At 39.8% G+C, this 61,132-nt stretch overlaps 2 protein-coding genes and 2 long non-coding RNA genes across 6 annotated transcripts; 1 reads left to right on the plus strand and 3 right to left on the minus strand.

Moving 5' to 3' along the window:
* Positions 1-29,584: 29,584 nt before the first annotated feature.
* LOC106961019 (uncharacterized) lies at positions 29,585-37,214 on the plus strand. Of its 2 annotated transcripts, none has more exons than XR_001427697.1 (7): positions 29,585-29,976; positions 30,552-30,697; positions 30,828-30,949; positions 32,415-32,552; positions 32,802-32,932; positions 33,280-33,345; positions 36,599-37,214. It is a non-coding gene; the product is annotated as an uncharacterized LOC106961019 (long non-coding RNA). The 2 variants fall into 2 exon arrangements; XR_001427698.1 differs by lacking the exon at positions 29,585-29,976 and adding an exon at positions 30,005-30,091.
* On the minus strand, positions 30,861-38,463 carry LOC106961020 (uncharacterized). Its single transcript, XR_001427699.1, has 4 exons — positions 38,314-38,463; positions 33,232-33,330; positions 32,392-32,488; positions 30,861-30,944 (listed from the first exon to the last, which is right to left on the minus strand). It is a non-coding gene; the product is annotated as an uncharacterized LOC106961020 (long non-coding RNA).
* Positions 38,464-40,196: 1,733 nt separating this feature from the next.
* Positions 40,197-53,784, minus strand: trpc4apa (transient receptor potential cation channel, subfamily C, member 4 associated protein a). Its single transcript, XM_015054498.1, has 18 exons — positions 53,622-53,784; positions 49,953-50,081; positions 49,716-49,832; positions 49,552-49,609; positions 49,401-49,456; positions 49,136-49,264; positions 47,832-48,033; positions 47,557-47,742; positions 46,955-47,097; positions 46,747-46,878; positions 46,582-46,640; positions 46,308-46,493; positions 46,133-46,223; positions 45,874-46,014; positions 44,781-44,892; positions 44,536-44,648; positions 44,225-44,431; positions 40,197-41,381 (listed from the first exon to the last, which is right to left on the minus strand). Exons 1-18 carry the CDS (start codon positions 53,745-53,747, stop codon positions 41,244-41,246), a joined length of 2,325 nt encoding a protein of 774 aa, XP_014909984.1. The 5' UTR covers positions 53,748-53,784; the 3' UTR covers positions 40,197-41,243.
* A 1,789-nt stretch (positions 53,785-55,573) lies between these two features.
* Positions 55,574-60,710, minus strand: LOC106961030 (src-like-adapter 2). 2 transcript variants are annotated; one of them, XM_015054503.1, is made up of 8 exons: positions 60,174-60,710; positions 59,616-59,691; positions 59,412-59,511; positions 59,247-59,333; positions 58,811-58,914; positions 57,178-57,330; positions 56,970-57,090; positions 55,574-56,146 (listed from the first exon to the last, which is right to left on the minus strand). In XM_015054503.1, the coding sequence occupies exons 2-8, from the start codon at positions 59,686-59,688 to the stop codon at positions 56,023-56,025; spliced, it is 762 nt and encodes a 253-aa protein (XP_014909989.1). In that variant the 5' UTR covers positions 59,689-59,691; positions 60,174-60,710; the 3' UTR covers positions 55,574-56,022. The 2 variants fall into 2 exon arrangements, with proteins under 2 accessions (XP_014909989.1, XP_014909988.1); XM_015054502.1 differs by having other exon boundaries at positions 59,616-59,695; positions 60,174-60,708.
* Between the last annotated feature and the right edge of the window lie 422 nt (positions 60,711-61,132).

Genomic DNA, 61,132 nt, shown 5'->3' on the forward strand with positions numbered 1-61,132 from the left:
ACCAAATATGAAAAGCTGATTTCTTGGGTAACTAAGGCAACCAGGTGGAGTAAGTAGTCGGCTGCTCGACAGACTTGCTGATGGTAGCTTGCCAGCTGTGGCATTACGCTGCTTTACTTTATGCACTGTGACTTTTTCTGTTTTTTTGGGACTAAAAATATCTCCAAATCATCTAAATTTTTTAGTCTTAGAAGCAAAGGAAAAGTGTAATAAATGTTTTTTTTTCACCCAGCACTCTGGCGATTTCTTTGGGATCTGATAAAAGGATTTTAAACTGCAGAACATTTTAATAGTTTCTAATCTGCAACCGTTCAGACTTCAAAAATCTGTGCATAAACACAAAGCTGGCCCAGCGTGATTGTTTGGGTTTATCTCTGCCGTTTACCCAAGATGCTTTTGGGGGAACAACGAATAAAGGCTCAGCTGTTGCTCAGGGTTATGTTGGTGATGTAAGTTGTGATGTCCTGGGGTGAGGGTGTCAGCTCTGTTCGCAAAAAGAAACTTTCTCTTGAGTTCACTCAGCAGCTTTCATGTTGACTGGCTTCCAGCTGAAATGATCACGTCACTTTTTTTGTTTTGTGTGCTAAAGTCAATGGTGATATGTTTCAATTTCCTCCACCTTTCTGATGCATTCAGCGTTCAATAAAAGTTCACCAAGTTCACTAATTTCGGAGCTAACACAGCAAACACGGGATACTGCAAAGAGTTGTGCCCTTTCCGAGTTCCTTCACAGAACTGAAAACACAACACGCTCCCCTTTTCTTTTTTTCTTTTTTTTTGTCTCCTGGGGAGAGCGCAGGGTCTGGATGTGAAATCTGAGAGCGTTTTCCTGCTGTGTGCTTTACAGTGCCAGAGCACTCACTGTAATTTACCAAAAGTGGCTGCTATTTATGCCATAAAGCATGTGTTTAACATTCCTGAACCCCACTGTGTTTGTGTATTCCTCGCTCGCTCGCTTGCTCTCCCACTCACTCCCTGGTTGTCTCTGTGGCTGTATTTCTATTTGTGTGTGTGTGTTTTAAGTGGAAATGGTCCCTACAGAGCAGCAGCCTTTTCCCTCTTCACAGGAGGATCATCTCTTCTTCGCCTCTCCCCCCAACCCCCCGCCCCTCCTGTGAGACAGAGGCCCGACAGGAAGTGGGAGTTTACACTGGCCTACTTTAACCCCCACAAATAAACTGCATCTCTGGGTTGGAAGAGCTGCAGAGATCAAGCGCTCGTTCTGTTGCTGCACTTTGCCACGACCAGCTCCGTGTTCCTCCCATGTCTTGATTCATCCCACCCTCCATCCGAGGCTTTCAAGGGTGGAGCCGGGTGGCCGGGAACTAAAGAGTGGCCTTCGGGGCAGCGGCGGCAACAGCAGCAGCAGTCAGGGCTCATGATCTGTGAGACAGGAAGGAGCTGTCAGCATCTCGTAAACAGCAGTCATCTGCTCTCATGATACTTGAGGCCTGGTGAGAGCACTTCCAGGGAAGGGCCTTCGCCTCGGCTGCGGGCTGACTGCGGCGAAAAGTATGAAGGGTAGCGCCGATGCTGCATATGACCGTCATCTGAGGGTCGGTGTTCATTTAGCAAAAATTTCACAGTTTCCCGCTGGTAAGCTGATCATCTCCGGGGGAGGGACTGGCCTACTCACAGCGTGTCACTGTAATAACCGTTGGAACGTTTGAGCATTTTGGATTTGCGACAGTGAAGCGAGACAAATGTTTCTTTTTCTTTTTTGTTTGTTTTTTTTTTTACTAATGCAAATCTGAAAAGTTTGAAGAACCACGCTGTTCGCTGTAGTTTCAAATGTGAGTCTACCAACTAAGTCATTCATTAATTTTCCTTTATTTAACCAGGTTCAAACTGGCCTTACAATGCAATCCCACTCAATTCTCATTTCCCTTCACAGCTCAGTCTGGGCTTTCTCCCATTGACTGTGATTTCTCTGGTAGTATTTTTACCGGGCCAATCAGAAAACAGAAGGATAAGTTGTGAACGACAGCGTTCATTTTCTGCACCGCTTTAGAATTGCTGCTGCCTGTAGTTTTAGCTGTGGCTCCGGAAGAACTGAACAACGCTGTTCAGTCCATGTTGCCCACTCTTCTAACACCTTGTTCAGACCAGTACTTCTCTCTTAGCAGAGGAGCATGGTTGTTTCCATCACAGGCAATTTCCGGTAAGCTTCATAGCATCAAACATTCGTCACGGGCAAACGTTAGCAATTGGGTAAATTGTAAAACAGAGTCTGCGGCTTCTGCTAGCAGAACCGAATGCTTGTTTCGCTTCTTCTGTCCAAATACATTTAACTAGCAAAGGGAAAATGTTGGAGTGAAAAGTTTCATAGATCAGAATCATCAAACTAATGTATCTCCGTACACTTAGAGGAGGTCAATCAGCTTTTGTACAAGATACAACTCGCAATGACGCGTCTACAGCCTCTTACAAACCTCAAAACAATGTTGTTGTTTTTTCTTTTCTTTTTTGCAAAATAGTTCAAGCTTAGTTAGCTTGGATGCCTTTGCATCTGACTAAGAAAACATCTGACTAATCCCTGTTTGCAAATGCAAACAAGCCTTCTCACAAGCTCTCATTTAGATTTAGATCTGGACTTTGGGCTATTTTAGAACATGGATATCCTTCCAACGTAGCAATGGAAGCAGGAGTTTATATTCTGTGGAAGGCAAACCTCTGCTGCAATCTCAAGTCTTTTGCGACCTCCAATAGGATTTCTTGGAGGATTGCTCTGTTACCAGCTTCCCAAAATGAAAAAAATTACATCCCCACAGCCACCACCATGCTTCTTTATTGGCATTATGCATTCAAGGTGATGGTTGGTTTCCTCCAGACATGTACAAAAAGCTTTAGCCTTGATCTCATCCGTAGGATCTTTGTCTTCATGTTTGCTGTGTTCCATTCGGAGCTTGGAGCAAATTGCAAACAGGGCTTCTTGCACTCATCTAGCCATTAGAAAGAACAACTGACATGTGATATTTGCCATGTATTTGCGGGTTTGCAGTTGTACCATTTTCAGAAGATGACTTGTACAAATGTCTGGCCTTACCACTTCTTCACAGGCTGTTTGTTCTCTAATGGTCTCTACAACCTTTTGAGGCCTTATACAGAACAGATGGATTTATACCAAGATGACATTACACACATATGGGTTCTCTTTACTAATTACTAAGTCCCACCAGACCTGTTTAGTCCACTTTAATCACTCTAATTCGTTTGCCTTGAAAGTATAGTTAGTTTGGGGAGGTGTGAATGCGTAATCAAACTCTGATGCGGACTGAAAAAAGGCAGACAGTCTCGGTTCGGTTGAAGTGAACTCTGGTGTGGTTCAGAAGCATATGTGAACACCAAGCGGACCGGAGGTCGTTCAAAAACCAGGAAGAGGACCATAGCGCAGGGCATTATGGGTAAACAAAAGAATGAGTCTAGCAACGCTAACAGGTGAAATGACTCCGGGTCTTTTCACAAAGACAAAAGAGAATCCTACCACAGCTAAAATCTGACACTACTCCATTTTTATATACATTTTGCAAAGAAAGAAGCTATGTTCATTGTCTTCTTCATTGTTTTTTTTTTTCTTATGTCCTCCAATGGTTCTTGGAGTAGCACCACCACAGGGGAAGGAGGGAACATGTTTTTCAAAAGGAACAAACGTTGCAACTTTGGTCCCCAATCGAACCGCGTCTACTGGACGATCAGGTGTGAAAACCGATAGTGACTCCTGACGGCTTTTCAGGAACACTTTACGACATTCTTATTTTTTTTTTTAATTGTTGCGAACCGCTTATTATAACACACAGTAACGCACAGTTAGGCCCTATTTTGTGTTACGTAAAATCCCAGTGAAGTGTTGACGTTTCTGAAATGACCACATATGGGACAGTTCAAGGGGAACGAATGCTTCTGCGAGGCATTGTAAAATTTGACCTGAGCAATGTTAATCTGTGTCAGCTGTCTGAGGGATTGGAAACAAAGTCATCTTTGCAGTTTACTCTTTGGAATAGACTTGCTCTTCACTTTTAACGGATACTCTCCCCAGAACGCCCCTCGCCTCACATCGTCCAACATCCACCACCTTCCTCCAGTCACTTTTCCCTACATGTGACTGGGGTTTATTTCATCGAGTGTCGCCGTCTCGTTCTCGAACTTCAGAATGCAGAGCTAATTCCTGTCTCCGCTGAGCTGAGACAGCCATCGCATCTGGTAAACAAGACCAACAGCGGTAACACCGCAAGTATGCTTAATGATGGATTCGATCAGGCTGTGTGGAGTTGCCCCTCGGCCAGATTGGAGAAGAAGTGGTTGGGTGGGTTGGGGGAGGAGGGGGTGGTGAAGGAGCATATTAAAAAGTAATGAATCACACACTCAGTCACAGGGTCGCCGGCTATGAATGTGCTCTCTGTTGGTTTTCCTGGAGCCTGGAGTTTACTAACTGATGACGCAGGCTGGACTTGATCAGAGACATGTGTTGCTCTGGACTCCATGCCAGTGAGAAGAGGAAAAGAGGGGGGAGACGCGGGAGAGAGGAGGAGGAGGACCACGGGTGATGCCTGAGCGTCCTCAGGGGCATTCGATCACCCAGAGGTTGATGGGATTGGAGAGGAGATGAGAAGAGGACAATAAAGCTGACTTATGCTCTGGGAAAGGAAACAAGAGACTCTGAAAGATCCTGATGTTGCTTCTTCTTCTTTTTATTTTTATTTTTTTGCACTTTCAGAGGCTTGTGTGGCATCTTAGCAAGAAGTTTTTGATTAAAGCTGCTGCAGTATGTAACTTCTATAAAAATATATGTTTTTACATATTTGTTAAAACTATCACTACGTCGTAACAGCATGGTAAAGACAGAAGATCTGTGAAAAGATCTATTTCATCCACTTCCTCCCAGAGCTGCTATCACTATGAAGCAAAAAAAAACAGTCAGAACCAGGAGCAGACTCTTAGTGCTATCAATCAACCTCGTGTACTCGCTGCTAAATCTGCTAATGGGGAAGAAACAACTTACCATTACATGAAAGCTGTTTATCCGTCATCATCAACGGCTATGCTAGCTAGCCTTAGCATTCACGGCAGGCTCTGCTGACTGGAAGAGGTTATATCGTAGTAGATTTCAGTGGATTTAAGTGTGGACTTTAACTAGGCAGTTCTACCCTAACCTCCACAGCCAACTCAAGTGTTTTTCAGTTTCTGGCAGGTTTTCCACCATTCATATGCTTGTATTTAGTATTTTTCCACCAACACTGATTCTCTTTCCCTGCTTGAAAGAAAAGCCTCCCCACAGCATGATACTGCCACCACTATATTTCACTACAGTGATGATATATGCAGTTTGTATGTGTAACAGAGTATTATTATTATTATTATTATTATTTATTTATTTTATTAGCCTAAAGGTTACTCTACCAGCCTTTATGGTGGAGTAAAAATGTTCACCATATTTTTCAAGTTTTTTTAACCATTTCCTTTTGGTTATAAATTACATTGAGTTTTGTGTAGGTTTGTCACATAACATCACAATAAAATACATTGGAGTTTGCAGTCGTAACGTATGAAAATGTGGGAAAAGTTTATGATCAGTGGAATTTGTTCTGCGCTCCCCCTCCCCTCATCCTGGTTCAAACATTCAGTCATAAAGTTGATGTTTTTACAATGTATTTCAAATTCGTGGAGAAGTCACGGTGTTTTTGCATCGTATCCATTATATTTGCATATAATTGATTTGGAATGAACCAGTTGTGGCTAAAAACAGCTGAACTGACCTGTTTTCTGTTTGTTTAAGCTTCTTAAATGATTGGTGTCGCACTCGAGAGGGTTACATTTGGTTTTCTATCTAAATAAAACATGACGATCCTGATGATCTGAGGCACATCAGGATCACCTTCAGAGAGGTAAGAGCTTATTTCATGTGACTAAACTCTGTGTGGCCTTCTACAGTTACAGTTTTCCAATTAAAATAAGCTGCTTCACCAAGAAAACACAAACTCATCAGAAAACTCAAACACTACTGACGAAAGTTTTTAAAAAGAAATCATTGATGTTACAGTTAATAATAGTTGCTAAAACCTTAGAGCAAGCTTTATTTTTTCTGAAATTGATATGAAAAAATAAAGAATATGTCAAATTAATTCCTTGAATCCATAAACGTCCATGTATTTTCATAGGATATGCGATAGCCCTCGGTCTAGCTGAATACAAATTGTTTGGAGCTGCAAATGTTACATGATATTTAGAGAAATGACTGCTAAAGAAAACGTGTTTTCATGTTGTTTTTAGACAGACTGATCGGGGAGGAAGTTGTGGAGAAGTTTTAAGCAGGTTTGTGTTATGAAAAGCTTTAAAGTGGCGGTATTATGTATTTTCCAGACATAGTGCCTTTTATAGCACAATCAAGTATCTATGTTTACTTCGGTTGTTATAAAAATGCTATATATCAAATAAGTCTTAAAAGAAATGTGTAATTTCTTTAAAAACTCTTGCTCTTTCTGAAGCTCCGTCATCATCACAACATGGCTCCTCTATTAACCCTTTAACAACGTTTTTGCCAGCGTTTCACTGAGAAGTAGATCCTGTAACGAACTGAGCAGTTCTACCAGGTGTTTGCTAATTGCTGCTGGCTAGTCTGAAGGAGCAGACGGGGGACGGCTGCTCTGTGAGGCAGAGTCTTGGAAACTGCAGCTTTCAAAGGCGGAGCTAGCTCCACCCAGGTGGTTCACACAGCTGAACGGTTACCATGGTAATTAAAGGATTTCTCAAACATGCATGAAAGAATCAAGGCAACAATCCAGGGAATAACTTTATAACATGGTGTAGAGGCCAAACAAGTCAATTTTACATAACTCTGCCACTTTACCTGAGAATGGAAAAAGTTTGGTTCAACGTCAAGATAACTTGCAAGTTTACCTTAACTGAGAGCGTTTATCAGAAAAGCAGCCAAGAGGCACACGGTAACTCTGGAGGAGCTGCAGAGATCCGTAGCTCAGATAGCAATCAACACAAACCTGGCCTGTATAGAACTGTGAAAAGAAGAAACACATTGTTCAGAGAAGTTCTGGTTTTCCATAAGCAATACAGCAGGTCTGTGGAGGAAGGTGATCTGTTCAGATGAGAACAAAGTTGAAGTTTTTCTGACCTTAATGCAAAATGCTGTGAGGGGCAGAAAGCTAACACTAGACGCCACCCCTACTGTGCCTCACGCTGTGAGGATAAATCTCTTTGAAAGGAATATGAAAACTGACTGGATTTGATGGGAAGGTGACTGAAGACAAAAACAGGGCAATCCAAGAGGAAAGAGGAAGTTCTTGGCGGCAGCAAAATACTTGAGACTGCAGCAGAGGTTCACCTTCCAACAGGACAAGAAAGTCAGCCTGTCAGAGTTACAGTGAAATGGTTGGTAGCAAAGAGCATACATGCATTAGAATGGTCCAGCCAAAGTTAAGACCTTTCCAACTGAGTAGAAACTGCATATTTTAGATACCAAGTAAATACAGGATTGGTATCACCAATACCAATAGCGATAACAATACTTTTTCAGTTTGACATATCATCAAAGTTCTGACCTTTACTTGTTTTTGAGCTATTACTTTGAGTTATTTTTGTTCAAACTTACAACAAAACTACTACAAAGTTTATAGAAAATACATAAAAACCAATCATATGACCATCAGTAACATAAAAAAATCTGAAAGGTGCAAAAAAAAAACATAGTTTGAGACCAAATAAAAAAAATGTTTTGAGACAGAGTTGAGAAACTATATAACAAAAGTAAAATGAAATATCAAGAGGGAATATGAAACTAAAGCACAGATCTTACAGCTCTGATATTTATCCGATACTGATACCAATTTGGTACCTATATTTTGGATCGATCCGCCCAAGTCTACAACTGAGCATCCACTGAAAGAGCTGCGACTCGTTCACAGGTACAATCTGACTGAATTGTGACATATTTTCCAAAGAAGAATAAGAAAACTTCTCCTCAAGTCTTGGAGCTGTAATTGTAGCAATTTTGCAGAAAGGTAAAGCCAAACTCTCCATGTTTTCATAAAAAATGTTTTTCCATTTATCCGTTTCCATCTACTATGGTCATTCAGTCACTCACATGTTTGTGTTGATCTGTCAAACGAAATTCTAATATAAATCACGGATGTTTGTTGTTGTCATGTGACAAAAGGTGAAACGGGTCAAGGGGTGTGAATACTTTTGTAAGGCAAAGCAAACCCAACTTTGTCAGTGTTTTATTTACATTCTACTACTAAAAGAGACTGATGTGTCTCTGATCTATGATTACTCGGTGTAAAGTAGATGAATGTGTTATTCTCAGCTGGTTTCACCATTTCTATAGACATAAAACTCAGCATGATTTCTACAAAATCAAAACATCAATGTTTTAACATAATGTTTTAACATTTATAAGATGTGATAATCACTATTTCACCAACCTGCTGCTGTCAGATGCCCTTTGACGACTTCTTTTTTTTTTTTTTTTTGCCAAACTCTCCCCTCAATCCCTCATTTCTTAATGAATGGCTCATTTTAATCTCACTCATTTAAGTTGACCAATCAGAGCAGACTGACCATTTTAGAAGGAGGGTCTTCAGAAAACTCTCAGAATTTTAACAAAAGTCAAATACGTAGTGTTGAAATAATACCTAAAACGAATCTCTTATTTTATTTCTAAAACCGTCTTAATCTGCACTTGTCGATCGTCTCGAATGAAAAGCCTACAAACAAGTAAAACAGGTGCCTTCTTCTTGGACCTGCACCTGCTAGGGGAGTAGATTTCACCTGCTTGATACACCTGAGCATTCTTTCCCAGGCAAGGTGCAAAGCTGTCGTTGAACTGTTGCCTCAGGTCTTCCAAGCAGCATTATGAAAGAGGTTTGATAGATTTCTTCATGTCCTAACATGTTGCGGTGTAACCGTATGTAAACAATGTAAGCCACCATGCTGGGAAAAAGACGCACCCCCCCGCCGCCCGTGGTTCTGACTCGCTGAGCACTTTGGAAGCCCTGTGTGAAAAAGTAGCGCTGCACTTGTTTGGACAAGCCAGACGAAGCAGCAGCTGACAGCGCTGCACGTCAGCATGTCATTGACAGGAAAGGGTATTGGGAATTCAGTCATGAGATTGCAGTTTCCCATGAACAACCCGACAGGTTCACACCAGGATGAGATTGGAGCAGGAACAGGTGTTTGGTGTGAAGCTAGATGCTGAGGACGGACGAACAGACGTCCTCTCCCCCCCACATTTGGTCCGACGGATATCAAAGAAAGTTCAAATTTGAGGCGGTGCCTCCGAGGAAGCAGATGTGTGGCATCGAAAGCGCTTCTCGACAGATTCAACACCAGCAATTAGCTAAAAAACAACTCTGCCGCCATGCAGACGGACAAATGCACATTTTGCACACGCCCTTTAAAATGCCGGCTTTCTAAGATGGAATATAATGAGACCAGAACAAATCATTTCAAACTATTTCCCATGTATTATGTGAGATTTATTTCATTGGAAAAAAAATAATAAAAAATCAGTTTGGAAGAAAAAGATGAAGAAAAAGGTGCAATGACCTGGTCGAGTAAACGTGCCTACAATATATCACATTAATTTCTTTCACGGACACAACTTAATTTCATCATCAAGTTTTCTGAGTCAGTTAGCTTAGCTACATAGTCTACCTGGGAAGAGTTTTCTAATTCCAATGGCTTGAGCGGACATTTTTATATCCTCTTGCAGGTTTTCTGCCACATTTAGTTCTGAACTCAGCTAGATGACTAAAATGTAGATTTTTCTCTGGTGAAGTCATTCTTGTGTGGATTTGGATGGATACTAGAATGGTAAAAACCAGCTCCTTGTTCTATGCTTTGCTCCATACCGATTATCCGGACCATCGGCTTTTGATTAGCGATTGCTTCCTGGCAGTTCTGTTGAGGTTTTAAATTTTACCCAATCACTAACGTTTGCCCATGACGTATGTACTGCGTCAGTTTGATGCTATGAAACTTACCGTAAATGGCCTGTGATGTAAACAACTATCCTCCACTACGAAGAGAGAAGTGCCAATGACAACGTTAATGTTAATGTAATTAAATATTTGGAAGCATGACCAACACGGACCAAACAGCTTCGTTCACTTCCTCCGCTGCCGTTGCTAGAACTTCAGGCAGACTACAAATCTAAATCAGCAAAGAAAATCAATCTCCTTCAGTTTGATTGGCCTAGTAGAAATTGTATCAGAGAAATCCAGGTCAGTGGGAGAAATCCTAGACTGATAACTAAAGGGAAATGAAATGAAATGAAATGAAATGAAATTTTATTCGAACATGATACAAATACAAATATAAAGGGAGATGAGAATCAAGTGGAATTTGCAATCTCTGAAAGGTTTTCAATCAAACCTGATAGATTTTTGGGAAGATTAGTAACTTCCTTCACAAGTGGGGGGAAAAAATCTGTTCTACATAAGGAAAAGTAATCTCTAATCAAGATACCTCAAACTCCATGTTTCACTTTGAATTTGGCTCTTGTGGTCTTGTTAGTGCAAAGTTTCAACTTCATCAGTCAAAAACAACAAAAAAAACGACCTGTTTATCATAAACTGGGATGTTCTCTTGAAGCTTATTATGGCGACATCACAAAACCCTGACATCTTAGCAGGACTGTGTGCACTTTTTGGAGAAGCCATGTTTATTGTGGGAGGCCTGAGAAGCAGCTGTTTGTGATGGAAAACACCCATCCCTCCCACCGACACCCCGCAGACGCATCTCGTCATCGTGACACACGAAGAGCTCCTGATCCCCAAAGGCCTGGAGCCTGCGGAGTCGTGGCAGAGCCACCCAGCCTTTTAAACCAGTTGATTCTGCAAAGTTGGCTCCCAAACAATAGACGCACACAGGCCAAGCAAGCAGAGCACGCACACAGTCCAGTAACGTGTGCACGCACAGACACACATGCAGCCCGACGCAGTCCTGCACATGTTGAAGCCATTATCCTGATGCTTGTTAAGTCATTACTCTGTAGCTTGTTATTTTCTCAAGCTAGAGAAAGCAATCTATCCACAGAGGAGCGCTGAGAGATTTGCCACCCGGCTGAGTCCTGGGATATGGGAAGTTACCCTGAAATTTGAAGAATGTGGTGAGGACTGAAACCCAAGGAATACAAAAAAAAAAAGAGCTCATCTTCGAGAGGCTTTGTGACTTCTTTCCCCAGAATCTCCGGCTCTTAGCTGCAGCCGAGGCCTTGCGGAGACATCCGCGGGGAGGGAGTAATGCAGACTTTACTGATGACGGCGCAGAAAAGCTGCCGTCCACCAATAGGATGAGGAGGAACTGACATAGTCTTAGGGCTTTGACATATTCACGGTGGATCTCAGACATCTGGTTTCCATTTCCCTCCTTTCCCAACACAGCGAACGAGGGCAGCGGGGCTTTTTCACTGAGATCGTCTCTTCGACTTCCTGTGCAATCTGTTTAGCATAAATGTGCGCGCCACGAGGTGGGATGGAAACGATGCTGAGTTATTAAAGAGAGCTGCACTGCGAGGGTTTATTTTTAGCTCCCCGCCCCCAAGTGCTTACGCCACCCTCGGGGTTTATTAGCAGGAACACCCCATGAGCAGACATTTTCACAGCATCCTCACCAGAAAGAAAGAAAAAAAAAAAAGAAACCTGCCAGCCTGCATGCTCTCACCACACCGCTAATGAGTGACACATGGCCCTGAGCTCCACTGCTCACACTTCCAGATCAAAGCCCTGGAAGAGAGGTTCTAAACCAGGGCCCCCATGTGCCACATCCACCTCCTCTTTAACACCAATGTGATGTGTCTGGGTGCCGCCAAATGGAGACGCACCTGTCCTTGTTGCATTTAACACGAGCAGCAGCGTGACTGCTGTTTAGTCACAGGGCTGAGGTCACTGGATGTAGATCCTAGCTGGATAAACACTATAAAAAGAAACATTTTGTAGGGTGTTACATGTTAGCAGAGATGGGTTGAGGAGCAAAATAATTGTAAAGTAAGAGCAGCACTACTTTGACATATTTTTACTCACGTAAAAGTAAAAAGTAGCCGTCCTATGATGGGGTGTTAGGGGTAATGTAGACAGAAAAAAAAGAGTAAATTTCTGCCATTTAAATCAGAAAATTTTAGATTAATCCAAGAAATTTTCAGTTTCAGAAGTTGAACATTTTTGATATTTGTCAAAAATGTAAAGGTAAAAAAAAAAGTCAAGGTTTTTGACTCAAAGTTTTTTATAGAGAATTTCTGAGATTGATCTCAGAATTTCTGATTTTTTTTCTTGCAAATTTTTGACTTCTGAAGCGTAGAAATTTTCCAGTTTTTTCTAGAAAATGTTTTGGCAGAAAACAAATTCTTTTTTTTCTATTTGCAATGGCCGTTGCAAAAAAAAATTATTCAAGTAAGAGCAAAAAGGTATTTGGTAAAAAGTCTACTCAAGTACTGAGTAACTGAAAAAAACATATTTAAAAATTACATCAGACAGACCAAAATGTATGTGGAAATTTTGATATTTATCAAGTCAAAATGAAAATAATTCATATAAATAACATAATTACAAAGTTACTCACCAAAATGTTTGGTAGACAACTGAAATATTTTACTCAAGTAAAAGTATTGTTACTTCATTATAAAATTACTCAAGCAAAGGTAAAAAGTAAAACATAGTAAAAATACTCCTAAAAGTAATTTTTTTCCAAAAAGTTACTAAAGGTTACTTACATCTGGTAAGTAACATTTATCAAATGTAACTTAGCTAATTTGATCTAATTAGCTAAAATTAGCATTTTAGCTCATTTCAATTTAATCATGTTAGTTTGTAAATGTTCAATAATGTTTTGCATCACGTACATAAAACATTTTGCTCAAAACTGAACGTAGTATGTTTAGCAGTGTATTAGTGACACGCTTAGCAATAAATATATCAATTTGGTTTGATTTATTGACCTTAAGAGGACCTAAACAGAAACTAAATGTTCTATTAGTGTGTCTTGTCAAAAGATGAGGTCAAACAACAGAATATGATACTTTCACCTTTTTTCCCCTTTTTTGACAGAAACACATGGAAAGCATATTTAAAACGCTAAACCATAATTTCTCATTTTCCTGCCTCTTCAAATTCACAACCCTGGCGGATTTAGGTGTCAAGCAATTTCAACAACACGTTTCTTCCGACTGGAAGTTATAGTTTCAGCGCGACCCGGTCTCGACCTGAAGCTGATATGTATCAGATGTATCAGAGAATATGAGGTAGGAGGTAAACATCAGGGTGATGACAAGGAGGCACCTAAAGCTTATTACCACAGATAAATCATCAGTGGAAACAGGCAGAAAGCTGGCCAAGCAGTAAAAGAAAAGCTTTCACAGCTTTAATGTCAGTTTTCATTTCCTGCTAAATACAAACGTCTTGGATGAACGTAAATCATTTTAAATCTAAATATGCCAGAAGCATGAATGATTCTGGGCTTAACTGTTCAAATAATTATGAACGCCTCATTATTAAATCTGAGCTATAGGTCATTCTGTGTGGAGTTAGTCGACTCTCTTTGTGTCTGCGTGGAGTTTCTCCAGGTACTTCAGTTTCTTCCTGTGGCACACAAACCTTCATTTTGGAGGTTATTGAATATTACTCATTAAAATTATGACAACGCTATCCTTCTTTGGTAAAAAGAGTCCCACCAAACATTTCATCAGAATGTAATTGTTTATTCAAGTTGGATTATGAAGTGATTCACCAACTCAGTAAAACTGAGTAGTTTTGATTGCGAAAATGTCTGTGCTGGAAGAAGATCTTTAGTTTGGATGCAGCGTTAGCTGGCTTAGCTACCGTACTAATGCTAAAGTTTAACTTGCTAGCATTTTAATGCAGTTAGTCGTTGGCAACAAGCAGCTCTGGGGACACGTTTACATGCCACCATGTCGAAATGGATAGAAAGTGTTTCACTGTTGCAGTAATCTGTAAGCCCTAATCCCAGAACCACTTTTAAAACATGGAGGGGAAACCAGATGACTTCATTATTTAAACAGTGGAAGTATTTATTACTTATAATTCAAGTGTGGCTCAGCAGCTGAGATGGAGAGGATCCTGTGATTCATCTGCAGTTGTTTGGCTGTGATAACTGCAGTTGTGAAACCGAGTACGTACTAATCATTTTCAAGTTATTTGCAAGCTTCAAGTCCATTTAGATTTTAGATTTACACACTCTAAAAGCTGCTGGGTGAAAAACAACCTAATTTGGGTTCGTTTGTGAACTCATTTCTGTGTCATTTATGGACTGAGCCAGGCCTGGGTTAGGCTATGGGTTATGAGCCAGCATGTTATTATATGAGGTTTTAAACTGCAAAAATATGTTAAGGTGGCAAATGTCAAATATCAAGGAGTGGATTGAAAAGAATAAATCATATCTAAACAATATTCAAGTACGATAAATCATTTTTGAATATGGATCACAAAGCAATGCTGAGTATATACCACTAGATAACATATTGCCTGCTGTCTATAATATTATGACCAATTCTTTGTGAACACTGAACACAGCTTTGTCTAGCTTGTGCCAACCACTTAGAAGCTAAAAGGCTAATGTCAGCTTCAGAGAACAAACTGTCTTTCTAGGATCCACTGACATTAACATAACCATAAAACAACATTTTACTGTGTTGTCATTTCCTGTTTTATCCTGTGGAAGAGGTTAAGTGATGTCAGACTCAGAATACTTAAAAATGGCCGCCTGTAAAGACGCGAGGCTCCTTCTCGTGTTTTCTACAACCCATTACTGACCCAGCCACTGTTCAAATCCAACATTTATATTAAAAAGCAACGCATAGCAGCTGTGTGTATAAAATTATTCTTAAGAAATTGCGTACATATATTTTGTTATGCTGATGTTTATGGACTGTTTGGGCTGATTGACGAGTTATAAAATAGATCAATTTTGACTGTGTCTAAAGTTCAAGTCAGTATAAATTACTGGTTAGAACTAAATTAATTTGAATCAAAAAGTTTCTTACAAGTACATTTTATTCAAACTTTCCGAAAATAACTAAACTAATTTTAGTTAAAATGTACGTACTTTGTAAAAATTGGTCCACCCAAACAAAATGTTTGTAGATTCTCACGCTAATGTTATCAGTTAAATTCTAACAGGTTTTTCATTGGTGTAATAGGAAGTAAAAGGAAATAATTCAGATCTGCAGATTAAGAGACCAACATACTTCTCTAGATTAAACAAAAAGGAAAGACTGGCCGGTGGATGATGCATGGATTAAAACAGGATATTAGAGATTAATTGCAAAACTCTTCGACACCGCTGAACTTACACCCCTCAAATCCTGGCTGCTTTTCGTAAACTCAGCCACTCAACTTTACTCGGGCCGTAATGTTGTCCGAGCACTTTCTATACAGCTGAAGGGCGTCAAGAGCCGAGTGGGTAGGCGAGGAAGGGAGGAGAGGAGGGGGGAGCTAACCAGAGCAAAGGCAGGAAATCCCAATGCAGCATGAACTATTTTCCTCCATAGTTCCACCAGAACAGCTCTTTGCACCAGCCCCCACGCCCACCTCTATCAGGCCCCCATTTCTGACAACGATCCACTGCTGCTCTATGAGGCGACCGCAACGCCACCACCAGAACCAGCACCGCTTTGGCAAAAAACAATCCAAACCTCTGTCATGCACACATCTGTAAGTTCACTAGCAGGGCCATTACTCAGCAGTACCGGGGGTGGAAAAAAACGAGGATCAAACGCTTGGGGTTCCCCTCCATCTCAGTCCAAAGTCCCACTGTGGTTAGGCCGTAGACTGAGAGGCACCTTACTTTACACAGAGCCCCTGAATGCCAAAAACACTCAGCAATACACACGAAGGAGCACGATAATGCTGTTAAGAGCGCTTCGAGTGGAAATTAAACACAGCACACAAACGATCTGCGGCACATTCGTCAAACATTCCTCAACAATAACGTTCCATCTCCTCACGGTATCACTTGATCGTCGAGGATGCACATGCTCTTCATGTGACTCCAGTTGAAGAGATAGCCCCCACCGAGGCACATCGCTGCAAAACTCAATTCAGGCTACTGCTCTCGTTTCACATTCCAGATCGTTAGGAAAGGAGTAGTAGGGCAAAAAGGAGAGGAATTTAGATTGGGGGAAACCAAGAAAAGAGCAAATATCAGCATCTGAGTCTGAGCCAGGGGACAATAAGCATCTTAAAACGTGAGGATAACATGAGAGCACAGGGCTGGACTGTGATTGACTTGGATTTATTTTATACACCAGTGTGAGACCCCATGCAAAGACTGAGGCCTCCCCCCCCCCCAAAAAAAAAGAAAGAAAGAAAAACCCACAGCCAAGCTCTTTTTCTCCCTGAGACTAACTCAAGGCTGTAGCGGAGACAAGTGTGAATATGTGGTGGGTGGGAGGAAAGGCACCTTGCAACAGCTGGTCTGAATTATCCGTGGGGTCTGGGGGGAGGAGGGGGAGGTGTGGAGACTCCTGGCGCCAGGATCGGGCCAGCAGGTCAGAAAGGATGACGAGTACCAAAATACAAGCAGGCAGCCATGGACTAGCAAAACGGGGTAGTTCCTGGCTCACAAAGCTTCCAGCTACAGGATGGGCTGTCCATGCAGGGAGGGGGGCGGGGGTACATGTGTGTGAGAGAGGGACGCTCCTACTTCCACTTCCTATGAGATAGCCTCTTCCTGTCATTGAGAAAACACGCAGAAACATCATATTAATAAATGAGAGGTGAAAATGTCCTCCGTTCTGCCAGGAGGACAAGCAAAACGGGCACAGGAAGTTCCAAATCAGAGAAACGGTGCTGTACCTTTGTGAGTTATTAAACGTGTTAGTTTGTTTTCCTGTTTTGAAATACCAGGAGCCAGCTGCCTGCAAGGTGCCGAACAGCTCACTCATAATAAGGTTCCTTTTGTGTTTCCTCTTTGACCCAGCTGACCATATGTTGAACACGTCACGCTTTGAGCGATGGCTCCCCCTGCTGGTAAAGGAGGTAATGTTTTTTAAACTGTATGACTTGGGTACCTTTTCAACAACGTCCCACAACAGTTTTCCGGAGCTTTGGCCCCCAGCTCTCAACAGAACTGGAGGAAAGTGACGACCCATTTGTGTCCAATATTCAATATGTCCATTTGTGAAGTGTACCAGCTCAGTTTGTCTTTAATGGATGTAACTTGATTTTTAAAATCAACAACTTGTGCTGTTTATTAACCATTTCTTGTAATTTTCAGTAAATGATATGTGCCTTTGTAGATGTATGTGTGTCAATTATTTTACTTTACTTTCTACTATCAATCTGCCAGGGGACTACAGACGAAAATAAACTCTTGTAGCTAAATCTGTCATATTTGTATGGTTGTTTTAATGTAGTCAGACTGATTAATATTGATTAATATTGAATTTATTTCATCAGTATGAAATAAATTCAATTCAGTTTAAAATTTTAGTCTTTAAATGTACGAAGCTGGTAGAGAGGTAGACCATAAGACTTATGGCTGTTTTTGCAGCCAAAGGAAGTACTGACTAGTAAAGGTGAATACTAATATATGGCACACTTTCGGCTCTGAAAAACACATTTTCTTCCACTTCACAAATATGGGACATTTCATATAGATCTATCACAGAACATCTCAATAAACTACACTGGCGCCTGAGGTTGTAGAGTGACAAAATGTGGACAAGTTTGTATGGTATGAATATTTTTGCAAAGCACAGTAAAAAGCACAAATCAGTAATCATCCGCATGTAGATTTGTAAGCGTCACCCTTTGTATTTTTAAAAAATCAGCATTCATATTTCTGCCATGACGGCGGAGTGACGACTTGGTGGCAGACCTGTGATTCATGTTTTGTGGCGGTAGAGGGCAGCATTGCTTAGATTAACAGCTTTTACCAAAGGGCCATAACAAGTGTCTCCACTTTTTAAGCCGACATAGTGACCATTAACCTTTCTCTCTGTGGGGGAAACCTACAACTTGAGTTCCTCTCTTCCCTCTGGCGCCGCCAACCAGGAGGCGACAGCAGCCCTCTGTCGGACAACACGGAGCTGAATCCAGAGTGTGTAGGATGGAGACGTACTCGTGGTGCCAGCTGTCCGAGCGCCTGGGCCGCTGCAAGTAGCGCTCCTCCGGATGCCGAGCTGATCCTTCTGTTGCGTCTCCGTGAGGGAAGCAGAGACTCGGGAGTTTTCCCTCGGGGCCGCCTTCACCTGCTGCTGCACCGACTTCTCACCGCTCCCCATGCCGGGGGCCCCGCGTGCCGCAGAAAAACTGCTAAATGTTGGCAGGGTCTCTCGGAGGTCTGCGGGGGGAAACAACTTTGTGCGGGACCGAGAGTGTGGGGCTGAAAATCTAGAGCCGCTCGGCGCTCCGTGGTTCATACTGGCGCCGGAATGTGTGAAGTTAAAACGGAGCTTCTGAAATACGCCGAGGGATACTGGGAACATGAGTGGAGACGGAAAACCCGTCACTTTGGTCAAACTGTTGGGTTTTAGTTTCTAATTTGCAGTTATCAGAATGAATTACTGTAGACATTTATCGTATCGTTCATCATTTATTGCGAAACATTTATTATCACAATGAGAATTTAAATTCAATAAATTTCAATTAATGATGAATAACTAACAGTTGTTTTTTTTCTTCTATTTTCTCCAATATTTGTTCCATGAGAGCATAAATAGATATAAGTAAATTGGAAAATATGATTATTCCAGTCACTTTATGCAATTTAGTGACACAAATCACACTTCTTTAAATGACTGGTGTCCTAAAGAAGATTATTTAGAATGTTTCCCAAAAGTAGCATTTGTGTTTGTGGCACTATAAATCATACACAATCATACAATTACTTAAAAAGAAACAAAATTTTTTTTAATTGTCATTTTTATTATTATCATAATAGCACTGCAAGATATACTTATAAAATTCTAATCCAAGGGAACCAACCCTAGAATGAATTTTATTTTTACAGCAGATATCTTTATAGTATGTAATCAAGAATAATAAAAAAAGATTGGGAAATAATGTACAGTGCTGAAAACAAGTCTAAAATGTCTAAATGTGACTTCTTGGTCACATTTAAACATTTTATTTTAACGGCAACCATAACCCAATAACTGGTAATGCTATCACGTTTTGCTTTGCAAAGTAACTGTCCTGCTCCATAAAACTAAATAACATCCAGTCTGAAGTCAGTCACTGTTTCTTGGTGTGGCGAGTGAAAATCAACTAAACTTTCTAAAAGAAAAAGAAAAAAAAAAAAGAGGTGTGAATCAGGTTTAATTCATGGTTTCCACATTGCTTTTTGTCTTAAGGAATAAAATCACCATTTAAAAATTGTGTGTTGTGATTACACAAATTAAGAGTTGCTATGATGTGCAACTTTGACAACAAGGTATTGTTTTTACACATGATTAGCATCTCCAAAAGTCAAATAAAACCTGAACTATGACCCCAAATCCTAGAGGAGTTGAATTAGAGGCTTTATGGATGCAGAGAGCAAATCAATCATAACGGTAAACGATCATATCAACGACTCCAACCTCTCTGGCTTGCTTTCTAACTATACCGGCAGAGAAAGATTGAAAGAGAAGCGGGAAAAGCAAATGAGGTGGATTAGCAGAGTTTGTCAACAACTGATGGTGTCATCCAGGACTGGAGAATATAATCTCTGCTGCCGCGACATTGAGCTGCTCGCTCGCCGAGGTGGCTCAACAGTCTTCAGTCAGAGGTCGCCACAGATTCAGGAATGGCCACAGCTTTCTGACTTTCACCGGTACAAATCCTCAAGACTTTGCATGATTTATATCAATTATGTGATATTCTGTACTGGTGAGTCACAACAAAAAAATAATCCCATCAAAACTGATTTAACTTTGTGGTTCTAGTTCGACAAAACGTGGGGGTTTTTTCCTTGACATTTTTGCAATTTAAAGGCCAGAATTAAACAAAGTTTTGATTTTATGACATGTACTCCAAATTATTAGAGTAAGACACGGATTATTAGTAATTCTGTTTTGTTTGTGGAAATAACTTTTACTTTACTTGTTTACTTGCAAGGAGCATCATTTATCATTTATGGCAAAACATTTCTTGTCATGATAAAAAGTTCCTTTGATGTCACAATAAATTTTAAATGTTAAATTTTTTTTTTATTAAAGACATACTTTAGTATCCCAGCAGTGTGACCCTCAAAAATATGACTAAATGAATGATCATTGTGCAGTTTAGTGATATAACTCACACTTCTTTAACCAAGTGTCGTCCTGAACAATCTTATCTCAAATAGGAATGTTTTTAAAGACCAGCATCTACGTTTGCGGTGCTATGAATGCTGTGCCATGCAGATACCTAAATAGTTTCATCATCAATTTTATAGTTACCATGACAGTACCACAAAATATCGTGATACAATTCTAAGTCTACACATCACCCAGCCCTGGTAGGTAGGTGTTTTTGTTTGTTTATTTTTTTATTAAATACTCTGATTTAGCTAAATGTATTCATTTTTTTTTTGTTTCTACCGTTTACCAGCGTGATGACCAAATCTGGTCAGGACTTTCTCTTCTCCACACGGACCTGAACGCACCTGGCTCTCCACCTGTTTCAGACGAGGTGACGTGCCGGGTTCCTGCGTGCCGGCGAAGCGATCCGACTGAGCCCACAACGTGAGCATGTGACCCCTTGTTGTCCTGCGAGCAGTTGCCACCGGCGACAGTAGGGCCCGACCTCTGTGGCAGAGGTGCAGTCTATGCACTCAAAACGGGGAAAATACAGCAGAGCAGGGAGGCTGGGTGAACTGCAAGGCCACTGAAATGCTTCTCATTGTGACAGCAACTCGGTTTAAACAGCAATCAATGGCGAAATGCCGAGCGCCGCTGCCTGCGTGGCTGAGCGTCCTTAGCAGGCCCTCAAAAGTTGCTGACAGTAAATTAGGTGAACCTATGACGATCCTGACAGCGAGGAACCTGCGGGTCACCGGCTGAAGGTCTCTCTGAGCAGCTACGACCGATTCCTTTCCAGGTCTCTGTAGAAACCATGACTTTGCTCAAATCAAAATGGAAGAGGTGATTTTAACCGCTTATGTCCTCAGATGAGTTTACGATGAGCTGTCTGACATTTTGGAGAAGAAACAAATAATGTTATCTACCATCAGATTAAGTAACACTTCCTTTTGGGTTAACTAACACATTATTTTGTAAATTTAAGAAAAAGTACTATTAATTTAATTCTGTGGGATTTGATGTAACAAATTAAAGCCATAACTGACATAAAATGGTAAACCTCCAGCTTTGAAGTGTTTTACTGGGATATTATGTGATCAACCAACCAGCACAAAATAACACATGGATATAAAATGGGGGAAAAAATGTTTGACAAAAGCGTGCCATTCACTTTTATTAAACACTAAGAGTGTTTGATGTCTTTTGAACCGCCTTTGATTGCAAGTCTTTGGGAGTGCATGCAGAGCTGGGTTGAAGTAGCTCAAGTAAAAGTAAGAAATATCTATAAAATAAATTATTCAAGAAAAAGTTAAAAGGTATTTGGTGAAAAGGCAACTTAAGTACTGAATAACTGATCAGAAAAATCGGATTGATCATTTAAAAATGGTTGCATGACAAAAAAAAAGAAACAAAGTTATGTGCAAAGCTTGAGATTAATACAAATAAAGACACAATTACAAAATATCAAATAAAGGTAGAAGATATACTTTTTTATTTTGTTTGTACAAAACTTATTAAACTAGTCCAGCATGTGTATGTATGTTAAAACAGGGTAAAGTACATCCACTAACAATAAAATGTTTACTGCAACCTTTTTACGTTTCTCAGCAGAAAGGATCGAACAAGAGATCAACAAAGCTGGTGTTTGAAGAGGTCTCACTTCAACATAAACTTCAGGTCTGTTTCTGCATCTGGTATATTTGTGGTTATAATATTTGTTCTTCATTCAGTGAAGTTACTCACAGTGGGTAGAATATCCAGCACACACACACACACACACACACACACACACACACACACACACACACACACACACACACACACACACACACACACACACAGTCATGTTTTTACATTGACTTCCATTCATTTTCTGCAGCCTAACCCTTACACTAACCCAACCCCACTCTGTAAACAGAAATAGGTCCCCACAAGGATATAAAAACCTAGTTCACACACACAGAGGTGTTTAAATTCAGGTGTTTGTCAGATACACTCTCAGTTTTACTGAGTACTTTCCAGTTGTATTATAACTTATTACTATATATGCATATGTCGTTGCCGTTTTGTTTTTTTCTCTTTCTGCAGGTTTAGAGGCAGACTCGTGTTCTCTCTATACTTCTTTCCTACCTACTTTACTTTTAAACATTTTCGTGGCCATTATACTTGAAATAAATCCAATGCAAATTCTAATAAGTTTTCATGTACAGTTCCTCTGTGTGTGTGTATATATATATATATATATATATATATATATATATGTTTACTTAGTCTGTTGGGCCTCATCTTGACACTCATGCAATAATTCTAAATTCCACACTGCTAAACAGGACAATAAAATAAAAATACTTTAGGTTTGAACTTTGACTGGGACGTTCTAACAGATTCCCGGAGTCCCCCTGCCCCCTAGGATTTCACTGAGTTTAACCCCCTGACACTAACCAGAATCTCTGTCTGTCCTGAAGAGAGGCAACCCCACATCATGATGCTGCCACCAGCATGTTGATGGTGAAGTGCATTTCTAGTTTTGTTGCACTCGCAACGTTTTGCATGTCAGCTAAAACGTCCGACTTTGGTCTCGTCCCGTCTTGTTCATGTAACCTGAACACGGCCGGCTGCAAACTGTAACAAAGTTTTCCTACAATATCTTTCCTTCTCGCTATTTTCCACAAGTATGTAGAGGACAGGACGCACCTCACGAGTCACACAGGCAGAGAGCCTTGTTAACTCTTTACTTCATTTTAATTGGACAGGAGAGCTGCCGCGGCGCAGCTATGCTGGGGTTCTGGAGTGCGTCGGATTGTCTGCGGGCCTCTGTTTGGATAAGGCCGTGTGTCCATTGTCTCCGATGCCCCAGCTGGACCGAGGTATGCCTCCATGCTCCTGAAATAGATGGACAGCTGAGGGCTGCCTTGCATACCGAGGGCAGGGCCGGCCGCACGGGCTGAGCTCCTCTGACCCGCACCGCAACTTAGCACAATGAGGGATGGGGTATTGTCTGGAGCCAGAGCGCAATGTCAGGGGCCCCCCAGGCCCCTAAACCGCTAAAAGACTGATTAACTCTTGCTGCATATTGCTATCGGCTGTGTGTGTGTGTGTGTGTGTGTGTGTGTGTGTGAGACTGATGGAGGTTGGGTGGTGGGGGTGGGGGAGCGAGTAATTGGGGCTTTAGAGTGTGTTTGTGCCACGCGTCTGCCCGTCTCCACGCCGCTGAGCTGGCGGCTAAGACCTGAGCTCACACAGTTGCTGCAAGGTATTGTGGGCAGGCATGAAGCGATTACAGAAATATCCACCGGCGATGAATGCTTTGATCCAAAACGAATCTCTGCTTCACCCCTCTGAGTTTAGGTTACTGCTACAGCAATGAAACGGCGACCTTTGAGGGCCGAAAACAGCCGCTTTAAAGCGGAAAGAGAGCAGGAAACGTGCAAGGGAGCTGAAGGGCCCTGCGAGGTCAAAAACACATTTAACCAGAGAAATAAAGAATATCTTTATTCTTAATAATTATATAATACAATTTGTGTTAATTGTTACATATTAACCCTTTATTTTTAAACCAGTTTCAGCTGAAAATCGGCATCAACTGCAGTTGAATTATTGTTTTTTTACATATTTACTAGATTTAAACGGAATGAAATATTTAAAAAAATATTTATCTTGCAACATTACACTTGAAAGAAAAAACATTATTAGGTAGCAAATTTTAAGGATCCAAATTGTCAACATAAAACTTAATAAACTAAAACTTACAGTAGGTAATGTGTGTATATTTATGTTAGAACAGAGCAACATGTTTCCAGTGAGAACAGCTCTACTGGCTCAGAGGGTGTAAAAATACATTTAGATTAAGATCCTTGTTCTTCAGACAGTGAAGTTACCTCAGAAATTTTACTCAATTAAAAGTAAAAAAAGTGATACAGCAAAACTATTCCTAGTTTGTTTCTTTTAACTACTCTACTAAATGTAATTAGGTACTTCTCATCTCTGGACGGTACAACTTCAGGTTTTAAACTTTGGTTATCTCTTAATAATCAAAACTGGTTGTTATACCGTTTGCATATTTCCCAGTCATAAAAGTGTCACATTTAGCATCTTTCCATCACCTTTTCCTCTGACAAACCCCACCGACGGCATTTTCACCGGCATTTAAAATTCTTCTTTTAGTTTACTCACTATAGGACGTTTAAATAAATCAAACTATTTCAAACATTTTTTTGTTGCTTTACTCTTAAATATTGCTATATTTATAAGTCACCTTGCTGCTAACAGGACTAAGAACTGCTGTTGTAAAAACATTTCTATCTATTTATCTTTTTCACACCATAAACCTCCATGTATTTTTTTGATTTTCAAAATCTTTTACATTTGAAATAAAAATAATAATAACTTTGTATACTTTGATACACAGGTAGACATTAGCTGAGTCAGTGTAACGCCCTGAGTATTTTTATATCAGTATACAGTTATTCATTCCCCCAGCAGCTGTCGGTTGGAAGATGTTTTCCTACATTTGATTTTAAAAGGAAATGACATTTTGGATAATAATAGGACAACATACAACAGGTATCAATAAACAATAATCCATCACAGGCGGTGCAGAAAATCTGAAACCAAGAGCGAACGGCTCCACGGCAACAGTGCTACCGATTTATCTTATCTGATTCAGGTTGGCACTACAAAACGTTATCACTGCCAGTCAGAAGAAAAATATTAGTTAAATGAAAATATCACAATAACAATAATATATTTTGCAACTTATTCTAGTTTTTTTTTTTTTTTTTTAAGAGTAAGAAAATGTTTGAATTTTTACACATTTGGTCCCGATTTTGTTGCTGGTATAAAAATAAAAACCTGGGATAACTAATCCCAGTCCGGCTGCAGTTAATTTCTCCTGCTGGCTCTGGGTGGATGACCTGAAGCGACCGCAGCCGACCGCGCCGGGTCGGGTTTGGTGTCCAGAACGTCACAATGTACATCAGCAAACTGTCGAACTGACCTGAGTGAAGTCATGCCGCTGTCGTCTTCATATTAAATGGAATTGGTGTCAAACATTTGTGCAATATAAATTTTGTTTGTGCTGTTATAATTTCTAAGATTTCAAAAGAAAAAAAAAAGTTTCCAGAGGTCACCAGAGGTCAACCTTCCCTCTCTCCACCACATGTTAGCAAAATCAAACAAAACTGACATTTATATGATTTTATGTTTGCGGTGCCTTGTGCAGTTAACAAAAAATTCTCCACCACAACATTTGTTTATTTTTCTAAATGTGGTGGAATTGGTTGACCTTTGATGACCTCTGGAAACATTTAGGGATATCTTTAAAATGATAGAGGCACAAACAAAACAAAAAACGTAGTTTCTTTTTTTTTTGCTGCACAAACATTTGACAATAACTTGGTTTGATTTGAAGGACTCGGGTGAAAAGCAAGGAAACCTTCACTCAGGTCCCATCAGGTCGCCGGACGCCTGGATGTCCTGGAGCCTTGACTCAGCTCAGCTCTCTTTCTTTGACTTCACTTCCAAATTAAACACACAAACATCGCACGGGTGAATCAGTGTGGGAACAAGCCCGACTGCGCTGAGACCCAAATGGTTTTGAGGAGCAGAGGGAGCGTAAGGAGAGCCGCGGCCTGGAGAGGTCAGCTGTTGCAGGGAGCTGCAGCGAAGCGGTGCAGAGAGATGTGCAGGGGCAACGATGCAAGCCTCGCGTACACTCTTAATTCTGTTTTCGGTGTGTGTGTGTGTGTGCGCGCGCGTGTGCGTGTGTGTGCTTTTACGGGACGGGAGTGTCCGTGTTTGTGGACTTATTTAAAGCCAGCAGCTCTGGGGACTTTGGGAACTCGTCTCCTCCTCGCGTGTTATCAACATGCCATTTTTTTTCCTTCTTCTTCTTCTTCTAACGGCGCACCGAGTGACAGGGTACACAAACCAGCCGCTGCCTCTCTGAAGAGACCCTCGTCCCAGAATAGCTCCCGGCCGGCCCGCTTTATCTCACTGATGCCCAAGAAAAGTTGCAGCCATCACGGCAACACCTCTCCCGCCTGCCACGGCGACAGATAACGGCGTCAACCGGGATCACACGCCCCTCCGCTCCCTCCGCCACGCCACTCAACCAACTGTTCACAACGTTTTTCACAACTTGTCATGCCACAAACACAAGCAATGTTTTTTTTGTTTAATCAGTATGCAATGTACGCAAAGCATAAGAGTGAAAAGGAAGAAAACTGAAACAAAATAAACGAAAATCTAAAAAGTGTGGCGCACATTTGTAACCCTTCTCAGTTAGATGCCTCTAAATAAAATCAAGTAGAAGTCATAAACAGCAACTGTGTGTAAATTACTCTCAGTAGAAATGCAGCTGTTCTATATTTCTGTTTTGTTTTAGTTAACAAACAGCACAATGAAGACAAAGCAGACGAGCTTAGAGGAAATGTAGTGGAGGAGTTTAAAAGGGTTAGCTTATAAAACAACATCCCACGTTTCAAACCAGTCGTCACACCTCCTGACCACTGGAACATTATTAAGAAACATAACCTAATGAGCTTTGGCAACTTTATTAGTTTTTGTTGTTTTCTTAAGCTGCTTCATAAATGCATTGGTTACATAGAGCCTGAGTCATTACAACCCTAACCCTGCATTTGTTCAGAGACAGGATGACAATAAAAGCACTGCGAGTCGTGACTGTGAAATGAAAATTGAGCAGGACCGTTTGATTTTAACAACATGTCTGACTTTAAAATATTTACTTCAAAGCTTAAAAAAGATGAACCAGAACTGAACTGGTTTTTAAATGTTGTGTTTGTTTTTACTCAGAAGTTTTAAATATGTTAAATTTTTCCACTAACCTTTTTTTTCTAGCTCTAGAGTTTTTAAATTTGAACATTCAGTGTTAATGTACTGATGAAATGTTTGTTACCGTGTGGGCGCGCCTTTTGCGGCAGCCATCTTGGGTCCTTGCTAAACAGGAAGCCCACCTCAAACCCGGCTCTTTTACAGGAAGTACGCAGCTAAGAGCCGCAGTTTGATTGGTTTAAAAGTTTAAGTAATTTAAAGAATGAAATGACTTGTAAATTCTAGATCTTCATACATAAAATGTTTGTTTGATATTTTATTATTGACAAATAATTGTTAATTATATAAATATGTGAAGGTAAACTTTGTTTCCTGTTTCCCACTCTGGAAGGCCGAGGTGATTGGCCAGTTTGAATTCAGAAGGCGGGGCTTGACATGTGGACCGCTGGATGGAAGATTGTTGGTCGATCTTTTGGATAATCTGTGGAGGGAGCTAAAAGATCAGGCCTGGGAAACAAATCGGCAAAATACCACGGAAACAGACAAAAGGACAATAAGAAACTACAAGAAGAGGTTCGATGCTATAATGCAAAAAAAAAAATTACATGTGGAAAACTATGCATATCATTCTAAACAATCAAATAATTTTTTTTTAATATAAGGTGAATTAAAAATATTTTTATGTTCTTCTGAGTGATGTGTGTCTCATTTCTAATCAGAAACAAACTTTGAGGTTGAAGGAAAATGAGTTTGACTCTAAATCTGCCAGAGCTTTGAAACGTCTGAGGCTTAACTCTCTGGGTTTTATGTTTCAGAATGACCCAGTGAATATTAAGCAAGACCTCAAAACTGATCCTCTCAGATGCCCTTCATCAAATCTGCTTGAATCCAAACCGCTTCGGGGGGAAAAAAACTCAAAATCTTACAAAGTATTTGTGTTTAGTTTATAGTGAAAATATCTCAGCAGGCTTTAAAAGAGACAAAATTAACTTACAAGTAACTTTTTGTAAGATTTCTTTGCTTTAAGTCAACAATTCATCAATTATTGATGAATTATTGACTTATTTCATCAAGTCAATAATGTCAATAATGACTTAATATCAAGTCAATAAGTCATTTTTCTTATTATAAGAAAAATGACTTATAATAAGTGAAACAATCTGCCAGTGGAACTAGTAATTTTTATCATCGATATTAAGGAATTATGGCCTTAAACCCCACTCCTATATTTTGCTAAAAACTTTCTTGTAAGTTAGTTTTGTCTTATTTCAAGTGTAAGACATTTGCACTAGAAGCAGAATGTGGTTCTATAAAGTGTAACCAAATACTAAGTTTCGCCACACTTTCCATATTTTTTAATTGTAAAGGACAAAATGAGAAAAAGGAAATCATGCACCTTTAATTTGTTACACTTATCAGCTATCCTCTATGTTTGTTGGTCTATCAAAGAACGGCCTAATAAAACATCAAAGCTTATGGTCTTTTGCTAGGTCGTGTGTGTGTGTGTGTGTGTGTGTGTGTGTGTGTGTGTGTGTGTGTGTGTTGTGAAGCTCGTTTGGGACCAATTTACAGAACCAATCAGGAATGCTGGACTCTGGCTTTGTCTATTCTGAGAACCTCTGGTCCTCTTCCCTCCCACTCCCACCCCCCTCCCCCCCTACGCCGCGCTTAAGGTCACAACAAATCACCCAACACACACATTTACGTTAACTATGAACTCAAACGTAACCCTCTACTCTATCGAAGCAAAGTTTCTTCTGATTTATCAATCCAACATGGCTGCCGTCTTTCTTTCTTTGGTTCTGCTGGACCAAAGCAGAACAAACATGCTGTATTATAAGAGGAACAAGGTAATAAATTCCCCTGCGGATGAGTGGAAACTGGGTGTTTTTGTGGTGTTGGTTTCACCTCATAGTGATTCTGGAGCCAGCGCTTCATGCGCCATGTTTTTCTCTCTATTAATAAAAGCCCGTGTATTTATAGTAGCGCGTTTAATGCCACGCAGCTCCTGAAATAATCTCTCCTAAGGTTGCGGCCGCACAATAGCGCACATCCCTGGCAGCCCCTGACATCACCGACCTGCCGCAGCGCGGCTCAGAGGGCAGTGGCTCCTCAGCATCAAAGTCAAAGGAGCCCCGGTGAGCTCATGTTTGAGTTTCAGAGCCAGCCCAGCCCGAACCGACCTCCTCTAAGTCTCCGGCTCTGGACGCAAATCATTGTCTAAAAAAATGAGAATGATGCTCTGTCAGAGTGAAGAAAGAAAAAAGATAAATCCTCCTCTGCTGAGATGCTCCCAGCTTTCCCCCCTCCAACTGCCCCTCCAACACACACACGCGGGCGCACACACACACACGCACACACCCCGACTCCCCCTTTTCAGTGTGTACAGTGCATGAAATATCTGGGATACAAAAATAGCCGGCTTGGGTTTAGCGCTATGACAAAAACGTAGCTTTCCTTTTGTGTCAATTGAGACGAAGGCTCCGCACCAATGGGCTGCGGAGGAGGTGGCATATGCTAATGAGGGACAGATGTCCAATGATCGTGACCTTGAGGGAGCGGGCTATAAAGCGGGACACATCTGAGGGAGGTTTCACTGAGTAGCGGCCTTGCTGAGGTCAGCGCGCTGCGTCTTTGGCGCTGTGTGGACGCTTTGGGCTTTTTTCTTTCTTTTTTTTTTTGCGCGCAGATTGGCCGCACTTATAAGAAACTTCAGCAGAATACGCAGCCGTTTTAGATTTTTCTTTTAATCTTAGTCCATATATTTGCATGTATTTTTATAGCACAGTCTCATTTGGTGATGACAGAGATTAATTCAAAAAACAAACAAACAAACAAAAACGGCCAAGCAAGCAACGCGTTCCAGAAACCCAAGGCCCGAGCGCAAAGATTTGTTTTCCCAACCGAAAGGATTTCCACAAGTCGTCTCCACCTGATCTCTAATGTCGCGCTGTGAGGTGAAGGAGTTTGAGGGGTTGGGTGGGTGTGTGTGTGGGGGGGGGGGAAAGGGGGAGAAGCTGTGCCGCTTTTACGCACGGCTGAAGTGGAGCTGCTGGTGGCGCGCCTCCCACGGTGGGCCCCGTACAGGCAAGGCCTTGTTAGATTTGCACGGCATGTGTGTGGAAAAATGAGAGAGTTTGGGTCTGACATGAGCTTTTAGAGATTTGTGAAATTCGTCAATGTTCAAATGCAAACTTGAAATCTGATAACATGCAAAGAGATTAAAGAGAAGTAGGACAGAATTAGAAATCAAACTTCTGCTTGTTTTAAGGCAAAATACCATAATTGTGTGCATTTATATGATTTAAATATATCCGATTTATTTTTTTACATAGATTAACTTATTTTTATGATATAATAATAATTTTATTTCATTTCATGATGTTTTTATGCTGTAAAGCACTTTCAACTGCCTTGGTGCTGACTTATTTATTGAATCGTGGCATTAAATTAGAAGTAAACCTCTTAAACCATTAAATATATTTTCTAATGACAGTGGAAAATATAACAACACTCTGCTGTGATTTTTTAGGTTAAACAAGTCTGGAACCAGAGGAACTGATTGGATGAGCCTTCATCCTGGTCATCCTGGTCGTCTCTGCTCAGCTTCCTGTGTGATCGCTTCATTCGGTTCGCAGCAGAGGAAGTCTGAACGCGGAGCAGCTCAAGACGCTCCATGTGAGTGAAAACTGCCTCCATGTTTCCTTCAGAAGCAGGATTAAATAATAAGAGGTCAGGTGTGAGCTGGACTCAGGACGGGGTTACGGGTAAGGTAGGACAATAAATCTCATGCCACGTTCCTCCTCAGGCCTCCTCCCATCTCTGATCCCCACCGTTGTCATGGCGAATCCTAGCAAACCAAACCCGGACTCACAGAGACGATCAGTGCTCCGACCCTTGCAGTCGATTTCTGTCAGGATTTTCTCTGCAGTGAGTACAAACGTACACTTAAGTACCAGGCGTATGCATGGAAACACACACACACACACACACACACACACACACACACACACACACACACACACAGAACATGTACATGTGGAAACCACATCTACAGCAGCTTCTTCCATTTCTGTTTGATTTAGAAAGTGAAAAAATAAACCCAAGTGTTAAAGAGCTGACCTCATAAAGTCTCATAAAGTCAAGATTTTATCGTTTTCTATGTTTTTTGAGAGGATCTGCTCTGACTCCGTGTGTCAACCAGACCCGCCATAAGCCAACAGAACGGGATGCACAGAAAATGTAGATTAGAACGCTACATGTTATTTCTAGGATGAGATATTTATATTAATAGATAAAAAAAACATGGTGGTTGGTAGAACCAGACTGTATCAATATAAATATATCAGTGGAGCTGTGGTCCAGTGAATGTTTGTCTTTGCACATTTTCCTTTAAAATAAGTTTCTTTCTAACTTTTTTTGGCTTATTTTCGCTATTTTGAGACTCCCATTGTACTTCTGGTGGTCTTGTATTCGGTTTTCATGAAGCCGGTTGTATCAAACCTTTACACGCTAAACACAGAGAGCAAAGAAAAGAAGGACGCGGCCGGCCAGCTCTGTCCATTACATCGTGTGTTTCTGCAGTTTTTTTAAATGTTTGAATGTCATTTTATCCTTCAGAAATAATAATCCTTTTATTATCATCCCTCTTTCCGCTTGTATGTTTTTGTTTTTTGGCGGTTTTCTTTCATCGTTCATTTTTAAAACACCTCATTTTATAGATCGACATTCTTACATTGGAGCTTTTAATTTGTTCTCTCACGGCCTTCCTTTTTGTTCCTGCTTTTAATCAGAACTCCTTCAGATTAAAAATAATTCTGATTCTCGTCTTCATCTTACAGCAAAGCTTAGTAACTAAATTAGAGGAGCAATTTAAACCGCCTCAATTGGCAATTATTGGAAGATGGCAGAATAAAATGGAAATAATACAATGCAGTTTTTATTAAAGTGTTAAAATTTTAAATTTGAATGAAGTAGAGAAGCTTATCAGGACCAGATTAATAAAACAAGACATTTGCCATTCACAACATATTAAAAAAAAGGAAATAAAACAAAATATGATATTTTATACGATCCCTGAAAGGTGGCCATGTTGGGTGTCTATCAACCCAGCAGGTCGAACTGAACAAAAATCACTTTGTCTCAGCACTCTGTAACCTTCCCATAAAGATGTAATAGAAAATTGTTCCCTATAACATAAAAAGAGTTTTCTCATCTGGAGAACAATCAGAGATATCAAGTCTGGGTATTCCCCAAGCAAACCCACTTCTAGACCGCTATTGTTATCAGTATTTGAGTTTTTACATTTTATCCAGCATGAACTAACCCCCAAAATCTAGATAAAAAACAAATGAAACCTCATCTATTCTTACCTCCGTTTTTCTTTCTTTTCAAGGAGGACGTGGCAGACTGGCTTGTTGAAGTTCTTCGTGAAAGCAGCAGCGTCCACGTGAGTGACGGCCGCGGTCTCTGCACGTAACAGGAAGTCAGCCTGAAACCTCGAAGGAGAGGCGGCTAACGCGGGATCTTCACCGTGAGTTTATTTATATCGGAATTACCTGGCTAATAAATAGCAATGTAAATATGTTAAAGCTCCTTTTTTACGTGGTAAATTGTGATCTTTTTGAATCTACCTTTTCTGGTTCAAATCAATAATACACTGATCTGAGCTGCTCCAGCAGAACAGAAAAGTATCTATGGTCAAAATTAAAATGAACAAAATGAAGTTATTTTTATTTTTTATTTAAAAATGGATCCAATTCCAATTATTTTGCCTTTACAGGAACCAGATATTTCTGGAGGAATCAAAGGAAGTCAAAATGATCAGTTCCTCTCTCGCAGCGTCTGCCCCAAAGACCGGCAGATGGAAGAAGATCTGTGAAGGAGGAGTTCATTTTCTTTTACTTTGACAAGGTTAGCCTGATGCGTGTTACGCTTCAGTTTTTAGATGAACTTTACATCTCGTCAGTATTTTTGGGTTTAAGTGGGGAATCGTGAGCAGCAGTCGGATGGACCGGAGGCAGTTAAGACTTGCAGTGATGTTTAGGGCAATGATCACATGAACATCACTTTAAGTCTGTGCTGGCTCCGTTCCGAAACGTCCAGGATCCCAGTCGGTGGCCGACAAAAATAAGGATAACCCGGGGATTCAAATGATCTTGTTACAGTTTGTAAAGTTTTTTTTTCTTGCCTAAAGAAGATATTTTACTCACCTTGTTTCACTTTTGTTCATTTGCAATGATTTCTCTTTCTTCTTGCAGAAAAACAATTGGACTCAGCAGCCGTCCTCTCCGGGTGGCGACATCAGCCAGCTGCACACAGTCAAGGTGAGACGGTGTGTGAAGCTCAAATTCATACATCTGACATTCCCAATAAGTAACAGCTTAATCTACGACAATGGTAAACTTGAAACAAATGCAATTATAAAGCCTGAAATGTTGGCAGAGATCAGAACCTTTTCTGGATGAGACCGATTTCCATTTTCTTTGAGGTCTGAGAAGCCAAGACCAGTTTTGACTGATGCCAATATTTTTTCATCCAAGGAAAAATGAGGGAATTATAACATTACCGCAACTCATTCATCAACGTATATGTCTCTGTTAATAATAATGATAATATTACATTTTAAATTTTACTCAATTTTAATGAATTTCATGAAAAGGGTAAAAGTCAGATTTTCTAGGATCTCATTGGCAGATAATTGATGCATCTCCAATTTAAATAAGCAGCAAAATTTGCTAAAACGATATCCGAGTTCAATAAATAAATCATCAGTAAGGCATATTAACTAAAATAAATGTTAATATTTGTATTCTGACATATTTAGTTTTGCATTGCCAATTTTCAACAATCTCTGCAGAGAAAATAAGGTTTGAATCAGTTCAGTGTAATTTATTCGCAAAAAAGTTTAACTCTCCCCAGCAAACAAACAACAATGGACTAAATCTGAGTAAATAGCATTCTCACATTTGATTTAGAGGCTAAACGACTGACTTATCTTATCTATCTTATTTTTTTGTCCGTTTTGTTGTCAGAATTATTTCCTCATAGCTTTACAAATATCTTCAGGGTAACTTGACAGGGACCTTGAGGAGCTCCACAATACAAATTAAGATGACAGAGATGATAGACATGAATGTTTTCCCACCCTTTGATTTAAAATCTCTTGATCGCTGACGTTCCCATGCAGAGGAAAGTCCTTGACCCGCTGGCTCAGGGGCGGGATGCCCCCCTGCCCCCCGTTGCAGTTGTTTCCCTGAACAGGTTTAATAACACCGCGAAACACCACGAGCCCTCCGTGATACTCTACACCTTTGCATTCAGTCTCCCGCTGAAGAATGACCGGTATGCAAGGGCAATGTCATCGGCGTGTGTGAGGCATGTGCTTGCCCTTGTATGGTTACCCGGCGTGTGTGTGGCCCCGCCGTTAATAAGATCCCCCCTCTGCACCCTCCAGGTCCCATTCACACACGTTACGCTCGCAGGTTTCTGTCCATTCTTTTCCTCCGCTTTTCTAATTTAGACAATGCGGACGGTGTCCTCAGGGCCAGGTGGTGACATGTGTCAAGCAGCAGCTGCTTGGGGCCCTCCCTAAAAATACTAACCCCTCCCTGGATGCCCCGATGGCCCCTTTTGTCCACAGCGCCTGTATTTCTGAGCGGCCACATTGATGGGATGAGTGGTGGGTGACGGAGGATTAAAGCCGCCCGTCCGACAGAGGGCTTTGGTTCCTAAATAACCACAAACTCTCACCTTTGAGGGGCGAGCGGTGCAGAGCCATGTTAGAAATGCAATCAGCTCCCCAAGCGCGCACACACACACACACACACACACACACACACGCGCACACACACGCACACACACTCTCCAGCCCTCAATGTGAGGTTCTTGACCAATCTGCTTTGGGTTCCTATTTAGGAACTGTGAGAGCCCTTCCAGCAGGGACCAACTCAACCTGGCAACCCTGTTTGTCTTCACATAAAACCAGCTATGGATGTGTGACTTCATGTGTAGGATTAGATATGACGGAGCGGGTCGCAGCGGAGCGGGAGCCAAAAATCGGGCACCAAGGAGAAGGCAATAAATAAACGGGGAAGTCCCCGGATAAAAATTTCTCACCTCTTGCTCCCAGCTTCTTAAACCGAACATGAAATTACCTTAACAGCCTCATTAGAGATTACGAAACCGTTCTCACAGACACACCTGGTTTTAGTTGCAACCCCGGTCAGGCGGTTCCACAAACTCATCACTGGCATGGAAGGCATCTAATTGGGGATTTTTTTTTTTGTTACCGGTTCAAACCTTTTGCTGCGAGGGTCAGAATGGTCACTCGCAGGCTACAAAAATCTATTTTTAGAGTGGAAAACTAAAATCTTCTCGACAGTACAATATATTAAGCATGGAAGGTGTTAATAAAACATATAAAGTTGCCTAATTTTTGTACAGAATGAATCTGTAAACCATTGTTGATCTGAAACGTAAAGAAGATGTTGCGCTGTTGCCAAACTCACAGACAGGCATGTAACGTTCACATTTTTGCAGGCCGATTCTTTGCGTTTTTGGGCTCCAAAAATAGAAACAGAAAAATAAATGCCCCCCCGGTTGCCCTTCTACAACCTGTGTACTTTTAATTCGAATTGAGTTCAAGATCATTCTAAAAGCGTTACGTTTGCCTCCTGTAATCTTCATCCCATTGGAACGATCAGTGGGTTCAAGTTTCCATCGGACAGCCTTTGATTTTAGGAGGAGTTGAAGAATCTGGAGGTAATTTCTCTCCGTTATTCCACCAATTACCCACCGTAAGCTAAAGGGCCAACAGTAGGATGCCATCGCCACAATGCTTGACGATTTGAAGAGGGCCTGTTGGTTTGAAAGTCTCGCATTGACTTGTCATTGTATCAAGATAGTTGAATCTTTGACACCTCTGACCATAAAGTTGTTCTCCAGAAGGTTGATGTTTTTTTTTTTGGTCCTTCTTCATTTAATGTTAAATTTTCTGGCCAGTTTATAGTTAGCTTTAGCCTTGGAGATTCCGGGGCTCTTCTTGAACACCCAAAATAATTTCTTCTGAATTTTAACTTTACGAAGAAAAAAAAAAAAAAGTAAGTCACAGAAGTTGCAAGATGTACTTTAAGTCTATCCCAGGGGTGGGCAGGTCCAGGCCTGGAGGGCCTGAGATAGTTAGATGTATCTCAACTTCAACACACCTGAGTCAAATAATGAGGCCGTTAGCAGGACTCTGGAGAACCTGACTGCACTGAGGAGGTGATTCAGCTGTTGGATCCAGGACCAGGATTGCCCATCCCTGGTCTATCCTGATGAAATGTCATCTCAGATGCATCATTAACATCTCAAAATTCGTACAACAAAGTTTAATGCACTAAAACTTCAAAATTTAGAGGAACAAACATCCCAGTGGCCTCAGTAAATCTCCTTCTACGTTATTACCATTATATTAATGTATTTTTAATTTTAAGCAGACCTGAAAACTAAAAGAGCTCAAATTCCCTTCCACACTTGGTGCTAGAAAGTTTTATTTAAATCCTCCTTCAACTCTTATTTTTATTTCCTTATTTTCAGAAATTTTTGGACCTTCTGCTGTGTCTCCAAACAAAATAAAACCTAAACCGTCTGCTGACAACCGCTGCAACTGAGAACGAGCTAATCTCTCTGAAGGAGGAAGGAGGCGGAAAGCCAGAGGACGCTCCTGAGGTCGAGTGGAAAAAGCTGCAGGAGGCGGCAGGTCGTCCTGAGAGCCGCTAATCAACGCTAATACCTCAGCAGGAAGCAGCACGGTCCCAGAGAGGACGATAAGGAGATATCTAGGATAGGAACTGGATGGGTGTGTAGACTTTCATCATAGTGACTGAAAATTTAAATCAATTTGGCTGCTCCAACTGGAGACCCCTTTGTGGTGATGCAGAGAGACAGCATGCTAGCTTTTGAGTCTAAGGAACTGTGCAAGCATTTATTGTATAGTTTATCATTTGTCATGATAAATTTCTTAGAATAACTTTGATTTATTGTCATAATAAATTCTAATTATATGCAGTGTTACTTTTACCATTATTTGTTTTATGAGAGTAGCAATACATATCAATAAATTTCAAAATGTGATTAAATGTGGTTAGTGTGTGGTGTTAAATACAAATCACTTCTTTATGTGACTGGTGTCCTAAAGAAGCATTACAAACAACTTGTTTTTCCAAGTGCAGGATTTGTGTTTTTGACAATATGATAATAGCTTATCGTTATTATCAGAATAGTACCACCAAATATTGTGACAAAACTTTAATTCCATATCGCCCATCACTATAGCTCAGCATATGCTAAGTTAAAAGCTAACCGCAGTTTAGCTTTTGTTACAGGATTTGTTTTAGGCCCTCGTGGCCGAGACTCGAACCGGAACTGGAACCTGTGAAGGCTGCGTCATAAGACCTCCATTCACGGCTCTATCCCTCTGTCCAAATTAAGACAAATATTTTAGCCAAAAGCTTCATACTGGTTCGCCCTCCAAAGGAAAATAAAAATAAAAAATAAAAAAAACAAGCACGCAACCAAACAAAAAAACAGAAAGAGCAAATAAATAACTAAAAACCAGCAATTCCAGTGTGAGCCTTATGATGCTAAAGACACGGCTAGCTTCCTGTGTGCGCGGTGGCCCCTAGCAGCCAGCTCGGCAAACCGTCTACAACTCGGCTCATGACGCTTCAGAATGGAACTAAATGACCTTTGGAGGAATTTATTAAAATTAGCCAGCGGGCTTAGAACAAGAACTAAATTTAGACGAGCCTGGATGTAATCCTCTGTTGAAAATGAACTCGCACGGCACAGCCATCTCATGTGATGTCTCATGTGGTTCTGGGTGCCTGTGTACACCGCTGCTAATAAACATGTCCGCCTTGTGCATCTCAGTTTGTCCAGTGATGCAAGGCGTGGACGCCACGGCCAAGCATTTCATCACTGCAGACACACCCAAATTAAGACTGTAAAGCCACCGACTAGGAGGTTTTTTCGGGAAACAGGCCAGTAAACAAATGCTGAGGCTGAAGTTGAGTTTGTATTTTAAGGAACGTCTTTAATTTCTTAAATTCCCTCGGAGTATTTAAGGCGGAGACAGAAAAGAGAGGGCTTAAAACCCAGATGAAAGATGGATGTGTAGCTTCCTTCAGTATTGTGAGTGATTAACTACATCACATTAGCCACCTGTTGCTTTCTGCAATCACCAGGAGCTCGACCAAAGAATTAAGATGAGTTGGACAGCCTAACTCAAAAAATAAAATAAAGCTTAATACCTGAACCCCGAATCCAAAATGAGTTGAAAAGGAAGCTTCGTGGACGAAGAGCAGGACCAGAAGGCAGAGAACGAAGGAGGAAGTTCGAACCATCTCTTCCGATCAGTCATGAAGGACAGCAGTCATCTCCCAGACTCCAGCGTCTCTTTTCGGCTTTCTATTGCGTGCTGTTTGCAAAGTTACGCAGTAAAAATTTAAAAACAATAATTTGTTTTATTTAGCCTGTCAAAGAAAAAAATATGTGCAATTTTTTTCAAAATCATATTTTCACTTTTATTCATACAGAAATACGTAATTTACCAGCTAAATATTCAGTTTACAAAATAAATATTTTCAAATTAAGTACTTAGTTAAAAAGCAAAATATTTAGTTCCCAAACAAATTGGAGCCAAATGTTTAGTTTTAAGCTAAATATTTAATTTCCAAATAACCATTTATTTAGCTAATTAAATATTTTGATCCAAATATATTTTTAATATGAAAACCAAGTTTCTAAATATTTAGCTTGCCACCTAAATATTTAATTTCAAACTAAATATTTAATATTAAAGCTACATAATTTCCAAACTAAATCAGCTTGCTAACGTGGTGAAATGACTGAAAAATGGAACACCCCCATGTTTTTCTCCGACAGGATAAATAAGCTAAATTAAATTAATTGCTGTTAATTTTTGACTGTGTAACTTGACAAAAGGCACCACACAGCTTTCTAACAATACAGCCGTGCAGCTTTAAAGAGAAACGGCTAAAGCAAATGAGGTGGATTAGTACTAAGTGCTTCCCAAAAGCTGATGGTGTCATCCAACACCCGCTGTCCTGTGAAATAGTCGACTTTCTTTAATGAAAATCACTAAACTGTAGAGTAGAAGGAGAACTACATGTTTTTCAGAAGTTCTACAAATGACAATCTCAAAAGTGGGAAAAAAGCAAATGTATACAATGCCCTTTACTTTGACACTGAAAAAATAAAATCCACTGCACGAGTCACCTGATTAGCAAACTGGAGTTCCTCTGAGTAATTCAATCTACGCATAAATCCAGCTGTCCTGTGAAGGTCTCAGAAAACAAACAAAATCATGAAGATCAAGAAACAAAGCAGACGGGTAAGGGATGAAGGTGTGGTGAAATCTAAAGCAGTTTTTAAAACATCCAAAGTTTCAGACATCATACTGAACAATGTTTAATCTGTCTTCGGAAAGTGAAGACCGCAAATGGAAACCGAGAAAACGTCATCCACTAAGGCAGGGGTGTAAAAACCTTTTGCCATGTGGTACCAAAATTGTAGAGTGCAAATTTATTAGTTTGACAAGAAAATCAAGCAAATTAGCCTCAATGATGAAATGATTTTGCAGATTTATCAAAAGAATGGCCTCCAGTTTTCAAATTCTTTTGGGTTTATTATTCTTATTCTCTGTCATAAAAACAGAATTTGAGTCAGTTTCTTTCAATATGCTTGCTATATTGGGGTTAGTAAATTAGATAAATGCCAATTTGGGTGCAGCAACGTCAGCTCTTCAGTGAAAGCCTCTGGATGGACTTGGTTCTACTTATTAGATAAGTTTGGTCGTAAAAATACGACTACTTTGTGTTGCACTCAACATTCTCCAAGACAAGAAAATTACATCAGCAATAGTTTGACCCAGAATAAAAATAAAAAGAAATTTGACTGAAGAGTTAATGGGGAGATGGATACTTCAGCAAGGCAGTGAGTAGGAGAGTTTAGCTTTGAAGATAAAATGGATCCCGGTGAAGAACAGCAGAAGGTTTATAGCCATGTCATGATTGGAAATAAATCTGGACTCCTGCAGTCCAGAACAAACCGACCCAAAATAAACCGGGTTTTAGTGAAGCCAGATAGACGAGCCTGAAGGAAGAGTCTTCTCTGAATACTAGCACCTGCATAGTTTATTCTCTTTCTAAAGCATCTCTCACAACATTGAAACAATTTGTTAGAGAATGGGAACATTTTAATGAACAAATGAGTTAATATATATATATATATATATTAAACAATAAAAACAATTATTCTGTGCAATGTTTTATTCTACAGTTTATCCAGAGTTAAAAGCCATTGATAAAAACAAAAAAAAAGAAACCTGGAAAAGGGAAGAAAAAAAAAGGAAGAATACAAATAAAATAACCATGAGTCCCTGGGTGAAGCTTCTGAAGCCACAAAGAGAATGAGTTTTCTTAAGCAAGAGGAATCCTGTAAGATATGAGAACCAGGCCATCTTGCTGATTAAATGGGCCGAGTAGAGCCAGAAAGCACCGACCAAAGACAGCCACGTAGTAAAACAGGGCCAGAGAACAGGAAGATGAGAAGTCCCCCCCCCAGAACCCCTGCAAACGCTGAACCATTAGCATTTTGTTCACCTCGGGCGAGGCAGTGGTGTGGCATGAAGTCAAAGTAGTGAGTGAGGCTGGTGACGACACACCACCGCCCTGCACACGTAGACTCAATCTGTGCCGAGTTTCAAAATCAAGTCCATGTGAAAAGAAACTGTTTTGTTTTTTTTGTTCTTATTTTTTTTCTTTTTACATATAATTTGTTCATTCATACTTTTCCATAGAATTCTGTATAGGCTATATAAAAGGCTCTATCTGAATTTCACATAAAGCAAACAACCAATGCGGGTGTCGTTTTTCCAAAGTCTATTTCCAAGGTCTGTTAGACTGCTGGGAAAGGGGGCCCTGCAGCTTTAAGTTCTCCTTTCCAAAAAAACCAAAAAAACAAAAAGCATTTTAACTTTGTGAGAAGATGACAGTCAGTCGAACTCCATCATCTGCTCTCAAATGTGATGACGGCCTCCATGCGAAGGTACGGACAGCAGACGGGTGAGTCTTTAGATCCTGAACGCAGTCACAAAAACATCTGGAGGGGTCTGAACCACGGGCCCCCTTAGCCCCCCAGCGCCTAAGCCGCCGGAGGGTCAATCTTCCAGCAGGTCCCTGTCCAGATCCATGAAGGGCTCGTCAATGTAACTCACAATGGCACAGCGAGAAGTTCTGTCAGAGCCCAGAAGTACTGACACCGTCTCCTTCCAGTAGCTGAACGGGATGCAGGAGCTCTGAGGGAGAGGAAGCAGAGAATATTTACTTCTGTTTGTTCTACAGCCTTAAATAGGGAGGTAATTTTGTTGAGCTGGAACGGTTAAAACTAAATTAGCTGCTGCTAAACATCAATCTTATGTTTAAGACGAACAGTGTTACTCTGAAAGGGTCATTGATCATTTTCTGCCACTTGGGGGCAGCAGTAAGATAGAAAAGTCCACAAGAGAGCCATCTTTTTTTTTTCCCTTTAAGATTATTTTTTGATTATTATTATTGTTGTTGTTACAGAAACATGTATAAAAGTAAATAAATGGCTCCTTTCAATTTTTACATCCAGTTCATCCTGGCAAAATTAGCATTCGGTCACAATCCTGTAATTACTTTGACTTTTTCTAAACATAACATTTTTATCACAGCATTAACTCCTGGGTTGATCTTTAAGGGTGTCCAAACTTTTCAAACAGTGGACCAGATTTAAATTCTGTATTTATTTAGTACAATTCTCATTCACCATCATGTTTCATTTTCTTGTTTTCTGTATTTATAACTACAGAATATGAAAAAATAAGTTAAAAAAAAAAACTGAACTAAGATTGAAATAAAATGGCAAGTTAAATAATAGAGATAATCTAAAAGTTATACTGTCCTACTATTTGTGTTACAATTTTTAGATGCAATATTTGGTTGGCATATTAATTACTTTAACCATTTATTTCTTTCAATATCTATTACCAATTTTGGCAGCATCAGTACTCCGTTCCTGACTTCAGTACAGAAAATATGAAACTAACAAAAAACAAACAAAACGGAAAGAAAAAAACAAGGAAAAAAAATAAAAATAAATAATAAATCGACATTTTTAGGTGTGGCAGAGGGCTAAAAATACCAACGGTAAATGAGGAATATTAATGTGGAAAAAGTAATTAAAAAGAGACCTGGATCTACTCCAAGGTGTTAGCTTGGTCCAATAAAAACATTTTTAATGATCAATCAGCTACACTACAACTTACTCATCATGCAATTTGCAAGATCAACTTTAAAAAAAAAATTACTCAAGTTGAATTGCGTTTTGAGTGATTATCAACAAGTCAGATCAAAACAGAGAAAATCTAACCAAAGACTTCAGCAAAACCGGACTTCATCAGATTGTAGGTGTTCATGTTGAGTCACATTTATTTTTTAGAGATGTGTAGTTGTACTGAAGAAACTACTGATGGGACTAAATATTTGTCACTGAAGAGAAAAGCGATATTGTAGAGTCTGAGATGTCAGTAAGGAGTAAATGAACACATTACTAGTGTAGATCATGCAGTGTGTTAATTTACTGCAATTTATTTTTGTGTTGAAAAAAAAAAATTATTTAAAGCAACTGAGTTTTTAACTATATGAATGGCATTAAAGCCTAACTTAAGTAAAACAAGTAAATACAAAAAAAATCTACACACATTTGGACAAAACATTTATTAGTCTAAACTAGCAGGCTAGTTTAGCCCACACAAAGATCCGACTTGTGAATGAGTTTCTTATGTCTTAAATTAATGGCACCAATGTCATACTCTCTTTTCAACCTAAGGGACTTGTTTTAGTTTTGTTCAAATGTGTGGAGAATTTTTTAGCCAACTACAAAAAAAAAAAAAAAAAAGACCACTATTTACAAGTGGTAGGAGTTGTAAATAGAAAAAGAACATGTTCTGTTTGTCCATTTAGTCCTCTAAGTTTAGACTTATAAATTCAGTGTTGCAACTAATACTAAACTTTTTAAAGTAATGTTTTTTGGTATCTGGCTGCTGACAGGCTGCTAAAATCAAACCGAATTGTGATAAATTGCACTTAAATTTTCCTTTCAGTTTGTGGCTAAAATCTGCTTATGAAGTCACTTAAACTAATTTTTAACAATCAAACCTAAATCTGCCACGTCAGGAAATCAAAAATAGTAATTCGTCATAAACCTGACTAATTATGATTCCTCCGATGATCTTCTGGTGTGACACTAGAAGTATTTGTTGTATTTAGGGCTGTCACAGTAACCAATGTTTCTGGACAATTAATCGTCTCAGGAGTCATCGTGATAGACGATAATATTGTTTTGAGACAATTTGCCAGTAATATGATGATAATAATGAAAGAACACGTTCTGAAAGAGCAATAAACTTTAAATTCTAATTTAACACTGGAAGATATTTTAAATATCCAAAATAAATCAACAAAACAACAGAAACAACTAGTAAAATTAATTATGAAGACTCTGGAAATAAAATTATCCTTCAAAAAAGGTTTAGTTGAGACCAAACCTCCAGACTGAAGACTTTTATCATCCATTTTTTGATAGATAAAAATGATAAATCATGAAATTGGAAATTGAGTTTGTTTTAATTTATCATGCAATTAATTGATTTACTGATTATTGTGCCATGTTGCATCGTGTTTTGTTTGTGTACTTGTGCTTGTAGATGTGTCTATCAAAGCCAGCCTGTTAGAAAGCAACTTTTCAGACTGACAATTGCACAAGTGGTCTGTCTGAGCGTTTTTGGCTGATTTATCTAACAGCTGGAAACCACAAGAAGCTCTCAATGAGTAAAAGTACGAGCATCAGGTTGGTTTGCTTAAAATGGAAAACTGAACCAGAGTTTCCACTGACTCTATAAACTCCTTATTCTTGCTGTGTTAAGCTTTTGGTTAAAACTGTTGGTAATGAATTTCAGGGCATACATTTTAACCAACAAGCTTGCATTGCATTTCCATTTTGGGATTATTTTGAATGGTTGACAAAAAAAAAAAACAGACAACTGATCTTGATACGACATGGAAAAAAGTGAATTTACGCTAATAACTCGTGGTTTAACTGCGTTCAGGGACTCACGTTCTCCAGACATGTGCTATCCTTGTCCTTGTTGAGGTAGTGGCGTTGCCAGAAGCGCAGCAGGTTGTGGAAGTTGTTCAGCAGGCAGCCGGGGTATTTCTCCGTGTACTCCTTCTCCCGCAGGGCGTTGAGATAGAAGGGCAGCTTCGCCTTTCGTCTGGCCAACATCAAGATCACCAAACTGGTATTTAAACAGCTCACGTTCTCCTGCAGAAAGAAAGAGAGGTGGGGTGGGGGGTCACATGACTCAGTGTCCAGCAGGTTCGCCTGTTTCTGTACGCACACACACCGCAGTGAAAGCAAACCCCCACCTGTGTAAGTGTTTGTACGTTGATGATGTTGATGAGTCGGAAGAGGAAGGACAATCTGTTTTCAACTCTGGCCACGTAGGACAGCAGGCAGCACTCAGACAGCACCTCCATAACTGATGAGGACAGAAAAATCACTGATTTATTCATTTATTTTTTTACTCAAAAAAAGCTACCAACTATTTTCTGATCATATTACGGAATCAAACCATAATCAAAATTTGGCCTTCCTGAAAGACTTGTTTTACCTTTGACATCTTCGGTCTGGCTTTCAAAGCGGTCCAGTGAGAGGACGATGCAGCGCACCAGCATGTTGGAGTCCACCAAGGAGCTGTTGATCTGAGTCAGGAAGGCCTGAAACTAAAACAGTTTGAGGTTCAATCAGCTGTGACGTCTTACTGACTGATCAATCAAACGAAGCAGAAGAGTGACACTGAAACAAAACGAGAGAATAAAAGACCTGCAGCTTCAGCTGTGACATTTTGTTGGGTGAAATCAACAAATAGGAATTCATTTTTTAAAACCAAACAAGTACATTTCTGATTCAATTTAAGCGCTAAATGCTAAATCAACAGCTACAGTGGCCATGCAGTAAAGAAAGTCAAAACCATTTTAATTTCTGTGCAGATAAAATGGTTTCTACTGCATATTTTTTTGAATTATATTTATGCCTTGCTAATTCCAAATTTAACTCAAATATTACCTAAATTGTATCAACAACCACAATAAAGAGAAACAATTTATTTTTCTTAGTGTTTATTATTCAACACAAATTACTGAAAATTATTTCGCTGTTTCTGTAAAGTTCTTCAAAATTAGTCTATTTAAAATATTTTTGTAAAAAGAAAAGAATCCAAACTTTGTTTATGATGACATAAATAATGATGACAGTGCAACCTTATAATGAGAACTATAATGTTCCGATCACAGATGCACTAAGACATGCATGGCAGTCCATCTTTAGTGGTTTTGATAGGACTTGTTGATAATTCAGTGGTAAAAAGGTTTTCTTTGCAGCTCCAGTTGATTTGCTAAAGATAAAAACTCAAAAAGACTCACTCTCCTCCTTCATAAACAAAGTGTTGTCCTTGAAAAATTTATTTATTTTATGGTAAATGCCACATGTACCAATGTCTCTCCCTCAACACAGTCGGCCACATCAGAGAGATGGTGAGCTACACTCTCTCTGTTACTATGGAGACCTGTGTAATGGCTGATTAGTAGAAGAACAGAGAAGTCACACACAAATCAAAAAATATATCAACAGATGGTGTCACAATCTTTGTACTCTGTAAGATCGTGCGTATGATCTAACATTTTTATATCGGAGTGTTTTCATACCTTCTCTGGAGTGTTGACGTATTTGTTGAACCTTTTAAAAGCATCGATGTTGAACTTCATGAGCTCCCCCAGCAGATCAAAGTAGCTCTGAAGGACGTCTCGAGACGTACAGCCGCTGTCTATGATGCAGAGCAGGATGTGCTGTCGGAGGATCGAAGCACAAAATGAGCAGCGACTCGTTAAAATGACCAAAGTGGAAAAAAAACTTTTTTGTTTTTCTTTAACATGAATTTATTCCTGCAGGACAAACGTGCTCTACCTCTAGGAGCCCTCGCTTTAGGAGGAACATTTGGTCTGCGTAAGATGTTGCTCCTCTGAGAAAACTTTCCACTGCCCTTGCCTGCCAGAACCTAAACAAACAGGAAAAACAACACGGTTTAGTTCAATGTGCTTTCTGGATTAGGATTACAGTGACAATGATATATAATCTGAACCTAAAGGATGAGTCGGGCGGTTCCCTCTTCATGACGGTGAGGAGACGCGTGAGGAGACCCTTCTTTCCATCACAAACTAAGCTTCTGTCTGTGTTGACTAGAGCTTCCACCTCTGGGATGTTGGCCTTCATGGAGATGGCACTCAGTTCGTTCAGCTCCTGGTTGTTGAGCAAGAGGTACTTGTTCCTGAAAGATGGAGAGCAGATTCTTAAAAAAACAAGACACCAAAACGCTAAACATCAGCACAAAAGCAGGTGAATTTCAGGACACGTACTCATGGTGATCGCTGAAACTCTGGAGTAGCCGCAGGAATTGGATTTTAAAGGATATCTCCTGCACAACAAGGAACATGGTTTTTTTTTGGACAGGTGAAATAAATGTTCACATTCTTTGAAGATTTTCACTTCTCAGTGAAAGCAGAAGGTGAAGAGGTTCATACTGGGCTGCAGTCGCAGTTCTCATTCTGGCCGTGCACCACGTGATTGGACGCGGTGTACTTCCTCCAGATGAGCTTGTCGAACAGGTTGTTGAGCCCCGGGATGAGACGGAACTCGGCCAGCATCTTGTGGACCTACGAAAACGACGAGGAGGAATGAGACAAGACTCGGCCGCGGTGAGGAGCGCGACTCCGGACGCCAGAGCGGTACCTGGTTCCTCTGTCGGCCCATCAGGAGGACGCAGAGCACATACAGAACCTCCACCTTGTACATGATCTCGTGGACGGTCTTCATGGACTGGGGCAGCCTGTGTCTCAGAGGGCTGGTGGCCAGAGAACTCTCGTCTGACGACTCTGAAGAGGAAAATGACCTGAAATTCAGACCATCTGAGACTATACACAGGAAAAACTGTTTGTCTCCGTCACAGTGAAAGGGACGCTTTCTACAGAATATGGTCAAAGTGGACATGGTATGTTAAACCTGTTAGGTCTGATTTTCTATAGGCTGGTGTAGTGGCATGAAAAGTGATATCACTAATGTCATTATAATCTGGTTAAACCAAGTCCTTGGGGTTTTTTGGGGGGGTATTTTCAGGGAGGGAAAGGGAAAAAAAGTTTAGAAAATATGAAAATATCAATAAAGCTTAAAAAATGTGCAACTTTGACAGCAACTTTCTGAAAAAGGTGCCATAAAATTAGTAATAATCACAAGAAAAAGATTCTAGAGGGACTGAACTGAAGCCGGAAAACAAAATAGCAGATGAGTAAAAAAATAAAAAATCCAGATTTTTCCAAAAATGTCTAAAATCTCACCAGTGCTGCTCTGCTCAGCCTCTTCAGTGGCCATCTGCATGAGCGCGTCAAGCACCAGAGCGTTGTCCAGCCAGGTGTACCAGTCCTCCAACTCCTGCAGGAAGTTTGCTCCTGTGGCTTCAGACACTTTTCTAGTGGCTAACTTACACAGCCGCTCAATGAAGCCCGGGATGTTCAGTAGAGTCACTGTGAAACGAACAGAGATCAGGAACCAATCAGGGGTTTTTATTTTTCTCTCAGACCAATCTGATATCTATACATAAAATCCAACCAACCCTGGTTGACCTCGGCGCGGGACGGGCTGGCGTTGCGCTTCTGCTGAGCGTTTTTGGCCAGCAGAGTGTGCTTGTCGTCGTTCCCTATATCCGGTTCTGAGATGGTGACGGACAGGATGCGGCAGAAGTTGGCCAGCTGCTGCTGGTCGAAGCTTTGGACCAGACCTGAGAGGTTGGGGATTCCTTCCAACTGGATCATCTCCTTAAAGACGTAAACGGATGTGTTGTCGTCAAATTCACACGGAGCGCATTTTACTGGATAACATCCCACGTTTACTGACAGATCTGGCTGAGTGAGGAGATCTAGGTCTGGAGTTTTTTGCTGATTCATGGTGTTTCATCGTTTTGGTCAACCGAACCAGAGACTCGTTACCAGAAACCGTCATGGAGGACATTTTCATTGCTTCAGTAAGGCCAACAATTCAGTGTTACAACGTTAGATTATTATGCAAGCGGACCAATGATCGTTCTGGTTTCAATCTAACAGTATAAAGACACAACTAAAATTTATTGAATATAAAACTATTCAGACAATTTCCACTTCTTCAAAAATTGTATTCAAAAACATTCATTAGGGGTTTTTTTTCTCCAAAGTCATTTGTTTACGTCAGGATATAAAATGCAAAAAATATGACAAAATTAATGGTTTATAATAAAGTGATTTAAACATATTGTTGCAAAATTAACTGATACCCGAGCATGAAAAACATTTTTACTATGTTTTATTCTTTAAAAAATTTATCAAGGTCTTAAAAAAATTATATTGCACTTCTTTATAATCTTTTTAGGTATTTATACTGGGACTTGGTTGTATTTTCTCAATTTACAACAGAACTCAGTTTCCCTGCCAGTCATTTATAGGTCTAGTCAAATCCCCAAGTCCCAGTTGTTTCCAGGGCTAAGCGGTTGCTGAATACAATCTAAACAATGTTTGTGAGGCTAAACCACATTGTTTCAGAAAAAGTTTACATTACATGTAGTGAAACTAGAAACACAGAAAAACAGTGAATGTGTTTGCTGAGTTATTTCAAACAATGTGGTTGATGACATTTTTCTCTGCTTGGTGAGAAGAATTTTTTTTTTAATCAATCTCTAAAATAAAAACTGGGGAAAAAAAATCCTGCATTTTAACTCGTTGCTATATAATGCAGGTTTTAAATGTAAAGCCTGTAATTTACCTTGTATGATCACTACATATAACATGTTATAACATAAGAAGAGAACTAAAAATCAATCCCTCAGCCCTGGTGCTTCCAGAGTCCCATAAACCAAATCTACAGGTTCAACCTGAGCGCACTGCTCACCTTTTTCACTCCAAGAATGTCTTCAATGAGTGTCGCCGTCTGCAGGAACGTCTTCTTGTTTGTCATCAGAGTGAAGAGAAACAGAACAAAGTCGTCCCTGGCTGCCAGGCTCTTCGTCACTCCCTCCGTCTGCAGTCAGAAATCAAATAACTTCACTACAAATGACTCATCAGAAACAAGAAAATATTCTTCGAAATAAACTGCATGAAAGCTTGAAGCACCACCGCTTTTGTCTTAAGTTAAAAAAATGTAATTGAACACTTACACATATACAACAGTTGTAGAGAACACTAAGGCAGTCTTTGACCAGCTCATCATTCACTGTAGAAGTAAAGGAACAGATGTTAGCAGGGATTTATTTGGTAAAAGAGAAAACAAAATGAGAAAGATGACAATTTGATGTTATTCTTACTCACTTTTGGGTTTCTTCTTCTGCATAGTTAGTGTGGGTCTCATTAAGATTTCCACAAGCAGCTGCCAAAGAAACAGAACATTTGGACGTCAGAAATAGACTACAGCTTCCACTTTAAAATAAAATAAAAAAAAAAAAAAAGAAATTGAAGAAACTCTTAAAACTTACATCGACTCCACCGAACAGGTCAAAGGTGTAGGTGTTGGGGAAGGTGGATTCCTGAGCTTTTGTCCTGTCTTCTGTGACAAAAGACATGGCCTCCACCGAGAGCTGTGATGATAAGCTCTGGAAAAGAAAAAAAAAAAGAAAGGGCTGATTAGCATAAAATCCCTAATAACCAGGTTGGGAATCACTGAAGAGGATGAAACACCACCATGACGGTGAGCCGAGAGCGACGCTGTGTACCTTGAGATAGCCGTGAGCGTGGGAGAGGTCGCTGTTGGGGTGGCTGCTCTCGTGGAGCTTCTGGAGCAGGTCGGGGATGCCATGCCACTTAGCAGGTTTATCTCTCTCCTGAAGCAAGCCTCCAGGGAGCTGCAACGTACCAGAGTGGCCGGTCAATAAAACACACGCAGACCCACACAGGCAAAACACTTCAAAACAAATGACACGCTGCAAGTAAAACTACTTTCAGTCATGCGATTCAAACTGTGTATACAAAGAATAAAGACTTTAGCTGTACAAGTGACCACTGGAGCAGAGAAAATGAAGGGAAAAAACTAAATATGGCAAAATTTAAAAGTATCTTACACAGTTTGATGTTTGTCTACGATGTGGTACCAAGTGTGTGTTGCATTTAATGACGTTTCCAGCAGAAAACTGGCTGCTTGTTTTGGGATGCATCACTTTGAACTGGGGATTTATCGTTGTCATGGTACATTTTGGTTATTGATGATAAATAAAAAAATTAAAAAAACAAGACTGACAACATGATCTGAAATGTTATTTTTGCTTTTGTCCTCCACTGTTTGTTCCACATGAACTTCAATAAATATCAATAAATGTGAATATGATATACAGTTAACCAAAAATAAATACTAAATAGTAATATAATAATACTAAAATTATGATGAGATTCTTTCTAAGTTCATATCGCTCACCCTGACACTGAACATCAATGAAAGACAATTAATCCTCTTTGAATCACTTAATAAAATAATCGCCAACTAATTCAATTAGCTGGAGAATACAGCTTCAGTAAAAGGCCATTTGCTGAAAGAACGGCACAATCAACCCAGGAATTATTCAAAAATGCACAATAAATTTATACTTTTGCACTCAAGACAAAAAAAACAAAAAAAGAACAAAACAAAAAAAAAAAACACTGGTCTACAAATTTACTTTATCCAGGACAAAAAAAGTCATTTACTAAGCATTTGTTTCTACACAATTATTTTTTGAAGTTCATTTTTTGAAGTTCATCTAAAAAAGCTGTAAACTGACTGATGTTAAGTCGAGCAGAAAGGCCTGAGCTTCTCACATTTTGATGTTTGTATTTTTTTTAGCTGCAGATGAATCCTTTGATGCAGACAATCGGTCCATTTTAGGCAATTAAATATTTTGTCCAAATGTCATTTTAAAAAAGGAATTCATCAATTACTTATTTGCATCTTTTAATCTAGATATTGTTTGAAAAAGGTTTGAGTGGTTAAATGAAGTATTTGTGGAACATACACATTTTTTTTTGTTTAATTGTCAGAATAATCGATAGAGCAATCGATGACTAATCGTTAGTTGCAGCCCTAGTGCAACAGAGAAAACCAGAGCTCAGTTATACTTTGCAGAGGAAGCCATCATTATTGTTAATTTTTCTTCAAATGACTTTGAAGTTTAGAGGATTATTGCATAAACCTGATTTAGACTGTGGAAAGTTGTAAAGAATCAGGAAATAATCACATTTTACTCGCTTTTTTATTTGAAGGGACGGGACACTGAAAATAAACCTTCTGGGTTCAAGATCCGGATATCTTTGTAAGCAGCTGTGAGCGAGCCCCAGGTTTCTCTGTTATCGTTTTAATCTGGAATCTGCATCCGTTTATCTGCTGACTTTTACAAACTTTAGACACACTAAGGTCAGGACCAACGTGAACAGTTGGAAGCAGCGGATCGCTTGTGCATAAATGCACAGAGGAGGTGAAGGTTTTCTAAATTAAACCACATTTTTCCACTCGGTAATCAGTAGGAATTTAGTCTGAGCTCACAAAGGAACTGACTAAATCTGGAAACGAACTTGCTGCTTCAAATACTGAAAACTCTTCATACTGGAGATCATTTTTTGGACAGCAGGACTTTTCTTCTGCCATAGTGTTAAAAGCCAAATCAGTATTCTGTCTCAATGTGGCCACTTGTCCTTATGCACGTTTACCAGCTCAGTTAAATACTGCATGTAATAATCTTCCTTTAACATCAACTTTGCCTGTTCACACCAAGAATAAAAATTGAAACTACCCTCCATCGGTGGACATTCACCCAAACCCAATGCATAGACAGTCATGTGGTCATATGATGTAAACGGCATTGAAATGCGTATCGCCAAAACCACAATCATCATCATGTGTTTTTATGACTGGTTTCCATGCCAACAACAACAACGAAACAAAACAAAACAAAAAAGCAGCTAAATATTAGGGTTATATGCTTTAATGCACAAATGTAGCGACGTATTTTATTCAGAAAGATAAATTCCTTCAATTAAACACCAAATAAATCATTTTATTGTTTCCATTACTGACAAAAAATAAAGGGAACCTTTACCATTGTGTTCAAAATGTGACTTTGATTTTAATAAAGAATTAAAAAATATTGATGGTTTTATTGAAATAGCTATTCAATATTTACAGTATTCTAGTCTAAAATATCTGTCTCTCCCCTTTGTTTTTCCTCCCCATTTTTTTATTAGTATGAGATCGCAATTAGTTTGTAATTATTGTGAAAGGTGCAGGTTTTTATAAGGTTTTTCTTCTTTCTGCTCCTTTTCACTCATGTAGATGAATTGTTGTTACAAGACAATGTTTTTGTACATTGGTGATGGAATGTGTTTTGTTGAGTGAATAAACCGATTGATTGATTAGTATTTGACATTTAAGATGTCATATAGTTCAAATTTTGTATCTAAAGTGCAACTAACTCCTAAATAAAATGTTTATTGCTGATAAACTGAATATATTATTTAGAGTTCTTTTTAAGAGATGATGCAAATATCTCACGGGATACTTTTTAAATTGAATAATTAGCATATTCAGTGGAAACATTTTTGTAATTCTAATACAGATTTTTTTTTTGGGGGGGGGGGGGGGTTTTGTCGCGTCAAATTAGCTCCCAATTCAATTTTGACAGTTGAGAGGCTAACGCAGTTACCAGGACAATCGAAACCATTCGAGCTAACCAACTCATCAAATGAACTCTTCAAAGTAAACGATATCTAGTAAATTTCTGTCAACTTGTGAAAACGACAGATAAGCGTGTCAACGTGCCCAGGCAGCTGCTCTGCCCTATCCATTTATGGAAACGGTAGTTATTGTGGTTGCTGCGTGGTTACGTAATCACCTGAGCTGTTGAACTACCTTAGCTAACCAGATGTACTTAGCCCGCTGGCTAACATTACCAGCTACAACTACCGTCAGTGACGAATTTAAAATCATATATTAAATAAAGCGGAGCTTTTTAGCAACAATTGGATCTTAGAGCACAAAACAAGGGTTAATCTAAACATCTTGACTTATTAGATGATATCGCATTAACGTAGCCCTAGATGCTAAGCTAACGTGGAGCTAACAACAAAAGATGCATTTCATGCGGAGCTTTTCCATTTGCACTGGTATCAATATTTGTCCAACTACATGTGATAGAATGCTATTCCAATGCAAAGTCATATATATTATTTTGCCTCTAAATATACTCTGAAACGTTCTGCCTAATTGGCAAAATACACTCGGACATTGACGGAAAACCTCCCCAGCTAACTCTCCGGGATAACCTCTTCATTTTCAGGCTTGACTCCAAGCGCAAGTCCCCGGTCTCACTCGCCTAACTTTAGAATGCGTTCACAAATGATAGAGGTGTCGTTTCTCTTACCTGTGTTCCTCGGCTGAAACCTTTCCCGGTTATTTTACTAGACGTTAACTTTGTGACTATATTACTGTTGCAATTTCTTCGTTTTCTTCCACTACTAGAGAACTCAGACCCCAGAAGCGTCGCCATTATTTCTTCTTCCTGAACCCAACTGTTTGGGCAGGAAGTGGAAAGCTTTAATAAAATAGAAAAATGAGGAGTGGCGCGCCATCTGGTGGTAGCGAAATTGACATTACACGTTTAGTTTCATAGTGTATTTTCGTTACAGTATTTGCTTTGTTCAGTAAAGTGCTAATTAACTTAAATTCTCAAATACTTTATTGATCCCAAAACGAACTTAAATATAAATTTTAAAAAATGACAATTAAATTATGTCAGTGGCCCCACAATTTTTTCAGGTTTTAAACCTCAAAATAAGTCATAAAAAACAGAGTAACAAAGGTTAAAAAAAAAAATCTCAAAAATTTGTCTTTAAATAAATTGGGAAAGCCCAGATGATGTGATGCTTCATAAGTTTATGATAGGATAATTCACCACATTTGAATATGGTGACACTGTTGATATATTTTGAAGAACCCCATAAGCAACATGGGGGAAAAATAAAATAAAACAGATCATGACTGTACATTTTAGCAATGGTGACCAAAATTAGCTTTGGAGGAAAAGAGCCAAGCTCGCTAGCCTGAGAACATAATTCCCAACTGTGATGTACGGGGGTGGCAGCATCATGCTGTGTGGGTGTTTTGCTGCTTGAGAAACTACTGGTATGAGAAGAAACAATACATATCAAACCAACATTTGCCACACTGTTGGTACCTGGGAACAAATGGATCTTTAAAAGACAAGTTCTATCGGAAAGTCACCAAATTAAAATTAAGAGGCTGAAAGGCAACAACATCAATGTTTTGGTGAGGTCATCACAAAATCCTGATCTCAGTACCGTAAAAACATGCAGGCAGAGCTGAACAAACTTATTGTTTCACTAATTATGACAGGAAGAATGGGACAAAATTTGAGAAAACATTTGTGAAAAGCTTGAAATACTTTATCTGAGTCACACAGTTTAAAAATCATTTCCACCAAATACTAAGGAAATGTTTAAAAATTCTGAATTTAGCAATAATATTATTCTATAGCTGCTCTGCTATTAACAATAGAAACCCAAAACAAACGATCTGTTTGTTGTGATTAAATTTTTTGACAAATAGAGAGTTGTGTGGTGCAATAAAATATTGGAGCTCAAACATTAAATGTGGTATTCCACAAGGCTCAGTATCAGAACCTAAACTTTTTAATTTATACAATGATATTTGTGAAGAGGGATTTTATTTGCCAAAGAGAGACAAAGTGACATTTTTATTGCTCATGTTTTTCTTCTTTTTTTTTACAGACTTTGCTGATGTTTTATGGTAGATGATTTATTTTATAAGTGCTGGACTTTTGTGTACTTTTACTTTCAAATTTTCTTGAGTTTGAATTGGTGAAGCAAATATCAATACGTATGGTGTAATACAATGAACAAAATAACATTGATCAGGGAAATTATCATTTTTGTTCTTAACTTCTAGAAGCAGTGGCAAAACTAGAAAATGTTCATGGGGGTGACGGGCTGGGACCGTAACTCACTCAGGGGGCCCAACAACTGATCGGCACCAGAGCCACAACAGAGCACAACATCTGAATTTTCAAAATAGTTAATAATTAATCTTACTATATCAATAAATATAAGTTTATTGGTTTCATCACTGCTGCCACCACCTGTTTTGGAAGGGAACTGCTTGTTGCTCTGCTCATGAGAGACTCACCTGAATTAACCAATCACTTCACAGAGATGGCCGCAAAGGTGGCCAATGGTTGCCCTGGCCACACCCTGGCTCATATATTGACTTGTTAGTCTCCAAACCCAAACTTTGGAACCCTTAAACTAAATCATATGAAATAAAAAACCTCCAAACTCTTGTAAATATGTGGTTTTATTGGTGTAAATTATTTATTGGTAGCGTATAGATTATATTAGTTTCAAATAACAAGACAACAGCGACAACATTCAGATACAATCAGATTGCTGTAATGTTAACAGACAATATTAAGTTAAAATCTTCATAAATTAGGTGAAACATTCATCGCCTCTTTGCAGCCGACATCCTCTCCCTCTGTGCTTCGTCCGCCTTCCACTAGAAATGGCCGACAGTTTGACTTGTCTCTGAGCGGTGTAGTGCCTCTGCCTCGCTTCTGTTCCTGGACCAATCCTCAGAGACGGCGTTTGGGCGTGCAGAGAACTTCCTTCAGGGGTTTGCTCAAGCTTGCAGCAACCCCAGAGCAGTAATTCCCTCCACTCTTTTTGTTTAACTTCATTTTTTTTGTTTGTTTTTTTTTCCCCAAAACTGACCACACAGGCTTTCCTTCACGTATCCCAGCTGTGATCTTTGCACTCTGTTAACTGGAGGTAGGAGCTGATGGCCTCCCTCAGCCCGTCGCTGACCAAGGAGTTGTCCGACTCGGTTCTCTTTCTCCCGAGGATCACGGACCTATTTCAACGGAACATAACAGAAAAAAGGTTTAGGGGTTTGAATAGCTTCGGTTTTTGCTGCAAAGCAATTATTACAAATAAAAGTAGAACTTCACAGAGTCACAGGAAACTTTCTTCAGACCGAACATGGCGGTGAAGTGTACAAACAGCAACCAGTCAATACAACCACAGCCTTATCTGCCCCGTTGATCATGTTTTCAAACTCCTCTGCATCGGTTCGCTTAGCTCTAAATCACGCAGTACCATAGGACTATAATAGGTCTGTTTTTCATTATAGTTTAATTTTATTTTGCGACTTTTTGTTTGTCTAATTTAGTTAGATTCAGTGTGTGTTTTCTAGTCTCTATCAGTTAAATGCTGCCTAGTTTTGGTTTAGTTTTTAATTAGTCATAGTTTTAGATTTAGTTTTTTCATACTTTGGTTAATTTTTAGATGCTGAATTCAAAAAGGTTTAAATATTATTGTATTTTGATTATGTATAAATTGATTGGGTAATACGATACCATTTTTCTTTTTTTAATTATTCAATTATTGCTGAACAACCAACTGTCTGAATTTGCCACCAGCTGATGTGAACTGTGTGTGTGTGTTGGGGGCTGGGGGGAATCAATTTCTCACCAGTTCGAAAGACTAAGAAATAGATTCATAAACACAAAAACGAAGAATATTATACTTATAATTTCAGTATGTTTTAGTTTTATAAATGCAGAACATGGGTCCAGTTTCAGTTTTCGTTACTTTGCTGGTTTTAATGACCTTGGACTGAACCAATGCATTCTGAGGCAATGCCAGCAAAAACAGCAATCAGTCGGTCCTCTCACCTGCTAATTTCCCTCCAGTTGATGGTCGGCCTCCTGACGGTGGTGGGAACTGGTCTGGGCTCATCCAACCCTTGGATGAAGCAAGGGACCGTCAGTCGACAGCACAGCCCGTCTGGAAGTTCTGTGGAAGGAAGAACGGCGCCGATGTCAGTCAGGTACATTTTGCTGCGACAATGTGAGAAGACAAGACGAGGACCTCAGCACAAACCTGAATAGTGTTGCACCAGGTAATGGAGGGAGGGAAACGTGAGACCTGGAGAAATGTAGACCCAGGAGTTTTCCAGCTGGGAGATGCGGTAGTGCTTCACGGGGTTCAGGTCTGAGGAGCCGGTCCTCCGCAGGATGGAGAGGGAATAGCTGTCTAAATGCAGAAAACACACACAGACACAGCTGTTAAAATACACGTTTGAACTTTTGTACTGTTTTCCCTGGAGTTGAAATCTTTTTGTTGCACTTTTTAAATAAACTATCAAACACATGACTGAGTTCAGTGATAGAAAAAATTGACAAATATTTAGATTCTGCCCCCAGCAGGGCTGGTCAAAAGTTGAATGGAGTCCTGGGCAGAATTTTGGTTTGGGGCCCACTTCCTGTTTATTCACCAGTCACCATTGCACCAATAATATCTATTTAGTATCGTCCACGCTCAATCGTTTCACATTCTGCTTTAATCATATCTTAACTAATTAGGAATCGTTCTGATTCTTTTCTTAAATAGGGTTCTGTTAAAAAGTAATTCTCTTAATTTAAGTTTCTAATCAGCACTTGGCTGGCAGCAAACATTTCATAAAGGTTTGCTGCCACAAAAAGAATATGGAATATACTGTATAAAATGTAAAGATGCTGATTCTAAAAATCAAAAAAAGTTTGTTGTATTCAGTCCCCAAGTTGCTAATCTGGCTGCATTAGCGCTACTCCTATATGAGCTAAGCCGTTTATATTTTCTCTGTCTTCAACAAAAAAAGCAAATATTTCAGTTCTTTCATGTATATGTCTGCATTTTATAAACTGTTGAGTTATTTATTTAAGCAACATGCTAGATTTATGCTGCTGGGACAGAAGTTGTGTAGTTTCACTAGACGTTGTGGGTCAGTTTGTCGGAACAGAGAAACACCAGAAAGAGCTGCTTCTTTTCTGGCGGCCATTTTGAACTATTCGACAACCTGATGAGTCTACACTGAAACTCTTCCACAGGATGAAATGAGAAATAAACAGATAGTAAAATGATGTGGTATGATTATGTTAATGTCAGTGGGTAATGACCAGCTGACATACAAGAACCAGTTTAACTGAAACTAACTAATTACCTTTCAGCTTCTAAGCGGTTAACGCAAGCTAGTGCTAGCTGTGTTCAATATTCACACTTTCACCAAATAATTAGTCATTAGTCAAGTTAAAAGGCTTGACTAAAGACTAAAGTTGAAACCACAAACGTGGTTCAACATAAGGATCCGAGAATTTTAAACATTTCCATTTTGAGAGTTAGTTTTATGATCTAAATTCAACTTTCTTGATAAGTAAACGCAAATTTAAACCAAAGAAGAAAAAAAATCCTACACAGTACTCCATTTGCATAAAGGCCACTCTATGGCAGGCTGAACATTATTTAATGTAACTCATATTCAGTGTACTGAGTCAACAATGCATGTTAAACCAACTCGGGTCTGAATCTATTCGTCTCAGTATCCAACTAGCAAAAATAACCGTAACAGAGCTTTTTTTTAACCTCAAACCTTTTAAAGTTGTACTTTCAAATGAAATACATCGCAGCAGAGGCTATAACATTGAATTACAAGTGTTTAATGTACAGTTTACTATTTAAAAAAAAAAAAAGCTCTAACCTCTGTTTGTCTCTGATTCACGGATCAAAAAGGCTCCAGTCTGGTTGCTGGGATGTTTAAGGAGTTCCTCTGCTTTATACCTGCTGATCCCCGTGTACAGCCACCTGTTGCAAAAAAACAAAAGTGTTACCCACATATTCAACAAGATGAGACTACATTGCAACATTTGATAAATATTTTCAGGTCTGGAAAATCCACTGGAACACCATGACAGAAGATTGACTCCCTCCCCCCCCAGGAGGAGGAGGAGGAGGAGTGAAACTGTTGGAGCCTGTTTGTGTCATCAAAGAGAGCAGACATCTTGTTCCAAACGTCTGTCTCCACCGAGGCGCAGTTCACCTACACAGAACCTCTTCTCACGGAACTCCCCTCTTCTCTTCACTCTGTTCTCTCTGCTTTCTCACACGCACGGCTATGAAATCTTAACGTCACTCACTTGTCTGTCACCTTCGCCGTGTAGTTGGTGGGCACGTAGCTCTCGCGCCCGGTGGTCGTGGATCTCACCATCACAAAATCACCGTCGCTGTGACGTTTGAGAACAGACATCTGTCACTAATCTGCCGTCAAGTCCAGATCGGATGATGTTTGGAGTTACACTTACTCTGAGACTACGGTCAGCCTTTCCCCCATGTGCATGGTCAGTTCTGTGTGCTCAAACGATGGGTAGTCATACAAAGAGACGATCACACTTTCCCGTTGTCCTGCAAGAGATGAGATACAGGCATCGTTGATGTTTTGCTTAATTTATTTAATTTACTTAATTTATTTTTTTTGTCCTCCTGAGTGTTTTGGGAGTGGAGCTTACTTGGCGTCGCAGATCCAGACTGATTTTCAAGGACTGTCTGGTTGCATTGACATCTGGTGTAGCAGGTGCCCATCCTCTACCTGGTTTGGGAAGAAGAGGTAGAAGGAGAACAAGTAGAAGAAGAGGTAGAAGGAGAAGAAGAAGAAAAAGAAGAAGTGGAGAACTTAGTGAGACAATCTGGGAAACATGGAGATTTCATTTTCCTCATCCTACTGATTATTGCTATGACTGTACAGCGAATCGTGGCCACCTATAGGGACTCTACATTTATTGTAAGCAAGCAACAGTCGCGAGGTGACACAGGAAGGCGCCTGACCACAACAAGAAGCCCTGTGATATCCTGTGTTAAATTTCCATGCAGCATGCAAGCGAGGGAACGAGCGAGACGTTGATGCTTCTCGAAGGCTAGAAAAGAGGGAGATTTTCCTCTTATGACACGAAGTGCAAAATGCATTGAAGACAACGCACTTACTGTTCATCTATTTTTCATGAGGAGAATTCAATAATACATGCAATCAAAAACAAAAAGGTAAAAGTGCCCAGCTAAATATAACTTACCCAGTTTGTTTCTTGCTCCAATAATTTATCAAGAGGATGCAGTGATATCCAAGGACAATGCTTGCAGATAAATCCCTATCTTCTGTAAAAAAAATCCTTTAAAGATTGAGTGACGCTGAGCTTTGCCTCTTCTTCTTCTTCTGCTGCTGCTGCTGCTGTGCGCTCTTGGAAGCTGCTGTGTTTTTGCAGCTGTTTCTAACGTGGGCTGACTGAAGAGAGGAGGTCTCCCGCCTCGCCTTTATGTACGACGGCCAGCTTCAGCTTCCTGTGACGTGCGACGCTCGAACATCTGACTCAGAGCGCCTGCAGCGATGCTCTCTATCCAGTGCAGATCTCTGAAACGCACCGCATGTGTATGGAATGAGCCCCTGCGTAAGTGGTGTTTGCACTCGCAGTGCTGTTGTGGTTTGATCTGGTGACATAATTTCAAGGAGAAAAAAAAAGAAATAATAAAAAAGTCATTTGCAGTCGTTGGAATCGAAATGCGGCGGCCAGATTACATGATTCTCCGTCGGCCCACTGAAACCCAGCTGATGATTAAACGGGAAGGTTCTGACTAAAGAGCCTACGAGTCCATGAAGTGATCATTTCTCATCAGTCTAAAGTTCAACATAAACCTGAGATTATAGAAGCTTTAACTATGGAATTCAGATCAATTGATTAGTGGAATGGTAAAGAATATTAAAACTTATTTGTCATATAAAAAACATACATATATGAAAAAATATTACAAATTATATTGAAATATTGATGCAACATATAAAAACAAGAAATCTTAATTTCTAATTTTCTCTAATTGGCAAGAAATCTAAAGCATTGGCACAATAATTAATAAAAACTTTTTGAAAGGTTCTGGAGACTTTTATTTAGCACTAATGAGACAGGAAGTGAGGAAGTCATGTAGTAAGGGGCCTAAATCCCACCCTGGATGGTTATGTGGAGGGCAGTGGTGGAGAAAG

This window comes from Poecilia latipinna, unplaced genomic scaffold (assembly GCF_001443285.1).
Source record: "Poecilia latipinna isolate Pla-1442-1.1 unplaced genomic scaffold, P_latipinna-1.0 Scaffold1254, whole genome shotgun sequence".
NCBI lineage: Eukaryota > Metazoa > Chordata > Actinopteri > Cyprinodontiformes > Poeciliidae > Poecilia > Poecilia latipinna.

What these genes read in the sequence shown, in the direction of transcription:
- trpc4apa (XM_015054498.1), bottom strand. Translation starts at nt 53,747, where the DNA reads ATGGCGACGCTTCTGGGGTCTGAGTTCTCTAGTAGTGGAAGAAAACGA. An exon ending in AGAACTGCGACTGCAGCCCA is followed by an intron (nt 46,641 to 46,746) that starts GTATGAACCTCT and finishes CTTGTTGTGCAG; the next exon opens with GAGATATCCTTTAAAATCCA. An exon ending in ACGTCAACACTCCAGAGAAG is followed by an intron (nt 44,893 to 45,873) that starts GTATGAAAACAC and finishes AAACTGTTTTAG; the next exon opens with TTTCAGGCCTTCCTGACTCA.
- LOC106961030 (XM_015054503.1), bottom strand. Translation starts at nt 59,688, where the DNA reads ATGGGCACCTGCTACACCAGATGTCAATGCAACCAGACAGTCCTTGAA. An exon ending in ACGGCGAAGGTGACAGACAA is followed by an intron (nt 58,915 to 59,246) that starts GTGAGTGACGTT and finishes TTTTTGCAACAG; the next exon opens with GTGGCTGTACACGGGGATCA. An exon ending in AACTGGAGGGAAATTAGCAG is followed by an intron (nt 56,147 to 56,969) that starts GTGAGAGGACCG and finishes CCGTTGAAATAG; the next exon opens with GTCCGTGATCCTCGGGAGAA.